Raw genomic sequence first — 72,089 nt, 5'->3', positions numbered from 1 at the left:
TGCAAAGCACTGATAAGTTCTAGAAAAGTGATTTGTTTCAGTTTGTCAGTTTCTTCTAAAGCGCACAACTTTGCCTCAAATTTATTCGGGAGACTCATAGTCGCCTTTTCTACAACCTTTTCTTCAGGTAATTCCCCACCAAGAGCTCGGATCTCATTTACTATTTTGATTGTGCGGTCATAGTAATCTTGAACAGTCTCCTTGTAACTCATCCGATTTGCTTCAAAATCTGAGATACGGTTTCGAATATGGATTTTCCGAATCTGATCACCACCTTCATGAATGGCCTTCAAACGATCAAATATCTTCTTTGGTGTGTTGCAGTTTGCAATTTTGGTAAACATGCTCTCAGTTAGAGCATCATGCAGAAGAGAAGCAGCTTTGTGTTTGTTGATGGTGTGATTTTTGTAGCGAAATTTTTCATCCTCCCTTGCATCTTCTCCGGGTACTGGTAGGTCTTCTTCTTCTACTGTATACCACAAGTCCTGAGCACGCATGTACGACTCGATCTTGATGATCCATGAGAAATAATTCTTTCCATCCAGAATAGGTGGGCCTTTGTTGAAAGACATTTTGGAAAAAATGTAAAAATATTTGAAGAAAACTGATCAAATAAGGGAAAGCATAGGTATTAGGAATCGAGGAGCTCTGATACCATGTTAAGTTTTGTTATGGTATCTGGATAACTCACAAGCCCAAAAATTACCTGATAAGCTTGAAAAGTTCTTCAAATGGAAAATTTTTCCTCTACACCCCACAGAGAGACTGGTAGCCTATTTAACCTTATTACAAAATGACCTTTCGAGTTCCCTAAGTATTGGGACGGACAAACTAATTGAAAACAAGCATAAAGATATTCTTCAACATTAATGCAAGTGAACTAACTGTTAATCATGCAGCCAATAAGGTGGATATGTCAACAGACAGATCTCCTATTGCCCCCCTCCCCATCTGCCAGTAGAGGGTCGAGCAACACCGCCTTCTCCTCATTTCTCTGCTTCCGATGCCAACTAAAAGGATTCGCTGTCGTTGCCGCTTTTCTGCCACCCAGCCACTGCTCCAGCCAAAGGAGCTAGGCATCGCCGGCCATCCCTGTTGTTCCAGCTTCCATCCTTGCCTGCACCCTCCTCCAGACCAGGGGTTTCAACTTTCAAGGATGGCGACCACGTAATCCGTTTCCTCCCTCTCCCTCTCCCTCCCTGCTCTTCGATTGGGAGGAGCAGCCCTCCTACTTGGTTGTCTGATGTTGGTACGCCACCAACCAGTTTCAGTTGATAAAGAACCCATCACCAACACAAGCGAAAGGAAGATCTTTCCACAGCTAAAGTAGCTTCAACGACAAACAACTACCGCAGCCTCAAATCTTCACTACGCTGGTTGATTCGAGTGCAGCACCGTTCCGAGGTAGATGACAATCTACTAATTTCCTGCTACTGACTTACGTCGCGTGCAATCCAACAACAACAACTTTTGTTTTTTTAGCATTTTATTTCTGATGTCAGATAATTAATAATGTCAAATATATCATGGGTAAATTTGCATGCGGTCCCTAATTATAAACTCATCTTTGCATGCATTCCCCATCCATAAAAATCTTTGTTTTCACTCCCTAGTCAAATATATTTACCTAATTGTCTATGATACTTTTCGGTATAAAAAGTCTAAAAATCAATATATTTCCTTTTAAATTCAGTACATTAAATTAAAATCTAGTATATTTTCTATTAAATTGAGTACAATTCTTTTTTCATCTCAATTGGATAGAAAATATACTAGATTTTATTTAAATGATACTCAATTTGATTAAAAATATACTAGTTTTTTTTTTAAATGGTAAATGGTGCTGAATTTATGAGGAATTATATTAAACAAGAAAAAAATCATGTTCAATTTAATAAAAAAAATATACTCAATTCTAGTTTAATGTGCTGAATTTAATAGGAATTATACTCATTTTTAGACTATTTGTATCGAAAAAATATTAGGGTTAATTTTGATAGAAAATATACTCGATTCTAGTATAAAATACTGGATTCTAATGTAAAGTGTTGAATTTAACTCCCTGCATACTCGTTTTTAGACTTTTTATACCTAAAAAATTGAGGGGCAATTTAGGTAACAATATTTGCATGAGTGAGTTGAAACAAGTAATACTTTGCATGCAGGGAGTGGAAACAAAGTTTTTTGTGATTGGGGAGTGCATGCAAAGTTATGATTGTGATTAGGGATTTTTCTCTACTTTAATTATTGGACATATTGAAAATCAATCAATGCTATAGAAGATTTGATTGATCATATACTCAGAGAAAATGTTAAATTTATCATAGAAATGAACATTTTGGTATTCAATATCCTAGATGATTTGACTCAAATTTCATTGGTGCTCCTACAACTGCAAGACAACCAATTACTTCACAAGTCTATCCTAAAGTCCTCTTGTCTATGCCTACTTATGGTAAAAATCTAGAGTTTTCATCTACTAATTGGTATATTGACACTCGAGCAACTCATTATGTCATATCAGATTATAATATTCTTACAGACGTAATGTCGTATTATGGCTCAGATATAATTCAAGTAGGTCATGATTCAAGTTTGCAAATTGTTAATTTTGGAAACACATATATTCATTTATTCAATCATACTTTTCACATGCGTAATGTCTTTCATGTTCCATCTATTGCTAAAAAATTACTCTCTACATATCAGTCTTGTCTTGATAATAATGTCATTTTTGAGTTTCATCAAAATCATTATCTATATAAAAAAATAAAGAAACAAATACTATTGTTTTATGGGAAAATAAAAAATGACCTTTACCATCTCTAAAGTTCTTCAATCAAAGTTTTTGTTGGTGAACACACAAATAAACTAGCTTGGCATGCTCAACTTGGTCATTATTCTCTTCGCATTGTTCAGTCAATCATCAATAGATATGGTTTACCTATTTCCTTTATCTCCTCTTCATCTCATTTATGTAGGGCATGTATGGAATCTAAAAGTCATAAGCAATCTTTCTCTTCATCCGATCATGTTTCTAATTTTTCACTTGAAATAATTCATTCAGATGTTTGGGGTCCTGCACCTATTTTGTCTAACCAAGGTTTCCAATATTATGTTATATTCATTGATCATTTTAGTAAATACACTTAGCTCTATCCTATGAGAAGGAAATATGATTTATTGGATATATTCTATAATTTTCAAAATCAAGTTGAATGATATTTTAATCGTAAAATACTCTTTTTTTTCATTCTGATTAGAGAGGCGAATATCAAACTCTCTATCGTCATCTTGTCTCTTGTGGAATTGTTCATCGAGTCTGTTGTCCTCATACTCTAGAACAAAATGGCTATACTGAGAGAAAACATAGATATATATTTGAAACTGCCTTAGCTCTTCTTCATCATGCATTAGTTCCGTGTAAATTTTGGAATGAAGCTGTTAGCACTGTCGTATATCTCATAAATTGAATTCCTACTCCATTGCTCAATCATAAATGTCCTTTTGAAAAAAAAATTATAATTAAACTCCTAATTACACTTTCCTTCAAATTTTTGGTTACGCATGTTATCCATGGCTACGCCCCTACTCTAAACATGAACTTGACTCTCATTCACTATAATGCATTTTCCTTGGTTATAGCAATATGCACTGGCGCCGTCTGTGGGAAAGCACCTGAATCCGAGCAGAAAAGATGGAAGAAGCTGGACGCCAACTCATGGTGACACTCTCCCCCGAAGAGCTCGATGCACTCATCCAAGCGCGAGCAGCGAAGATTGTGGAGCAACAGCAGAAAGCTCAAACCGAGCGAATGGCACAGCAGGCGGCTTCCGCGTCGGGCGGCAAGGCAGCCCCAGAGGATCGACCGGAATAGCTCTCGATATGGGGCAAAACAAAGGTCCGATTGGCACTCAGATGGAAGCACCACCCGCCCCTATACCTTTCCATAGGGCTCTGATCCAAACGAAGTCGCGCAAGCCAACCTCGACCGGGGCTCTTCGTCCGATGAGGCGCCCCTCCGCGATGCAAGGAAGGGCAAGGCGCCACAGACAGACTCGTCCCCCGAGCGGATCAATAGGCAGTTCTCCGAGGCCATCCTGCGCGACCCACTACCAAGGCATTACGCGCCCCCCGCGATCGGGGAATACATCGAGACCACCGACCCGGACGACCATCTAGGTAAGTTCGACAACACAACCACTTTGCATTAATATACAGATGGTGTGAAGTGTCAGGTGTTCCTCACCACCCTTTCTGGATCGGCACAACGATGGTTCCGAAGGCTGCCGAACGGATCCATCACGAGCTTCAAAGAGTTCTGCATGGCCTTCCTCCATCACTTCACGAGCAGCAGGCGCTACTAGAAGACCAGCGTCAGTCTGTTCGCCATCAAACAAGGCTCGAAGGAGTCGCTCCGAGCCTACATCCAGCATTTCAACCAGATGGCCATGGATATCCCAACGGTCACTTCAGAAACTATGATGAACGCGTTCACACAGGGGCTTATGGACGGTGATTTCTTTTGTTCGCTCATCAGAAAGCCGCCTCACAACTATGACCACATGTTGAACAAGGCCAATGAGTACATCAACGTGGAGGAAGCTCAGATGGCGAGGAAAAAGGAAGCACCATTCGAGCCACCAGCTCATGCTGAGCGGAAGCCACCTTCCAATTATCTACCACTGAGAGGACCCCGCGCAGAGGTAGCCCGTCCTCATCAGAGGTCGCACGCCGTCCAACAAGTAGCGGCTGATTGGCCTAAACCGAAAGGGAAGATATGGACTCCCATGTTTTGTTCGCTCCATCAGTCAGCAACTCACAACACCCGCGACTGTTGGAGCCTCCCCCCAATCGCTCATCCTACGCCAAGGAGCTATCACCGTCGATCACCTTCGTCGAATCGATGACATCAACACCAAAGTCCTGGCCGGCGTACCGAAAGGAGATCTCTCGAGCGGCAACATAACCAGCAACACAGGGCCATTCCTCGGGCATCTCATGAACTACCCCGACCATCCGCTCGGGAGGAGGAGAATAGAGGCAATGCGTCGAGGGGTGAAATTAACATCATCGCCGGAGAGCCGGCCGGTTTATGCTCATTGGGGACCAGATTTACAAAAGGGCGTTCTCCCGCCCACTGCTGAAGTGTGTCAGCTCGGAGGACGCAGAATATATTCTCCAGGAAGTACATCAAGGATCTTGCAGAGGTCATCCGGGCGGGCGATTGTTGGCTAGGAAGATCCTGCTGGCCGGATATTTCTGGCCAACTCTACAGGAAGACGCCACTCGGACCGTCGCTACCTGCCTTTCCTGTCAGAAGTTCCACAGCTTCTCCCATAGGCCAACGGAGAAGATGAAGGCGTCTACTGTGTCCTGCCCGTTCAACCAGTGGGGTATGGATATAGTAGGATATTTCTCCATGGCGACCGGGCAGCGGAGGTTTTTATTAGTGGCGGTTGACTATTTCTTGAAGTGGGTCGAAGCTGAACCACTGGCCAAGATAACCGAGCAGATGGTCAAGAAGTTCATCTGGCAGCATATAATCTGTCGGTTTGGCATTCCTCGACGGCTCATTTCGGATAACGGGCGGCAGTTCGTCGGTCAGCAGCTCGGTGAATGGTGCAAGGGGTACAACATCGAACAACACTTCACTTCCGTGGCATATCCTCAAAGCAATGGTCAAGCCGAAGTAGCCAACCGAGAGATCCTGCGAATACTTCGTGTTCGGCTCGACCACATGGGAGGAAACTGGGTGGACGAGCTGCCTGATGTACTATGGGCCATTCGCACAACCCCAAAGGAGGGAATGGGGGTAACACCGTTCCACTTGGTATATGGGGGTGAGGCGGTCGTCCCAGTCGAAATCGGAGTTGAGTCCGATCGGATCCAGAACTACGATGGGGACAACGCCGAGCAGAGAAACCTGGAGTTGGACCTAGTTGACGAAGTACGAGCTAAAGCAGCCGTCCGACTGATGGCGTACCGGCAAATCATGAAGCAGAATTATAATAGGCATGTAATTCCCAGAGCATTCCAGGTCGGTAACCTAGTATGGAAGAAGGTGAAGGCGGTTGGCGATGTGAGTAAGATGGAAACTCCCTGGGTGGGGCCCTTCAGAGTCGTCGAGAAGCTCCGATCGGGTACATACTACCTGGAAGATGAGGATGGATGGTGGCTAGAACGACCATGGAGCGCAAACCATCTCCAGTCGTACCGAGCGGGGTAAAAGGTGTGCCAGTGTAATATATTTCATGTATGCCTCGTTCGTTTGTATCCTTTGGCTGCAGGAGTAAAAATTAAAAAAGACAAAGGATATGAGCATTTGTTGCCGAACGGAAGAACTCTTTGAAGACCGTCGAGCGGCGACGTTAAACTCTAGAGTCGGACCGACGATTATAAACCCTCTGTCGGAAGACCGTCGAGCGGCGACATTAAACTCTAGAGTCGGACCGGCGACTATAAATCCCCCGGCTTGAAGACCGTCGAGCGGCGACGTTAAACTCTAGAGTCATACCGGCGACTATAAACCCCCCGGCTTGAAGACCGTCGAGCGGCGACGTTAAACTCTAGAGTCGGACCGGCGACTATAAACCCTCCGGTCGGAAGACCGTCAAGCGGCAATGTTAAACTCTAGAGTCGGACCGAAGCCTATAAACCCCCCCGGCTTGAAGACCGTCGAGCGGCGACATTAAACTCTAGAGTCATACCGGTGACTATAAATCCCCCGGCTTGAAGACCGTCGAGCGGCGACGTTAAACTCTAGAGTCGGACCGGAGACTATAAACCCCCCCGGCTTGAAGACCGTCGAGCGGCGACGTTAAACTCTAGAGTCAGACCGACGACTATAAACCCCCCGGCTTGAAGACCGTCGAGCGGCGACGTTAAACTCTAGAGTCAGACCGACGACTATAAACCCCCCGGCTTGAAGACCGTCGAGCGGCGACGTTAAACTCTAGAGTCGGACCGGCGACTATAAACCCTCCTGTCGGAAGACCGTCGAGCGGCGACGTTAAACTCTAGATTCGGACCGACGACTATAAACCCCCCGGCTTGAAGGCCGTCGAGCGGCGACGTTAAACTCTAGGGTCGGACCGGCGACTATAAACCCCCCGGACGGGACAACGTTGCACAGATATACTAAGGCTCAGCGTCTAGGGCCGATGATCAACAAGCCTTGATCCTAAGGATAAGGAGAAAACAATGGCGTGTGCCTACCAAGCGTCGATCAGCGAAAAGCTAACAAAATGGAAGGTCGTTCGACCAAGCGGCGCAGTTGAGAAAAACACTTCGAAAAACTAACAGAAGTTCCATGCTGAATGAAGGTCATTCGACCGAGCGGTGCAGTTATAAGAAACACTTCACGGAAGGCAAACATAGCAAAAATTGGCATTCTAAAATTACATTTATAAGTTCGCCGATCGGGAGAGTTACAGAAAACACTTCATTCAAGATAATTGAAAATATGTTTCGGAATGGTGGTAAGAAGCGCCGCATACTCCGTAGCAAGGATGACCACAGATTCGGGGAGTTGACCCTTGGACTTCAGATAGTCCGTCGTGGCGGTGATGGCCAACTCGTAGGCAATGACCATCCGGTCGCAGACCTTCTCCGCAAATTCCGCCGAGTGGATGTACTTCTGCCTCAAGGTGGCGACACGACCTGGCTCTGCCTCCTGGTACTCCTTGAAGGCGGCATGGGAAGCGTCGAGAGCTTCCTGCAGGGCCTTCAATTCGTCCTTGAGTTTGGTCACCTCCTCCGAACGGCCTTTTTGCTCTCCGTCCAACAGTTCGGCTAGCTCCTTCACACACTGCTCCAAAGCTCGAGTCTCCACATTCTTCGCTTCCAGATCGGCGATAGCGATATTTTTCCGAGTGGTTGCGAGTTCTATCTTGCGGTCATAAGTTTTGACCTGCTGTTCGAGCTGGGCCAGCATGTATGCCTAGTCAGCCGTCTTCTTCCGCTCGGTCTCCAGCATGTCCTTGGTCTTCGTAAGCTCCTTCTACAGCTCGGCATATGACGGGCTTTGAGAAGAAGACGGGCCGCCCGGACTCTTCAGTCTCTTCAGCTCCTCCTCCACCATGGCCAAGCGGTTGGCGACAGTGATTTCTTCCACCCATCTCTGATGTACGCAGGAGTGTTAAAATGCCGACCGGGAAGACTACATAAAAGAGCAGAAATGAGGCTTACCCCTGTGGAATGCTGCATGTGGCTGTCAGCCAGTTTGTCGAGCGGTATCATGGCAACACGGGCCCGGGCGTCCGCTCACATTACAGCAAGGGGCCCCTTGATAGTGATCATGTGTTCAAGAGCCGTCGGCTGATCTGACTCGGCCATAAACCCCTCAGTGGGGAGGTGCAAGGTGGCCTTAATAGTGTGGCGTCGGCCCGAAGTAGTGTGAGCGGATGCCGAGGGATCGGAGGCCAGGCTGGACATCGAGGACAGAATGCTTGAGCGGCGAACTCGGCGGGGTACAGGAGGAAGAGAGCTAACCGGCACCGCCTTGATGGGGTCCGCAAGCGGATCCAGTTGGGAGGGGGTCCGGTCGGAGGAGAGCGCCTCGACCGGTGGCGCTTTGCCGCGGGGAGATGAGGTGCTCGTCCGCTCGGACGCTTGCACTGCAGAGGTGGACGAACGGAGGGGCATCTCAACACGTCGTCTCTTCTGGTTGAGTGGGAGCTCGTCCTCTGGATCGGAGCCAACCTCCCGAACAGTCGGCTCTCGGCTGGAAGTTGCACCACCCGTCGCTTCCGCAAGCGAAGCCTGAGCGGCCGACTCCCCGGCATTTGCCTCGCTCTCACCCTCGTGAGAGCCGATCGGGGCGAGACCCAACTGCTCCATTTCCTTGGCAGCAGCTGCCTCGAGCGTCGCCACTTTTCTCTTCAAGATCCCGAACAACACAGACTCCATTACGATGTTCGTTGCAAGGAAAGGGGAAGAAAATCAGTTAGAACTCAAGGCAAATGCACAAGTAAATTTCTTACCAAAGCTGCTCGGGAGGGGGGTCTGGCTCGGACTCAAGCCAAACATATACATCACTCCTTCAGGAAGAAGTTTGTTGATGTCGAGCTTCAGACCGACGAGCATATTGGTTGCCTGAAGATAATCCGGTCGGGTTTTATACCTCTTCAGTTCGGGGGAGGTGGGCGGTACGACCTGCCATTTGGTCCAGAAAGGAAGCCAACCGGGGATACGAAGAAAAAAGTAGTACTCTTTCCAATGTTTGTTGGAAGATGGCAGTTTATCAAAAAAGACTAAACCGGGCTGAGCCTGAAACAGATAAGTGTCCGGCTCGGACTGCTTGGGATAGTAGAAATAATAGAAGACCTCCGGGCGGAGGGGAATGTTGTGTATCTTAAATAATACCACAACTCCGCACAGAAGGCGAAAAGTGTTGGGAACCAACTGGGCGAGCAGAATGCCAAAGAAGTTGCAAACTTCAACGATGAAGGGGTGGGGAGGAAATCGCAGACCGGCTGTGAATTAGTCGCGGAAAAGACAAAAAGCGCCGCGCGGAGGTTTGTGCGGCCGAGCAGAAGGCAAGGGTAAAATCAGTTCGAAATCAGAAGGGATGTCAAAAGAGTTTATCAGGCTCTCGACATCACGCCGATCGAACCGCGACTCCATGGCAGTATACCATGGGCCGAGAGCGAGGTCCGCGGGCTGGGAAGAGCTAGCCATCGCCGGAACAGTGGAGGAGGCAGGGATCGGAAGGAAATGCAAAGGCTCAGGGAAGACGAACGGAACAGTGACCGAAAGGCAAGAACGCGGCAAGGAACGCAAAGAAAACACCAGAACCGAAGAGAGAAAGGTAGAGAACCTTACAGAAAAGATGAGGATTGAAAGAAGAGGGCAAGGGGTCGCCAGAGTGCCGAGGAACGAGGTCACCGGAGCAAGGAGCGCAGGAAAAGGCTTCTGAGCACGCGACGGCGAAAGTGCGGCGGAAGAAGGCGACGAGAGCTTTATAAGGATGGGCTCGAGCCGCCCGAGCCGTCAGATGCAGGTCACATAACCTGAGGCCCGCATCCAATCGTCCATTTTAAACCGATGAACGTCGCATCGGGCGTAAGGCAGCGGCTGTACGATGACGTCAACAGCGCCACATGGCACTCGGTCAGAGGAGGGCATTTAATGAGCCCCATCACGAGGCAGAACCCGCGTGCTCAACCATAATGGCGGAGATTTACACGCATTCCGAGAAGATCCCGCGGACATCATCACAGGCCATCGACAGGCCAGTTGGCCAGCCCTCGGCAATTAGCCGACCGACGCTATTCGACCCCATAGTGGCCGAGCGGAGGTACACTTTCGGGAGTGGCAGGATGGCTGCCGCTTGGCCAAACTCAAAGTCCAGTCAGTCGGACTTAGCACCTCCTTCGACTAGACTTGAGGGGGAGGCATGTGATCCGGTGGTAAGGACGGGGGACCCTCGTTGGCGAGAGGTCAACGACACGTGGAGGTCAATGGTCCATAGGGTCAACTCCAAGGTCGTGCCGAGCGGATAGAGGTCATGCCGAGCGGACTCGCGGGTCGACCGACCATCCGACCGACCGAACATCCGGCCAGGGGTCTCCCAGGCTGGACGAAAGACAGCCCGACCAGGGGTCGGGTTTCCGATGCTCAAGGTAAAAGAGTCTCTGGGCCGAGCGGACAGGCCGCTCGGCCGAGCCACAGGACAATAAGTCACAATCCCATTCGAGCACATGAGTAGGGCTTCCCCGCCCGGTCGAGGTATGCGCATTCCCGGAGTCCATGAGCGCCGAGCGACCGGTCCGCTCGGCCCAGGAATAGGCAAGAGGCGCAAAGGGATAGAAGGGACAGCTGGTAACATCATCCTCGAGACACCTGCCGCCGACAAACAGCATGGTCGGTGGCCGGACCGGACAGAGTATCGTACGGTAGAAGTTTTCACCGTCACGTCAGGGATATGCTCGGACGATTGCGGAATGGCGTCAGACATGTTTTTTTGACACAACCCTACTGAGGTATTTTTGGAGAAGCATGCACGCATCGAGAAGCGTGCCCGTGCCTCCCCGGGGTCATATATAAGGACCCTCAGACTTCGACGAAGGTATGCGATTCTCATCACTGTAGCCACAGTAGCGTTACATTGCTCCTCTTCTTCTTCACTGTCTGACTTGAGCGTCGGAGGGTCATCGCCGGGAAACCCCTCCTGGCTCGGCTTCTTTGCAGGTTCGCCGGAGGTCTACACCATCCTTAGAGGATAGCGGAGAGCACCACGTCCCTAGCGCCCATCGACTCAGCGCTCGGACAGGATCATGCACCATGATTATCTTTGCATGTATATACCAACAGGACGAATTTATATTTCACGACATGTTACTTTTGATGAGTTTATATTCCCTTTTTCAGTAGTTTCTTTGAATCTTTGATCTCTTCTTCGGATACAGGTGGCACCTTCTTGATGTCACCTAATATTGTCAAAACTGATGACATTCTAAGTCATGCTTTGGAGCTTGCTAATAACTCCCATATACCATCAAATCACCTCAAGTTGTTGATCTAATCTCTGAAGCTTTACCAGTTGAAGATAATACAAGTCCATCATTAAAATCACCATGTTAGTCTACTTTCTCGTTGCCATCAATAAGTGATTCAGATGATAATCCGCCTCGTCGCATGCTTACCTTAAGTGACAGATATGCATGATGTCCACCGATGACAACTCGACATCCCCTTCCACGAGCTCTAGTGGTCTCTTTAAAATCTATTGAACCAACTTTTTTTAGACAAGAGAGCAAGGATCCAAATTGGCGTTATGCAATAACTACAGAATTTGATACACTTCTTCGTAATGGAACATGGAGCCTAGTTTCGCGCACTCCCTCCATGAATGTTGTTTGCTCTAAACGGGTATTTCATCTTAAGCATCGAGCTAATGGTTCTCTTGAACGACACAAAGCTTAACTTATAATCAAAGGATTTAGTCAACAACTAGGTATTGACTTCAATGCCACTTTTAGTTCAGTCATCAAAATTACATCCGTCAGGCTATTATTATCGATAGTTGTTAGTTATAATTGGCCTGTACGACAATTAGACATTTCAAATGCATTTCGACATGGTCATCTTGAGGGAACTGTATTTATAGAGCAACTACCTGGGTTCATTCATCCACAATTTCCATCTAATGTTTGCCAACTCAAGAAATCCTTATATGGTCTTCGATAAACTTCTCGTAAATGGTTTCATCAATTATCTAATTGGTTACCAGCTCAAGAATTTTCTGAATCAAAGACTGACTCATCTCTATTCCACAAATATAATGATGGATCTATGATATTTTTTTTCTTATTTATGTGGATGACATCCTAATAACCAGCAATGATCACAAACGTATCACAACTTTATTAAGTCTTCTCAATCAAGAATTTCTTATTTGAGATTTAGGTATTGCTCATTTTTTTCTTGGTATTGAATTTATTTCACATGAGAAAGACTATCTTCTCTCTCAGAGCAAATATATTACTGGACATCTCCAAAGAGCCAAAATGAATGATGCACGTCAGGTCTCTACACCAATTATTATAAACAATTCTACAACTTCATCCTCTCCTGTTCTATTTTATCCATAGATTTATCGAAGTATTGTTGGTGTCTTACAATATGTCACTATCACACGCCCTGATACTACCTTTGCAGTAAATCATTCTTGTCAATTAATGCATGTTCCAACTGAACAAAATTAGGATAATGTAAAAGGAATACTTCACTATCTTAAAGGTACTATTCTACATGGTTTTCTTTTATATCGCCAATCGTCTCGAGATTTATATGTCTATAGTGATGCGGATTGGGCAAGTTCTCCTGAAGATAGATGCTCTACTAGTAGATATGTAATATTTTTTGGACAGAGCCTTATCTCATAGAATTCGAAAAACAATCTATGATATCTTGTTCAAGCACTGAGGTATGATACAACGTTTAAATTATTTGATTTCAATCACTTCTCTCTGAATTTCATTTTACATCAAATATTGTACTAAAAATTTAGTATAATAATATTGGAGCAACATATCTCAGAGCAAATCTAATTTTTTATGCATGTGCAAAACATGTGGAAATTGATTTTCATTTTGTTCGAGAACATGTAACGATTCAACAATTATTGGTTTCTTATATTTCTATGGAGGATCATATTGTTGATATCTTTACTAAGTTATTATCCAAATAATGTTTCAACAAGCTAGCAAGTAAACTCAACGTTAGAGATCTCCTGTTTAATTTGTCTATGAGTTTGCGGATACTGATTAAAAAGATAAATTGGTTTATTGCCTCTCAATTTGCAAATTCTTTATCATGGTTTAATTTTTTTGCTTGGTAGTTTCTGTATTAACATGTGCTTTTGCTCCAGCTTCTTCGTAATTACAGTATCAACTTTGCTCCAGGTTGGGATTGTCATGGTCTCCCAATAGAATTAAAAGGCAAGTTCCACATCCTTAGCACGCTTTTTCCTCGCTGTGTGGATTAAATTAGTGAAGTAAGTATCTCTCATAAATTTGATGTGTTATGACCTGTCTGTAAATCTCTAGAATCATGCATTTCACAGAAAGCTAATTACCTATATATATATATATCTGTTTTTAGCATTTGCACAACGACAATATATAAATTGTTAGATTGTTAAATTCCTTGTCAAATATTATAAATATTTTGAATTCATGCAAATGTTAAACATGGATAAATTCCAACCGTAGTTGGACTTTAATTTTTCTTATCAACACTGCATCGTAGATGCGATTTTTGAAACTATGGCTGAGCGGTATAGTTGTGAAAGTATGACATGCGACAATAAAATTACAAATTACAACATTTCATGTAAGCTGATATAGGAATATTTGTTCACAGTTTATAGATATCATGCCATCCGATCGGCCAATACAAAGGAGAAACGCTGTGTTCCACTACTCTAGCTTCTCCTTCCTCAGATGCTGCTAGGTCTGCAGTAATAAATATTATCCATATGACCATATCTATCTTGTTAATTATATTAGAAAGACAATTTTAACAACAATACAATGTAATGCTTGAAGATTCGTTAATATGGACAAGTAGTGAATAGAGACATTTTAGATAACAATGATATTAATTAGTTTATTACTTGAGTACGTACGTAGTATATATGTGATTAAACCTCAAACGAAGTATAATTTTATTACACTACAAAAAAAATCAGCATTAGAGACGGAATTTTCCGTCTCTATTCCGTCGCTAAACTAGATTAGCGACTGATTAGCGACTGAATAACTGCGTCGACACGAGTTTTGTCGCTGACCGTATTTAGAGACGGATTTTTAAATTCCGTCGCTAATTAGAGACGGAATATATATTCCGTCTCTAAAATATAGCGACGAGAATTTAATAATCAGTCGCTAACCATAGAATCCGATCTCTAGTTTCTGTCTCTAATTAGAGACGGAATATTAAAATTCCGTCTCTAATTAGAGACGGAAGTTTAATGGTCCGTCTCTAATTAGAGACGGAATATTAAAATTCCGTCTCTAATTAGAGACGGATGTTTAATATTCCGTCTCTAATTAGAGACGGATGTTTAATATTCCGTCTCTAATTAGAGACGGATTTGTTATGTTCCGTCGCAAGTTATCGTCATTTCAGACAAATTCAGGTCACTCAGTGACGGAAAATTATAATTCCGTCGTAAGGTATCGTTATAACAGTAAATTCCAAAGTGAAATTAGAGACGGAATATTAAATTTCCGTCTCTAATTAGAGACGGAATATTAAATTTCCGTCTCTAATTAGAGACGGAATTTTAATATTCCGTCTCTAATACCTGGAAATTTTAGCAGCATAATTTGATTTCTACAATTATCCTTGTTTACATTTCATATCAATCTAGACCATCACATACAATGGTTTCCAAATAACACAATTAGACAATGACAATACAAAATAATATATGAATGCAAATATCAAACCAAGTATCCAATCCAAGCACACTACATTCTTACAACATCTCCAATAATAATAATACAAACACAAAACTAAAACTAAATATCCAATTAAAAAACAAAGATAATTATCCAAACATCTCTAACCATAAACACCTGATTGTATAGTACTACAACATCTGAAATTAAAAAACATAATACAACACCTTCTAGCAAAGAAAATCCAATCCTAAGCTAGCGAGTAGTAATCAATCCTGCAAAAATGTTAATACGATAGATTAATAATAAAACAAAGAATAAACTAGTACACAATTATGTGTAACATATTAAATTTAATATTATGAATTTATTTTACATACTTGAGTGCTAGTTTGGATATACGATGATGGTGTCGTATAGATATCAATGTTCCTGAAAAGATATAATACAATGTTAGACATAGTTTCATTAGTGAACAAAAAAAAATTAAAAAGTTAAACATCAAGATACCTATGGCAATCTACGGATCAGGGGGATTATTAGGGTCTTGAGTCTCCTGAGAGGCAAAACGATGTGGCGTTGCACTCATTTGATCCAAGAAGGCTTGCATATCTCGCCCAATTTTCTCAAGATCCAATCGGGATTGTCGCTCTGCTCGAAAATCTGCCTCCAAGTTTGAGAGACGAGTCTTCAAATCTGCGTTTTCTTGCTCTAAGACGTCTACTCTAGCAGATGATTCGGATGCACTCGATGATGTGCTGGGACGACCCCTGGCCCTAGGAGTCATCGCCTGATCATATACAACTCTCGCCTGGGCCCCAAGACCATAGAGGGTAGAGGTCTTTTTCCTTCCACCAACCACATCATAATAAATTTCATTTATCTGGTCAGTAGATAAAATCTGCTCCTCACCTCCCTCTAAACTAGGCTGAGACGCCTGTGCCACCCTAGCCGCAATTTCCTCCTATTTGCATAAAAAAAATATTATCAGATATTTACTGAAATGATAGATAATCATTGTTAATAGTTAAATATATTCAAGTATAGATTCTTACGTCTAATGCCGACGATCGACGATCTATAAAGTTGCCATCTTTTGACTTGTGTGTCTTCGTAAATATCTCCCAACAAGTAGGAGGTCGCTGTAGATCATGTTCCTGAATATTAAAAGATGTAAATATTTCCAGTGGTATGTTCTAGGTACAAAACTCTTATAGAATTTTAAAATTACTAACTCACCAAGTCTAAGGCATGCTCGACGATCGATCGGGATCCAGCGGTATGTTTTGTCGCTCCGGTACTAGGGCCAGCCAACTCACTCCTTCTATTGGCTCGAGCTATCATTGCATTTTCCTGCCATCTGTCTGCAGCCCAAATGGCTCTCCATGCATCCCAAATGTTCTCAGGTACATAGGATGGTTTTATTCCCTTTTGTCTTGCTTTGTATAACATGTCTTTGTATAGTTTGGCACAAGCTGCGTTCCAGGTAGCATAAAATTCTGCCTCGTGCTCTGTCTCCCAAGTATATCTTTTCTGCAATAATATGTTCACAAATTATTATAAAAATATAATAAAATCATGATAATTAAAATGACTTACCAAAAACTCATCGTAATAAAATTGCTTCATATCCGGGTCTACCCGCTTCCATGTAGTACCAGCAGGACTAAATCGCTCTTTAAATTTTGAGGTGATGTATGCAGCTACTCTATGACCATCTGGGGTAAAACTGCATTTAACAAATAAAATTAAATAAATATGTTAACAAAATAAATGCAGTGAATAAGACTAATAACACTAATACTTACCAACCCCCGATAATCCGTAGAACAATCTGGCCACCAGCGTCAGACATGTCTATATCTGTAGAATTACATTATAACACATACGCATGCACACTATTTTTTTATCAAAAAAATAATAATGACTAATAGAGTAAGACAAGTGATATAACCATGAATATTTAGATCTAAAATTTAACTTAACAATGCTTAACATGAAGATATAACAATTTTAATCGTTAACATTTTGTAGATCCTCCTCACTAGACTCTGTTAGTTCAATAAGTTCCTCGCTGCTGGATATTTCTTCATCATCTATTTCCTCATAAGGTACATTAACATCTACAAGTAATTGAGATGTTGATTGAATCTGAGAATCTACTGAATATATCTCCACTGTATCATCTTGAAATGCATCATGGTTTTGGTTCATGATAGAGTTGGGCATTTCTATGGTAGAGCGTGGCTTTGTTCGACAAACTGCTAACCATTCACTAGCTCTTCTCCTCTTCGTGGGATATTCAAGATAGAAAACCTGCCCCGCTTGTACCGCAAAAATGAAAGGTTCATACTTGTTGAAGCTTTTGTTTGCATTTACCTCAACTAAATTGTAGTTTGGATGTATTCTGGTACCTGTTCTTGGAGTCGGATCATACCAAGAACATTTAAATAACACACATCTTTTGATGGGTAAAGCAGGATATTCAACTTCTATGATTTCTTCAAGTCTCCCATAATAATCAAACTCAGAATTATTGTTGTTGATAGATCCTTTCACACAAACACCGGAATTGAAAGTTAGTCTGCGTGAATCCCGTTGTGTTACGTGAAATTTAAAACCATTAACATAGTAGCTAGAGTACACTATTATCTTACGGAGAGGTCCAGATGCAAGATTGATTATCCTGGAATCTTGCACATTAGATATTCTTCGATCGGACACCTATAACAATAGTAGAATATAAAATAAACCTCTGATAATTTAATATGGATGTAAGAAATTAAAATTATGCTCTAACTTACATAGATTTGAAACCATAATGCAAATTCCGTCTCCAACTTTTCAGCTATCTCACTTGCACGAATTGATGGATTTTGTACTTGTAGTTGTTGTTCATACAAGCTGAAAAATAAGGTAATTTTAAGAAAAATACACTATCGGGAAACAACTTATTTTTTGATAAATGTTTGATTCAAGAAGTCAACTTACTTTATGTAGGGTTTGACTTCATCACAGTTTAAGAGTATGTATGTCCTCGCAGCATGATATTCTTGTGGAGTTAACCATCTAGAAACAGATGCTCCCATTGGCTTGCCAGGAAACTTGAAAATAGAAAGCATAGATGGGTCTATAGGCTGTGCATCATCTGAATTTCTAGGACACTTGCGATGTCTGGTTTTTACATTATCAGAAAAATAATAGGAGCAGAATGAGGATGCTTCTTCAACCAGATAAGCATTACAGATTGACCCCTCAACTCTAGCTTTGTTACGAACATTATTCTTTAATTTCCTTAAAAACCGTTCGAATGGATACATCCATCTATACTGGACAGGACCAGCTATTCGTGCCTCGTACGCTAAATGTACTGGTAGATGTTCCATTGAATCAAAAAAACTGGGTGGCAAAATACGTTCAAACTTACATAGTATAAGAGGAATGTCTGTTTCTAGTCGAAGCATATCATCCATCATAATACACCTCGCAGTCAAATCTCTAAAATATAGACTCAATTCTGTGAGTGCTTGCCAAACATTTTGAGGAAGTAAGTCATGAAAAGCTATTGGAATAAGTCTTTGCATGAATACATGACAGTCATGACTCTTCATTCCAAACATCTTTAACCTGTTCATATCCACGCATCGAGCCATATTCGAGGCATACCCATCTGGAAATTTAATTTCTTTCAACCAATTACATAAAACTTGTTTACCGTCTTTGTCCAATGTATAACAAGCCTTTGGGAATTTATTGGTTGTTTCATCCTGATGCAACTCTGGTCTGCTAACTAGTTCTTTTAATTCCTCACGTGATTTTGCAGTGTCTTTAGTTTTTCCATGCACATTCATCACAGTGTTAAAAATATTATCAAAGAAATTTTTCTCAACGTGCATTACATCTAAATTATGTCGAATAAGTAGATACTTCCAATATGGTAGCTCCCAAAAAATACTCCTTTTCTTCCAACCGCACTTGCACTGCCTAACAATGTATTTATTTATCTCATCAGAATTAGTCTCAGCTACTGGTAGAAAACCATAACTGTCTATTTGGTCAAGGATTTCTTCACCTGACTTGATTGTTGGAGGAAGTTTTCTAACTACAACATTCCTAATGAAATTTTTCTTATTTCGCCTGAAAAGGTGGTCAACTGGTAAAAATTTATGATGATTATCAAACCAAGATACCTTCCCACTGCAGGGTAATGAAAATGCATCAGACTCTGTCATGCAATGTGGGCATGCTAATTTACCAGACGTGCTCCATCCTGACAACATTGAGTATGCTGGAAAATCACTGATTGTCCATAATAATGCAGCATGTAATCTAAAATTAGTTTTACTTGCAACATCATAAGTTACTGACCCTATATTCCATAAATCATTCAACTCGACAATCAGAGGTTGCAAAAAAATATCAATCTTCTCTTTTGGATTAGTTGGCCCTGGAATAAGTACAGTAAGGAACATGAATTCATCTTTCATACACATCCATGGCGATAAGTTGTAAGGTGTTATTATAACTGGCCAAGATGAATATTGCTGTCCAGACTGACCAAAAGGTTGAAATCCATCTGCAGAAAGTCCGAGTCTCACATTACGTGGCTCCATTACAAATGAGGAAAATGTTATATCAAGATGTTTCCATGCAGGCGAATCACAAGGATGACACATTATACCTTCTTCGTGTACATGCTCATGATGCCACCTCATGTAGCTTGCTGTTGCAGTAGATGCATACAAGTGTTGGAGTCTAACAGTTAACGGGAAATAATACATAACTTTCCATGAAACCTTTTTATTTTTCTTCCCTGGTATTCGACTACTATGCTTATAATGAGGGTGAGTACAGATTCTGCATTCAATCAGTTCACTGTCATCTTTCCAAAATATCATGCAGTTATTAATGCAACAATCAATCTTCTCTACCGGCAAACCTAAACCTCTCACCAATTTTTTTGTAGTATAGAAGCTATCAGGCATTATGTTATCAGTAGGAAGTAACTCAGACATCAATTGACAGATGTCATCGTAACATCTTTCTGAAAAATGATGCTCTGCCTTTATGTTCAATAATCTTGCAGTAGCTGATAATTGGGAATGACCAGATGGAATCCCTCCCCACACTTCTCTTTCACTAGCCTTTAACATGTCATACATTTGCTGAACTTCAAGTGTTGGTACATCATCTATATTTGAATGATCAACAGCGTTTATAGCGTCATAAACCATTGATTGCATTGCATTCTCATTAGATGATGATTCCCCTACAGGAGTTGTGTCTGATGAAGAAGCAACCGAAGTTCCAATACGGTGAGACAAATAAGGCTCTCCATGACAATACCAGTTGTAGTAATTTGGAACAAATCCTTTTTTACATAGATGTACTTTGACAGTATCCTCATCATGGAAAGCTTTATTTCTACATTTGGAATGATTACATGGACAACGTAACGTGACACCATCCATACATTCTGGATGACTCTTCGCAAAGTTCACAAACTCTTCAACTCCAGCAAAATATTCATCTCGGATAAATCCATTTTCTAATCGATTGTACATCCAATCTTTGTTCAAGTACATTGTATCCTAATAAACATAAGATTGATTACTTAGTAAGTATATAAGTAATATAATAGAGGTACTACACATATGATTCAATATATTCAAAAACCATACCATGAATACAAAATATTAAGTATATAATTAAGAAGTTGATATTTAAATTAAAAAAAATAAAATAAAAACACATTTAGATAATTTTAAATCAATTTCATAGGTGTTATCAAAATATCATATCATAATAGGTGGCAGTCGTATGGTGTTTTATTTTTTGGTCTCTAAATCATCATCAATCCTTTCTCTTTCTTGTTTTCTTAGTTATTCAAATTTCTTCATATTTCCTCTTGGTCCTTACCTTTTGATTTTTATCCATGGATTATTAGATTTGTTTGTATGCCTAGTTTTAATCTATCTTTAATATATTAGTTTGGCTTTAACTACTGGAAGCTTTAGAAGTTACTACAATATGAAATATAAATCCTTCCATTGACTTTCTATATTCATATCCCTATACCAAGGCCATTTTGATCATCTTTGGTTAGGTTAAGGCTATATCTATGTCTCAGTCAATGATATTCTCATATGTATTTTGATTATCTTTTTTTAAATTTCAGTCTAACTTTACAAGAATGAAAATCAAATACAATCATGTTCTAATTTTCAAACAACTGAATATCTATAAATGAATGACTGCACAAGCAATAGACAATTACATGTATTTAACCATTTTTATTGAGGGATAACTTCTCCATTAGTCAAAATCATGACAAATCACTATCGATGATAAGGTGGAACTATTTTAGGATATTTGTGCATGGTTGATGAGAACTAATTATAAACCTACAAATGGACTTCTCTACTAAAATGCACAGGTTTCTTTCATTTTGGTTGACAATCAGAAGGGCAGCCAAATTCAAAGCAACAAACAACCTTCTCAAAAGAAACATGAATTTCACAATTAGATTTTTTCTATAAAACAGAAGTTATACATGAGTTTGCAAGCAGCAGAATCAACAAAATGAAGCATGTATTTGAGGGAATGTATTCATATATTTGTACCAGAGACCGAATTAAAAGTTTGGCACTCATACAACTTGATGCAATACGAACAAATTGTGCCACCAAAACAACTCAACTCTCAACAAATGGGGAAGCAAATAATATTATTAACTCAAGATGTACAAGGGATCCAGCCCCTTTATGTTTTGAGGAGAAACAAGAAAGGAAAAGAGAGATTGAGGAGAAAAATGAAATCACCAGCGACGTGATGCTGCTTTGTGAAAGGGATGCTGCTGAGCTTCGATGACAGGACGGGGAAGTCGTGGCGCTTCCACTATTCCTACTGGAACAGCAGCCAGAGATTCGATGACTGGACGGGGAAGTCAAGAAAGGAACAGAGATTGAGGAGAAAAGAGAAATTACCAGCGATGGAGCACACTCTGCAAGGAAGAAGCTCGTTGGCAAGGATGACGAACAGACTGCGTTGAGCCGAGTCGGAGTCTGGCAGCGACAACTGTTCGAGCGTCGGAGGAGAGGACGCCGGAGGAGAGGACACCGGGGGAGACGGAAAGAAATGCAGGAGACGGAGCTCGAGTCGGAATCCAGTGCCGACAACTATTCGAGCGCCGGAGGAGAGGAAATGCAGGAAATGGAGAGGCCGAAGTGAAGAACCCGTGCCCTAAATCCCAATCATAGCGACGGAATTAATAATTCCGTCGCTAGTTAGAGACGGAATTAATAGTTCCGTCTCTAATTCGCCTAGGTGGGGCTTAATTCCCTGTTTGAATAGCGAAGGAATAAATATTTCATCCCTAATTAGAGACGGAAACAAAATATCCGTCTCTATTTAGAGACGGAATCAAAATATCCGTCACTAATTTTTACAGATTCACTCATTTAAAATTTTAAAACAGCGAAATTAGAGACGGAAGTATATTTCCGTCTCTAATTAGAGACGGAAGTATATTTCCGTCTCTAATTAGAGACGGAATTATATTTCCGTCTCTAAGTCCGTCGTTAAATGATAATTTTCTTGTTGTGTTATAGTGGTGCAACTCTGGCCATTTATATAAGATAGGTAGTTATATTATGATTACGAATTAATAGTTTTCTCAATCGATTTGTCTGCCTGTGTTAGATCTATATGTATATATGTCATTATATTCTTGCTGCTTCGTTATCAGTTGTCAATATCAACTAACAGACCTTCCTCTTTATATGTGTGTATATATGGCACACACACTTCGTCATACTTTTAGATATAGACTCTCGCTAGCTAATACTTAGATAGCCTCCTACCTAACTTTTCATGACTACACTGTTCATGCAAAATTTACATCCTTGGATCTTAATTTCATATCCTACTATATTTGAGTTACTTTCATGTTTTTCTGGATATAGTTAATTCTTGTGAGTTGACAACGTTTTAAACAGGAAATTTTTGACTCTGTTGGTGTGTGATAATTGTTTAAATAACCGTAACATCAATTTGTTAGATATATAGGACTGCATTATGAACTGCTGAGATTGACGAGCTTTGCTTGACAATAATATAATTTTATATCTAATACCATTATGCTTGTCATCTAATTTTCTATGTTAAGACCTTGAAATATGTTTGACACTGTGGTGTACACTATAATTACAAGCTAATTGTTTATTATATAAAATTCAGTTAATATTAACTTAATGAAACTAAACATATATTGAGTATTTAAGTATTTATTATTTATTTTTCAATTATCAGTATGTATTGAATTGTCAAGATATATAGATAAATAATTTTTTGTCTTGAAGCAGTTGGCAAATATTCTTTTGTTAATAAAAAATTCCTATTTTCATATTGTAGTTTTTAGAAAATAAAATAAATCCATTAAAAAATGAACATAAAAAATAAATGTATATTTGCATCATTCACCTCTAATAATTACTAATGTGTCAAAAAATCATTCTACAATTTATTTTATTTCTCTTTTCAGCTTTCAAATTCTATTTTCCAAGAAATGAAAATTTAAAATTTAAAATCTTTCTAACCAAACACATTATAAATATGTAGAAGCTTTACTAATTATCATGGGACACATCAAAGTGTGCTTCTTGCTCCAACTTCAAGTTCCAAAAGATTTATGCTCTAGAAATCATGTCCTTTCAATGAAAATAAGGAAAGAGTAAATTTCCAAATTAAAAGAGTAAAAGTAACGAAATGAAGCACAAAGATATGAAAATATAAATATATGCATATAAAATAGGACAAAATGTACGTCAAACTACGATAAAAATCCTATATAAAATGCACTCATTAATAACTCACCCCCTCATCTACTTGTCTCTTCAATCACCGTGATTGAGTCCTCCGTGTTCATCATGGGGAAAATTGGCAGGGGTGTTGAAATCGAGTGCTTCGTCTTTTACCACTTGTTACTTGGATTTGTCTTTACTTGGACATGAGCTGCATATGTGACAAAGAATAAAAAAACAAAAAAACAAAGGAAGAGAATATATTTTCTCAAAATTCTTAGCTCATTTTAAATTGATTGAATTGGTTTAATTAAATTAAATTTGGTTCAGTCATAACTTAATCAAAATAAGTCCAAATCAATTTCAATTTGGACCAACATACTCCTGAGCTCCTTACCTACTCGATGGATTTTGTTCAACTCTATTTAATTTTAATTTAGGACTTTCATTTCATGTGGGATGATTTAAAAAAAAATCAATACTTAACTAAATTTATACGAATAATAATAAAAAAATAGACTAGGCTATTAGCCTAATAAAAGCCTTATATAATCTTCAAGAGGAGAGGAGAGACGTCAAACAAATCAAAGTTTATGAAGTCACACTTTGTGCTGCTCTAAGCAATCAGTTCAAAACTGAATGCATATTAAATGGAAGCTGAATAAATTAAAATTATTCTAAACTAATTAAATTGATCAATCTTTTTAATAAAAATTAAATAGATTGAAATAATAAAATATTAATTTTTAAAAATTAATATCATTGCAATGATTTTTAAAAAACACCACTATAATAGTATTAATTTTTAGCACCATTTTGTAGTGTATCATGACCACTTTATGGTGCGGGTTGACGGATATACTAGAGATGAGTGAATCAGTTTTTTACCATATGACCATTTTATGGTACTAATTTTTAAAAATCAGTATTATAATAATCTTGATTTCTAAAATAAATAATACTTTTGATATTGATTTATTCAATTTAGGAGTTTTAAAATCAACATCAAATTGAATTATTTAAAATAATTAATATTTTTTTAAAAAAAAATAAAATTTTAAAATAATCTAACCAAACTTTTAAATTCAATTGGTTTACTCGGTTAATTCAAGTTAGTTGAACTTTTTCTCCAATACTGATCCTTACTGCCTTACATCCTATCAAATACATAACAATTGTTCTTTTTACCTCCGGAAAAATTAAAAATTAAAAAATTTAAGATTTGAATCCTGCAGTGACAGTAAGGGGATTTTTCCTGAGAATATTGATTATTTAGATAGACCTCCATGAATAATTTTCAATTTATTCCGATGACTAATAAATTTTTTTTATCAAATCGACCGATTACATAAGATTAATCGATTGTACGAGCTGAATACGTGCCAACTAAAAAAAACATACGTAACAATCTAGAACATTTGAAATGCAACTTGATTGATTTATTGTTTATTAAGTAGGAAGTCTTCTTCTTAGTCTTTACTTTTCTTCTAGAAAAAATATAAGGAAAGCATCGATCTGTTCGAAAAAGTTTCTACTTGTCAATTCTCTTTTCATTGAATTGCCCTTTTCCTTCCTAACAATTGCTACCAAACAAGCAATGGGTAGTTGCTCCTGTCCATTAATTATTCGTAGAATCTTCAATTTAGATTAGATCCGTTAAATTTATCTGTCCCGTCAAATAATTTAAGCAGATTAGATTTAAATTTTATCAACTCAAGTCCGGTGCAGACCGACTCACCTAGGCCCGTGACTGGTTTGGATTGATCCGCGGATTGAGAAATATATGTAAGATTTACCTCTATGAAAAGACTGATTCATTCGGATCAACACGTGGATCCAACCCCATTTCATTACTAAAATCTATGTTGTACATTTGTAGCAGGTTGACCTCTTTACTTCTCTCATGGTACAATCCTCTTCTCGCTGAACCCCTTTCTCCTCAATCCACAAAAATAAAATGTAGGACTGATGTCAACAATTCATCACAGAAGAAAGAACTTATCGAACTAGAATTTTATGTCAATTTATTATATTTTTTAGTATAATTTTGAAACATAAATAATATTTTTGTCAAACATGAGTACTTATTTATGTATATTTATATTTAAAATATATGTTTCTGGATACATTCGATCGATGAAATCTTTCTGAATAAAATGTTGAAAATATGAAAGTTTTTTTAATTTGTTTTTAGTCCACGGGTTGGTCCGTCTAACCCGCAACTTACTTTAAATTGAGTTGAGTTGGGGATTTCTTAATCTGCCAAGATGATGAATCCACTTGTCCCGTCCCATCCTGTCAAATGGTTGATCTATCACAAATCGATCCATCTCATTATAAATTGATCCATTTGACAACTCTATCTTTTGGAAAGAGGCTCTTGCTTAAAAGGACAACTTAATTTTAAGTTGAAAGAATAGAAAAGTGTTAGAATTTTGGGACCATAATTATAATTATAAATTTCTAATGTCATCAATTAAAGAAGTCATAGTTTAATGTGATCTAATTTATGATTAAGGAATATGACTTAAGGGTTTAATTGTTATGAATAAATTAATGTGGATACCATGTGCAATTTCTAATTTGTGTTAGAGTGTATACTAAAAGCGTAGCTTTTGTAAACATTTATTTGCTAAAATAAAAGAATCACATTGGTCAATATCTGTATTTATTTATTAAATGTAATTGTTCAATTAATTTATATAGTAGACAACATGAAGTGTGGTGTCACACTTAGAAGATCATGTTGTTGGTTCTCTATAAATTATAAACAGTTGCTCGCGACTAAGATAGAAAGGAACAAACTATCAGTATAGTCGTAGTGTAATTAAGTATTAGTTTATCTTAACTAATAAATTACACTAATACACTTTAAGTGTATTGAGCGGGATCATTTAGGTAAGTTCTTTTTGTACTGACTTAGTAAAAGAACTAAACCTTAGTTATTATGGAAGTGTGTGCTCTTAATCCTAATATAATAACAAACACATATATTTAATATTTATTTCTTTGATTTATCAAAGGGTGAGGTTTAGCTCGATAAATCAATATGCCCGATAAGTTGGGAAATGATATTACTTATAGTGTGTGTTGTTGATTATAGAAGGAATCTGTGTCCTAGTTATCTAGGTTGAGAATGTCCCCAAGAGGAGCTCATAAGGATTGTCATGTTAAACCCTACAGGTGGACTAAGCCCGACATGACAATAAAGTTGAGTGGTACTACTCTTAGAACTAGATATTAATTAAGTGAGTTGTCAGTAATTTACTTAATTAGTGGACATTCGTAATCTTAAACACAGGGAGATTAATACACTCATGATAAGAAGGAGCCCATAATGTAATTTGGGATTGGTGCGGTAGTGCGGTAATAACTCTTTAGTGGAATGAGTTGTTATCGATGAACTTGAGTTGTGTGTTCGGGGCGAACACGGGATACTTAAGCTCATCGGAAGGCCAAAACCAATTTCTCCTCTAGATCCCTGTCGTAGCCTCATTATAGCCTCAAGTCAATCCAAATGTAAGGCTCTTCTTGGTGTCCAAGAAGGGGGCCGGACCATTGCTTGGTGACCAAGCAATGGCCGACCACATCCTCTTGAAGGCTCTATAGCTTGATGACCAAGCTTGTAGGGGTCGGCCATAATAATTCAAAAGGAGGGTTGTTTTGAATTTTTAAAATCTTCTCTTTGTAGAAAACTATAAGTTTTAAAAGAGATATTTTAATTTTAAAACTTTCCTTATTTGAATTAGGCCACATATTTAAATAGAGAGTTTAAAAGATTTTAAAACTTTCCTTTTTAACCATCCTCATGGTTTAAGAAAAAGGAAAAGAAGTTTTAAAATTTAAATTTTCTATTACCATGTTAAAAAGGAAATTTTATAAGAGAGTTTTAAATTTAAAACATGGTTTAATTTTTATAACTTTCTTTTTTTAACTCAAACTTTAGGAAAGAGAGCATGTAAATTTTATAAGAGGATTTCTTCTTGTAAAAATTTTAAAAAATTATTTTTCCTTTCCTTTTAATTGTGGCCGGCCACCTTGCTTGGTGCCCAAGCAAGGGCCGACCAGTAGGATTAAACCAAATTCAATCCTAAACCAAATAGGATTGATCATAACCATTGATTGGTGATTGATTCAATCAAGAGGAAAGAAAAGGAAAAATAAAAAGGGAAAAGGAAAAACTCTTGGATGATTTTATTTTTTGTAAAAGGTTTTTCCTTATTTGCCTTGGGCAAGTAATATAAAAGAAGGGGTGAGGGGGCTTCATGAGACACAACTCTTATTCTATTGCTTGGGTGATCTCTTGGTGGCCGGCCCTCTCCCTTTTTCCTCTCCCTTTGCTCTCTTCTCTTTTGTGGTGGTGGTGGCCGAATATTGCAAGGAGGAGAAGTTCTCTTTTGGGTGGTGTTCATCTTGGAGGTTCGTCGCCCACACGACGTCCAAGGCGAGGCGAGGAATACGGCAGAAGATCTCGAGGTTATTAGCATACAAAGAGAAGGTATAATTAGCAATTGTTTTCCGCATCATGCTAGTTTTTCTCTTTGTAAGAATTCTAAATACAAGAGGCAATTAGATCTAGTTTTTTCGAAATAGTTTTTCGAGTTTGTGTTTTCTTCTTTTTCGAACTTGTGTTTCGATTGTTTCTTTTGGTTGACTTAGAGTTATTTAAGGAAATAAATATTAGCTTTCCTTAAAAGGCTTTGCCTAGGCGGTGGTGGTTGCTCCCATATCCAAGAAGGCCATGTGCCTCGCCATGCAGTCCTGGAAGCCAATTTTGGAAATTAATATTTATGGAATTAATAATCTAGGTAGGTTTGAATCAATAGTGTTAAGTTCCGCTTGCGATTCAAATCTAAACTATTAAGAACAGATAAGTTAAATTTGGAATCAATGATGTTAAGTTCCGTCTGCGATTCCTAATTTAACTTCTAAAGAACACAATAGGTTATTTAAGGAAAGGTTCGACACTTGTACAAAATTTTTTGTACAGTGGAACCGGTACGTTTTCCGAGGTTTAACCAACAATTTGTTGAGGGGCCAAATTAGAAATAAGCAACTTAGGTTTCTATAAATAAGGGTTATGGTCCTAGTTTGCAGATGATGCTTTTGTTTTGTTTCCTCATTGACAAAATTCTCTGGATACTAAGGAAGATCTGCAAATTGAAGATCTTGCCCAAAATCGATTGCATATTATGGATTCTGGTATGTTTCCGTAATTTTATCTATTCAATTTATACTTTTTTAAGAATTTGAATAGAATGCCTATATTTTGTGTTGAGATTTCTCAACCCAATTATTTTAACAATTTGGTATCAGAGTTTTCTATTCCAATTTCTTAGGAAAATATTTTTATTCTGGGTACAAAATTTTATCTTTGTATAATTTCAATTTTGGTTCGATTGCGATTTTATTTTATCATCGCAATTTTTCGTCGCTTGCTCCCAAGCCGAACACTGTGAACAGTGTTGCGAAAAAAAAAAAATCCTACAGCGAGTTGCCTGCCTCTCGCTGTTTCTGCACAAGCAGATGGCAGCGACAAAGATGACCGGCATTCCGATATAGGAAAAGGCCGGCGGCTGCTCTGGTATACCGTCGTTATCGCTCTCATATGGGCTGCTGTCATTTGATTGTGGTTCGGCGGAAGGGACGGCGGCGGCGGTGAGGCGGTGAGTCGAGGTTTTAGAAATCGTGCGTCGGTTTTGGGAGCGATGGGCAGTTGCGTCGAATGAAAATAACATGGTTTTAATTTTTTTATAAAGTGGCGCAGTGGGTGTTGGTTTCAGATAAAAAAACAAAAAACCAACGCCACGTACATGGCATGAAGGCCATGCACGTGGAATGAAGGCCACGTTTCCAAAGCATTGGCCACGTTTAGAAAGCATTTGCCAAATTTCCCTTCATAATCCATTAAATTTATTATTTAGATAAAATAAATTCAGTACATTATTTTATAATATTAATTTAATGGGATTATATTAATATTTATTATTTTAATTTTTAATTAAATTTAAATTATATGTCGCCAAAGTGACCTCTATTATTTAAATTTAATTTTAATTAAAATATTATTGAGATATTAAATAAAGTGTAAATGTATATATTTATGTGAGTATTAATCAGCCCAAAGGAAGATTTGTACTTACAAATTATACATTTACTTGTGATAATAAACACGTAACAATTATAAGATTTTATCTGTTATGGTTCATGCATATAATAAATCGATCCAAAGATAAGTTTATTATTTGTCATGCATTATTGTTAGTGTTTGATTATGACAGAAAGAGTACCACTTGCAAATAATATTACTATCCAAAGACTTGATATTGTTGTTGCACTAGGTATCTTTAGATGAGAGTTATCATTTAATTTAACTAATTCAAAATGAGCATATTATTTATGTTCACTACAAGAATTTTTGCATTCAACAACACCCAATAGACAACGCTTTTTAATAAAAACGTTGTCGTTCTTTGTTTTACAACGCTTTTAGTGAAAAGCGTTGTCTATGGTATTTACTTTTTACTAAAGACAACGGTTTTTAATGAAGTGTTGTCTTTAGTGTTGTTGTTTATGGTCAAAGACAACATTTTTTTAAAAAACGTTTTTTAAAGTGTTGTGTATGTTTCCCCTAAACTCACTTAAAATAAATTCGCAGCCCTCGCTTTGCTAAACTCTAAACCCTCAACGCGCGCGCGCCTTCTCCTCACCACTCCTCTCCACGAGTTCTCCTCTCCACTCCTCTCCACGAGTGCCTTCTCCTCTCCTTCTCCTCTCCACGAGTGCCTTCTCCTCTCCTTCTCCTCTCCACGAGCGCCTTCTCCTCTCCACGAGCGCCTTCTCCTCTCCTTGTCGCGTGATCTCCTCTGAACCCTAATCTCGACCCAAACTCCTCATGCAAAACTCCTCACGCCGGCCCAACTCCTCCAAGTCGAGATCCCTAATCTCGCATTTCCCCATCTCCTCAATCAAAGTCAGCTTACCCTTCCTAATCTTCTCACGGCTCCTCAACTCCTCTGAACCCTTCGATCTTAGTTCCTTCCTCGCAGAGCAGATTCGAGAGTAGGAGGAACGGAAGAAAGAAAGGTAAAATTTCTTCCATCCCTCTAGAATAAGATTTTGTTTATTTTTGATTATTTTCCGAACTAGCCATTTTGCCGGATTCATACTGCATCAATTTTCCCCCTCCCCTGATTGTATTTTCTTATGATTTAATCTGGAATTTTTAAACGTTTAGCTATAGACTTTGGCAGTAGGTATTAATCCTTAAAAATAGCATGAAGCATATAACATGCTATCCTTTTTTCTCAAATTCAGTGTGAAGCTGTTGGCCAAGTTGCAGATATTATTCACATTCCAGCCTTTCTTTGTCGTCAGGTATAATGTGCATCTTGAAATTAATCAATCTCTAGTGTTATTCTGCTATTATTTTTATTGTGTACCCTTAATGCGCAGAGAATATCTCTCATTTTTATTGTATCTAAAACTTGTGTTCTGCATTATCTCATCTTAATTCTGGGCAGTGACTTGTGCCTACTCAGTTTGTTGAATTTATATCAACTACTATTGTTATATTTATGTCACTTGCCTTCTAAGAGCTTAATGGCTTAAGTATGATTTAATACATCATGCACTATTGCATTGAGTTGCTTATGTTGATGTCCCTTTGAGGAAGTTGCAGATTCTCAAGTGCTAAAGAAACAAAGTTGCTTATTATAAGTTATAATTCAAGCATTTTCCTGGAATGGTTTCATTTTTCAACTAAAGGTTAACATGTTTCAATAGAGAATATGTTTTGGTGAATGCTCCAATATTATATGACTCTACAATTTATACCAAGGCAAAAGTACCTAACTACCTATACGTAGACTCTAACAAACATGTACATATGGATAATATAGATAACTAGGTTATCTCCCCAAGTGAGAAATTTGCTATTGGGATTGCATTTTGATGAGAAACCTGTATGGTCAAAAATTTTCAGGTAGAAATACAATTTTGATTAATTGTTTAAATATTTTGTTATAGTTTCACACTATTGTTTGTGTTAATATTTTTAGGTATTAGCTCATTGTTGATTGATTAGTTATAAAGAATGGACAAAGATTGGATGTCAAAGGATAGACTATCACGTGAATATGAGAATGGAGTTGAGTCTTTCTTGCAATTTGCAATGGAAAACACTAATGATCCGAATATGGGAATATCTTGCCCATGTGCAAAATGTGGCAATCTAAAGAAGATATTTAATTGCTGAATTTTTGCTTTTGAATATAAGTGTGTAAACAATTTACCTATGAGGATGAATTTGTGGACAATATTAATATGTTATATTCCTCACTTTAATTCGAATCAGATATGTTGTGATGTTGCTGCAAGTTTCTGCTTTTATCTTTTATTTTTTTTTCATACTGTTGTGAATTTGTTGGTGTAAATATATCATCTTGCTGTGAGTTTATGCATGTTTCTAACTAAACTTATGTTGATCAGTCTAAGTTGTTACAGATCAATGGATTCTACTAGAAAGAGTAAGAGAATAGGGCAACTTGCAAAGTTGGACAAGGGTAAAGAAGTCATTACAGTTGCCCGTGAAGAGAGTTGCGAGGGTGATAAAGTGTTGGATTCCAAAGACACTATCTCCTCAAGAACTTCTAGAGGTCGCACACAGTTGGATAAGATTACAAAGCAAAGAATGCAAGGTATTAGAAATGAGGTGTCATTCAATAATTTTGGACAACCGATAGGACCAGCTGTTGTAGCCATGCAAAGTTACATTGGTGTCTTGGCTCGGCAAAAGGTTAATATTAAATACAAGACATGGAAGCAAGTCCCAATTGCTGTCAAAGAATTAATATGGGAATCAGTCAATGTAAGCAAGTTAGCATGTTTTAACAATTATAATATTTCACTACTAATGATAGATATATTTTATGTTTGTCTTAATTAATCTTATTAATGTTTTCCACTTATTTGATGTACAGTTGATTTATAATGTTGACTCAAAGTGGAAAAAGGGATGTTTGAGGTCTGCAAACAGTAAGTGGAGGCAATACAAGACCCATCTCACCCAAAAATTTATTTTAAGCAGGCGTGACAAACCTGAGGAGTTGAATGAGCCACCTGTTGGCTTTGAAATTACAAGAGAAGATTGGCGTGCGTTTGTCATTAGTCGCATTTCTGAAGATTTCATTGTAAGATTCTAAATTTTTTCTTTTGAAACTATTCGATCATAATTCATTATGTATTATTCAAATTTGATATGTCGCCTGTTTGAAATAACTAGAAACTCAGTGATCAACAAAAAGAGCGAAGGAAAAAAAATAGATATCCTCATCGACTCTCACGCAAAGGGTATGCACGCTTTGCTGAAGAAATTGTAAGTATTTTTAAAATATATTTCCTCTAAGAACCCTCTAATTGATTCACATTAAATTATTTCACATTTGTTATTTGATTTTTCTTTGTTGTAGGGGACTGAATTATGTGATGATAATGACATCAATAGAGCTATTATGTGGAAGAAAGGACGCGCCAACAAAGGAGGAGAGTTTGAAGGTGAAGATTTGGTGGACACAGTACACAAGATTGTAAGTAAATTTTCATGTTCTTCTGATAATGACTTCAATATATCTTCTAGTTTTCGAGAGTAAAGTTGCATGCATGCATACCCTTTGCGTGAGGAAGCCAAGGCAAGCAGTGCAATGAGGAGTTTAACAACCATTCCTTGCATAGCTTGAATTCTCAGTACTAGAGCATGTATTGAGGAAGTAAATGGTGAATGAATGCATTGAGAGCTTAGAGGTGACGGGTTTATATAGAACATATGTGGATTTACTAGGTATCTAGGTTTGAAATGTTCTTACTTGGAGAAGAGATCAAGTCGAAAAGTCTATTACATGCAGTGGTTTCCTTTTGCTGCAATCAATTAATGGTGAATGCATTGAGAACTTAGAGGTGATAGCTAGAGTTTCTATAGAACAGATGCAGATAAATCAACCAGGTTTGAAACGTTCTTGGCAGTAAGCAATTTGTAAGCTTCAGTAACCCAAGGGCCAGTAAAGTTGTTCCCCAGACCACTGCTCTGAAGCTTCTATTATGTTTTCCCACTTGATTGGTGACAAATAAAGCTCCTTGTCTCCTTGAGCATTCTCTTTGTCTTGTTTTAGTTTGAATTAAAGCATAAGATTCATGAATCGGAACTTGAGAGGTTGGGAACAACTTTACTTTTGATTATTCTTTCCTGCAACTCCAGACAATTAGCTTCAATTATGTGGTGGTCCTCTCTTTATGGGTTTGTGTAGTGAAAATTTATTAAAATTTTGTCATTTTATTAAACTTGTAGTCAATTGCTCAATCAAATATGTGCCTTTTTTAGAACTGTGCAGAAGTAAATATATGATTGAATGCCAAAAAAGGAAAAAATATTTCAAAGTCAACTTCATATTTGTTCAATATGACTTACTAAGCACTTGACTTGAGCTATCACGGGAAGAACCGGCCTGGACATCAATATTTTTTAAACCAATATTGCATATCCTTGGTAATTATCCTTGGTAAAGTACTGATAATTCTTTTTAATGTTGCATTACAGGATGAATATATACAGCAAAAGAGGGAGGGTAAGCTGCAATGCGAAGGAGCAAAAGAGGATATTCTTACCAAGGCACTTGAAACTCAGGAATATTCTTGGCGTGTCCGGGGTATCGGAGGTCATATCAACCCAACAATCTATTTCAATGTTGGTAGAACAAGGAAGAAATATGATGTTACCCTAGATATAATCGCTGAGCATAAAAGGGAGCTGAAGGAGGCGAAGATGCAAATTTTAGAACAAGATGTACGCATCCAAAAACTTGAAGCATTAATGCATAAAAGGGGTGCATGGGACAATTCAATTGATGACAAAGGCAGTTGCTCGATGAAGTTTCATCAGAAGAATATTGAAGAAGATGACGTACAGATTGTGGGTAAAGACGAAGTTTTACAGGTAAAATACAAGTTATAGTGATATTCATTATTATTATAGCATTATAAACTAAATATAATCAACATGTTTTTTTTAATATTTTAGGGTCAATCAGTTGCATTGACATTGGAATCTTGCTCAAATATTCTTGCATATGGTACAATTGTTTGTTTCAATGGCATGGAAAAAATGCTTCATGGTATTCCATTTCCCAAGAATTGCATTCGAGTCTCCATTGATCAAGCAGTGGACAAATCCGCTCCTTTGCCATATCCAATTCCAAGTGAATGTGAAGTAATTGGTGATGCCATAGGAACTGTTGTGGCTTGGCCTGAACAGCAGATTGTGAAGCAAGATGAGGTATATGAGATATTATATTTCTAATTATATTGTCACTTTATTATTATATTTCTAATTATATTGCCACTTTATTATTATTCAACCTAGCTATCTAACTTGTTTATATTTGAAATTATTAGAAGCCTAGAAGGAAGAAGTTTGAACAAAAAAAATCAAAACCTACTTTGTCAACAAGTGTCCCAAGAGCATTACATATGTTATATTGTTATAGTAAGCATGCTCTAGATGGAGGAAAATGTATATCAATGTGCTTAGATAATGAAGTGTTTGATGAAGATTGTGAACTTTTTCTTGACCTTGAGGACATCAATTCTTTGTATCATTTGGAGTCAATTTCAGGAAATTTGATCGTTGCCTACATATGGTAAGTAAGTTTATTTAAGCAATTTCAGCAACTTTTTCATCACATGTTTGCTTCCCAATTTTAGCAACTTATTATGGTTTATTGTTACAATTTCACCAACTTATTATGAGTGATCATTATTTTTTAATCCACATGATTGTTTTGTATCTAAATTTTATTATTTAGTATCTAAATATTATTTTCTCGGTTAATTGCATTGCTTTACTTATCTGGGAAATTACTGCATTGCTTTATGTTTCTTGGGAAATTCTAATATCTAGCAAGACAGAAAATCCCTGATTTGAACTGCAAGAAGTTTACTAATATTGTTGTGTGAACAAGTTTACTCTTGAAAAATTCAACTTCTAGTAATTTTCTCATACCATGTTATTCTCATTAAGTTAATAGTTCATCATTTCTATTGAGAGGTTTACTAATATCAATTGATGTGGTACACTTTACATAAATATAGCTCATTCATTTTCAACCGGCCCTTAATGTTTGCCTTCTGCCATTTGTTCTTCTAGACAGGAAGTACTTTGCTCATATCTTTTTTCTTGTATATTTTTAAGTATCTTAAATGTGCTTGTCCTCAAGAAATAAAAGAATTTGCATGTATACATTTCTGGTATGTTTAATATGCAAGACTGTTCATAGTAAGTTCTCATGTATGGATGTTACTATCATCAACCATAACTTAGTGTTATGAGTGATCATTATTTTTTCCAACTTATTATGAGTGTTTTGTATCTAAATTTTATTATTTAGTATCTAAATATTTTTTTCTTTGCAATGATAGGTGTCTGTATAAAAAGATGGTGAAAGATACCAAGACAAAGAAATTCAGATTTATGAATCCTCACAAACTCCCATATCTGGCAAAAACGGCACAAGACAAATCAGTTAAGCTTGAAACCCTGAATCAAAGGGCAACTCTTTTAGCAGATAAGCTGACAAGTGCATCAACAGATCAACTAGTGTTAGTGCCATGTAATGTCGGGTAAGCAAGAAGTAAAACATCACTTTCAATTGCTTCCTTTCGATAATTTATTCAATTTTATGATCTAATCCTATGTATTTGCCTAGTTTCCATTGGAATCTTAGTGTTATTGAACCTTACAAGGATGCTATGTACCTGTTGGATTCCCTAAGTTGCCGCATTCGCGATGATGATTCAAAATACGTAATGGAAATGTGAGTTCAGATTTCTTTTAGTAAATATTTATTATAATAAAAATCTTATTTAACAAATATTCTTAACGTATGAAGGGCCTTAAAATTGTTTAATTCAACCAAGGGAAGGAAAGGTAGGAAAAATGTTAAGTGGGAAGTAGTTAAGGTATGTGTACTTTTGTTTAACATATATTGTAATGTGTATAATTTTCATTAACAATTTGACTCTAATTACTATATATAGGCTCCTCAACAACCGGATGCGAAACAATGTGGTTTTTTTGTGATGCGATTTATGAGAGAAATTATTGAAGAAGTTGAGACTATTGAGAGAGATTCACTGCAATCAATAGTAACATTATTTAGCTTATCTCAAATTATTTGACATAAACTATTTAAAATTGCAAAGTGATCAGTGTTGATTATTTTTTCCATTAACATAAATTGTGTATGCTCACAGTTCACAAAAATAGGGTACTCTCGTGAACAAATTGATGAGGTTCGGTCCGAGTTGGCGGAGTGCATACAAGATCATATTTATGAATAGGTATGGAATGATAGTTGCCATAATTCTATTTAGATTTAAGTTCATGGAATGGTGGTTTTTTTGGTGGAATCATAGTTAATGCCAATTTTTTTGATGCAGTGCATAGTTACCAGATCGACCTTGAGCAGTTGACCCCAAAGAAAAGTTGTCACTGAAGTTTAAAAACTTGTGAAAATTTTTAGTGAATGATGATGTTTTGTGAATGATGATGTTTTGGAAAAATTGTCACTTAGGTGAAAGGATGTTTTCTGGATTAATATGCAAGTACAAAGCAATGTATTATATGTTATTCTGTAAAGTTCATCAGTGTAAATTATCTAGTTTCTTTATCTAGCTTTTGTTCCACTATTGGGTTTGTTTTTCTAATAATTACTCGTGCAGCAAAATACTGAGCAAGAAGCTGTAGATCTTATAATCAGGTAAAGTAGAAAAAGTTAACTACTTCATTATGCTTTCATCTTAGTATTTGTATATTTGATTTGTCTTCTTTGAACCAGCTTCAAGTCAAAAAGCCAGATCCTCTAGATAGCTGTTAAAAATAAGGTATTATTTGGTTTGTCAGTGATCTTAATATTTGGTAATATTTGGTCTTTGATGCTCACGACAGAGTTCCAACGCTGCATGATTACCTTGTTCAAGCAGATTGCTCGCTGCCTCAGTAGCTCGCATTTTCAGGTTTGTTTCATCATTGATATTCCTTCTTTTTAGTGTTCTATATTAAAAGGAAATACTAACTGTCGATGAGATTGTTATCCTCTTGCTTGAACATGAACCAAAGTATATAAATTTGACCTTTTGATCTGAAAGTATAAAAAAAGTTAATTGGATACTAGTTTTTTATTTTTTTTTTGCAGTTGCATTTGTTGTATTTTCATATGTTTCTCAGTGAACTTCTAAACAATTCTTTTTTCATTAATTTATTAAGGCTTATTATAAGTTTCAGTTTGATGGTGCAAATTGTTTTCTTTTGTAATCCATCTGTTTCTTCTTTGGTTTAGGAAAGTTGAAGTGAATCCCTTGATAGCTGTTTCATAGGTTTGTTCCATTATTTTCCAAGACGTACTGGAATCACTATCAATAGCCCTCAAGGACTGTTTACAACCTTGCAATCAAATTAATTGGACTTATAATCTAATGTATGGTCATCTGGAGCATGAATATTGGAGGATTCATGAATGACTCTTCGGATGATGAATGTATGTCATTTAATATTGGTTCATCTCTAGTGTCTTGGCTGCACTTTGGGGCACAGGAGTCGCTTCAACCACTCTCACTGAGAATATTCACACTATTGCTACAACTAAAATGGGTAGTCGGAGAGCTATTGAGCTCGGTGCTGTCATTCTCATTCTGTTATCTTTTGTTGGTAAGCACCAATGCTATTTCTCCTCGCTATACATCAAAAGAAAGAATTCTTGTTACTTTTTTTTTCTTCCTGTTATCTAGCAATTGTTGCCATCCCAATTTTTGATCAGGGAAAATAGGAGGATTTATAGCTTCTATCCCAGATGTCATGGTGGCTGGTCTTCTTTGCTGTATGTGGGCCATGATTGCTGCTCTGGGCTTGTCAAACCTGCGATACAGCGAGACTGGAAGCTCCAGGAATAATATCATAATTGGCCTCTCATTGTTTCTCTCATTATCAGTACCTGCCTACTTCCAGCAATATGGACTTATTCCATCTTCAAATTCATCCGTTCCAAGTTACTTCCAACCATATGCTGTTGCATCTCATGGACCTATTCATACAAGTTCTCGAGGGGTATGTCTTCTTCTTCTCCTACAATGTTTGTGCTGATTATTACCCATGTGACCTTATATTAGTGTTTAGACTTGAAATATCAAGTTAGCACTTAGAAGTTACGTGGGGTATGATGCCCACATAATTATACTCTTGAATATATTCCCTTTGACAAATCAGTGATAGATAATCTAGTTCATAGGATCTTTCTGGAGTTTGAAGTTAGAATAGATCTGATTACTGATATGTGTGACAATTTCAGGTGAACTATGTTCTGAATACTTTGTTTTCATTTCACATGGTGATTGCATTTATTGTTGCATTTATTCTTGACAACACTGTTCCTGGGAGCCGTCAAGAACGTGGAGTATATGTTTGGTCTGAACCAGAGGCAGCAAAAAGGGAACCAGCCATTACCAAAGACTACGGCTTGCCTTTCAGAATCGGACGTATGTTCACATGGGTGAAATGGGTTGGCTTATAGCACATTGCGGACGGAAAAGATCCATTACCAAATTGACAGTTTTAACTTCATTCTTCCTTCTGCCACTACTAGTCTACTATTGGATCTTGTTCTAGGTTTAGCGATTTCACGAGTGAATTTTAAAACAGCGGTTAGTCAATGATGAGGTTTTGTAAAACTTGTGTGTTTGAAAAATTATTGTCATGAAGTTAAGGATAACTTGTATGATACAAATTTAATTTGTGGATCAATATGTATACATTTTGTTTGTATAATATAAAGTTTTATTTATTTGTTAAATAGTCTTATTATAAAAATGATTGTGGTTGTGGATATTCAATTATATGTAAATTTTGAGTATTTTTTATAATTTTTACTATTTAAGAAAAACACTATTTTTTATAAATTTAAAAAGACAACGTTTTTAAGTAATAAAAGACAACGCTTAAAAAACAATGTCTTTGAGACCAACCACAACGCTTTTAAAGCGTTGTCTTTGATATGTGCATTTTTACAACAGCATCTATAACAACGCTTTTTAAGAACGAAAAGACAACGCTTAAAAAGCGTTGTCTTTTTGACCAACCACAACGCTTTTAAAGCGTTGTCTTTGATATGACTTTCTACAACACCATCTACAACATCACTTTTTAAGTACATACGACAACGCCAAAAAAGCGTTGTTGTTTAGCTTTTTTCTTGTAGTGGTTATAATTCTTGTGTTCATCTTTTCAGCAAATGTTGCTACTATATCTGCTAACTTAAGTTCAGTGTCGATCCTTAATGGTACAAATTTTAAGGATTGGAAGGAGAATATTCTAATTGTTCTTGGCTCCATGGATCTGGATCTTGCGCTTAGGACAGAGCAACCCACTGCTCCTACAGATACTAGTTTCTCTGAACAGAGAGCTAAATATGAGAAGTGAGATCACTCTAACCGCATAAGTCTTATGATCATCAAGCGCGGCATACCTGAGGCTTTCAGGGGCGCGGTGTCTAATAGTGTCACCAAAGCTAAGGAATATCTCGATGAGATTAAAAAGCGTTTTGCCAAAAGTGATAAGGCGGAAACAAGCACAATTCTGAAGAGCTTGATTTCCATGAAGTATAAAGGCAAGGAAAATATTCGGGAATATATCATGGAAATGTCCCACCTTGCATCGAAGTTGAAGGCACTTAATCTTGAATTATCGGATGACATGCTTGTGCATTTAGTGCTTATTTCTCTTCCGAACCAGTTTAGTCAGTTCCAAATCAATTATAACTGTCAAAGGGAGAAATGAACTCTTAATGAGCTCATTTCATACTGTGTTCAAGAGGAAGAGAGGTTAAAGCAAATCAAGGCTGAAAGTGCCTATTTGGCAAGCACCCCTAAAGAGAAGGGCAATAAAAGAAAGAATGAGGCTACTAAAGGTCCTTATGTGAAGAAACAAAAGCAGGATACTGACAAGAAAGGTTGTTTCTTCTGTAACAAGACTAATCATGTCAAGAAAGAATGTCCTAAGTACCATGCCTGGTGTGCGAAAAAGGGTACATTTTTCACTTTGGTCTGTTCTGAAGTAAATTTAGCTTCAGTACCTAGAAACACTTGGTGGTTAGACTTTGGTGCTACTACTAACATCAATGTTTCAATGCAGGGTTGCCTGAGCTACCGAAAGCCAACTGATGCTGAAAGATGCATTTATGTGGGTGATGGCAAGTCGGTTGAGGTGGAAGCAATAGGGCATTTTAGATTATTGTTATTAAGCACTGGTTATTATTTAGACTTAATAGATACTTTTGTTGTACCGTCATTTAGACGGAATTTGATTTCTGTTTCTAATTTGGACAAATTAGGTTACTGTTGTTCGTTTGGAAATGGTCAATTCAGTTTATCTATTAATTCTACTGTTGTTGGAACCGGTTCACTTATAATTTATGACAATCTATATATGCTTGATATAAATACTTCTTATATTGAAACCCTGAATGTAGAATCACGTGGTACTAAGCGTAAATTTAATAATGAAAATTCAGGTGCCTTATGGCACAAACGTTTATGACACATCTCTAGAAATAGAGTTGAACGACTTGTATCAGATGGGATTTTACACTCCATTGATTTTTCAGACCTAAATGTTTGTATTGAATGCATTAAGGGCAAACAGACCAAAAGAAAGAAAGAGAGTGCATATAGAGCTACAGAAGTATTGGAATTGATACATACAGATGTTTGTGGACCATTTCCAACACCTTCTTAGAATGGTCAATAATATTTTGTATCATTCATTGATGATTATTCTCGATATGCATACCTATTTCTTATTCATGAGAAGCCTCAAACATTGGACGTTTTCAAATCATTTAAGTTTGAAGTTGAGAACCAACTAAACAAAAGAATTAAGAAAGTCAGATCTGATCGTGGTGGTGAATACTATGGTAGATATGACGGTTTAGGTGAGCAATGTCCAAGACCTTTTGCTCAATACCTAGATGAGTGTGGAATCGTCCCACAGTACACCATGCCAGGCTCACCAAGCATGAATGGTGTAGCTGAACGACGTAATCGAACTCTTAAGGATATGGTAAGGAGTATGATTAGTCATTCAACCTTACCAATGTCACTCTGGGGAGAAGCATTAAAGACAACAGCTTACATTCTAAATCGAGTACCCACTAAAGCAGCTACTAAAACACCTTTTGAGCTTTGGACAAGGCGAAAGCCAAGTCTCAAACATTTTCATATTTGGGGATGTCCACCTGAGGCTAGACCATATAGGCCACATGAAAAAAAATTGGACTCCAGAACCATAAGTAGCTACTTTATTGGATATTCTGAGCAATCACGGGGCTATAAGTTTTATGATCCCAAAGTAAAGACCATCTTTGAGACTGGAACTGCAACGTTCTTTGAGGATATTGAGTTTGGGGAAAGAATAAAGTAACTGACCTTGTCTTTGAGGAGGAATGTATTCCCACTACTCTTCAAGAGGAAATGGTTTATATTCCTATGATTGCTTCTAATAATGATCAGGATTTTATTCCTGTCAGTGATCAGAATGCAATACCAGAACAACAAGACATTGTTAATCAACTCCCAGAAGAACAAACTCAACAACCTCAAGAACCAGTGCATGTAGAACAAGTGTCTTTACGAAGGTCCACTAGAGAAAGGAGGAGTGCTATTTCGAATGATTACATAGTACTACTTCAAGAACATGAGGAAAATGATGGTATGGCGGAGGATGATCCAATCAACTTTTGTCAAGCCATGCAAGATTCAAATTCTCAAAAGTGAATTGAGACAATGAATGAAGAGTATAAGTCAATGCAAGACAATAATGTTTGGGAACTCATCCTATTACCAGAAGGTGTGAAACCTATTGGTTGTAAGTGGATTTTTAAAACCAAACGGGATTCAAATGGTAATGTGGAAAGGTATAAGGCATGTCTTGTAGTTAAAGGCTATACTCAAAAATATGGGATTGACTTTAAAGAGACATTTTCTCCAGTTTCAACGAAGGACTCTTTAAGGACAATCATGGTACTTGTTGCACACTTCGATATGGAACTAAGGGCAATCATGGTACTTGTTGCACACTTCGATATGGAACTCCATCAGATGGATGTCAAGACAACCTTTCTCAATGGAGACATTGAGAAAACAATCTATATGGTGCAACCAGAATACTTTGTATTAGGAGATCCAAAGAGTATGGTTTGCAAACTTAAGAAGTCCATCTATGGGTTATGATCCTGTTCGAACGCTGAGTCGATGGATGCTGGGGACGTGGCGCTCTCCGCTATCTTCGACTGGCTGAACGAATCTTCGGTGAACCTGCAAGGAAGTCGAGCCGGGAAGGGGTTCCCGGCGACGACCCTCCGACGCTCAAGTCAGGCAAGAGGAAAACGATGAAGTGGTTCCAAAGATGAGGGATCGCGTGTTGGAACCCCAAGGTTGTTTTGGTGTGATCAACAAGTTAAGCTAGGTCCTACAAGTGGTATCAGAGCCGAGTACGCCTCAGAAGGACTAACCGCCGTCTGACGCAACAAAACAATGGCCGGAGCTAGCGACTACCCACCAGCATTCGAGGGGGAGCTTGCTTCTTGGAAGCAACAAATGACGGTATTTCTTAACTTTGATATTGGTATTTCACTAATAATGAAAACAGGTTATGAAGCACCAAAGACAACGAATGGAGAAGAACTCGATCTACGCCTATGGAACAAGAAGCAACGTGACGCGTCAATGGCAAACGGTCGGGCAGAGTTTCACATTCTAACCGCAATACCAAATGAAAATTTCGATAGAGTTGGCGAATACAACAGCGCAAAAGAACTTTGGGAAAAGTTCTTAAAACTCTACGAAGAACCAAATCTCTTTGATAGACACCGAGCTGCCGACAGAACAGTCTGAGATGGAAGAAATTACCGAGACAGCCCCAACAGCCGAAGTACATCCCGAGAGTGATGAAGGGGGAGAATCTTCGGATAAAAGCAACTCGACAGGGGGAGAATTAACTACCGAAAAGGTAAGTCAGGTATGGATTCGAACCTCTGATCAATTAAATGATTCAATCGAAAAATTGCCTGAAGAGTCTTTCGAATCAGAAATTGAATCATCGAAAGAATTTTTCGAATTAGAAAATCAATTGTCAAACTTGCCTTGCAAATTATTATTAAAAGAATTTTGCAAGTTAGAAATCCTGTCGAAAAACTTTTGTAAATTGCAAAATATTTTTTCGAAAGAGTTATGCAAATTAGAAATGATGTCAAAAACTTTCTTCGAATATTTTCTCGAATTACAAATTACTTTCTCGAAACAGTTTTGCAATTCAGAAAATGAGACATCGAAAAAGTGTTTCGGATTAAGAAATCTATTATTAATAAATTCCTGCAAATTATAATTTTTTTCTTGCAAATTACAAAACATTCTTTCAAACGAATTTTGCACATTGTCGAAAGAATTTTTTATAGCATCGAAAAATTTTATCAAGTTAGAATCTATGCTATCGAAATATTTTTGTGAACTTGAAATTCAAAAAATAATAGAAATTAACATGATACAAATTGTTGCATGTTTAATATTTTCTGCTGTTAATCTGAAAAAGTGTGACTTAAGAATTTCTGATAAATTAAAATGGAAATTTAAACCTTCTGATTAAAGCATAAAATATATAAATAAATAAATGCATAGAAAATTTCTCTTTATGTTATTAATTCTCTGAAATTTTCTTGCATAAAGCTTTCTGTTTAGAAACTTCTTAAATCTTGATGTCGAATGACTTAGAAATTTGTCTTGACTTAGAAATATTTCCCTGAAAATTATTGAAATATATTTTCAAATTTTTTTTTAATGTCAACCCTTAGATTTCGTTTGTACCCCATTTTTATTGTGATCAAAGGGGGAGAAGGGAAAGTATAAGTCTAGGGGGAGGTAGAAAAAAATTGAAAATTAGAATTTAATTTTTTTTCTATCATGTTGCATGTTATTGCAATAAACTGTTTAATTTCATATCTATTGTTGACCCTAGCTTAACTTGGGTTGATCACACCAAAAAGGGGGAGATTGTTGGAACCCCAAGGTTGTTTTGGTGTGATCAACAAGTTAAGTTAGGTCCTGCGTTGTTTCTAACCTTGTGTCTAAGTGTGTAGGAGCTTAGGAGCACAGGTACTCGAGCGGAAGACGCAGCTAGCGAGAAGGACGGCACGCGGTGCGTCCGAGGGACGAGGCGCTGCGGAAGAGTACACCGACGGACGAGAAGGAAGTGCGCGTGATGGTTCCGAGGTACGAAAGCCGGAGCGGAAGATTGCTCGGGGAGCAAGAGACGCAGCTAGCGTGAAGGTCGGCACGGGGTGCGATCGAGGGACGAAGTCTGCGGATGAGTACGCTGGTGGACGAGAAGGGACACGCGGCAATTCCGAGGGACGAGAAGCCGAAGGGAAGCACGCTAGAGGGAAGATGGGTTGGGTGAGCCCTATTCCGGATGTCGAGATCACCCAAGCAAGAGCCGGAGCAGAAGACCCGGACCGAGGCGGGAATCGGAGAAGAGAGCACGGACCAAAAGTCAACTAGGTTGACTTTTGGCTCGGCGCCGGAGCTGTCCGGGCGCCGGAACCATCCGGCGCTGGGAACCATCCGGGCGCCGGAAGGGACTTTTCACGGATCGAGCTTTGACTCGATCCAGCTGGGGATAAATTTTATCCCAGTGGCGCCGGAACCCATCCAGCGCCCACCAAACTATAAATATAGCCTTGGTCCGAGCTTTCAACAATCACGATCATTCTATTTCCAAACACTTGTGTGCTTTAGTTGTAGTTAAGCTTTTGTTTTCTGTGCCTAAACGCTGTAAGAGGCTTCTCCGCCTGAAGGAGTTTTTGAGCTTAATCTTCCTTGGATTAACAACCACATCGGTTGTAACCAAGTAAACATCTGGTGCCTCGTCTTTTCTTTTATGCTTTTATTTATCTGCTTAATTCATTTTACAAGTGTTAGCTTAATCGTTCGAGGAAGGGTTGTCTGTTCTTAATTGACAGGTTATTTACCAACCCCCCCTTCTAGCCGGCCCAACGGTCCTACATCGCGTACCTCCGGCGAAGTCTGAGGGCTCTTATATAAATCTGTGGGGAGGCTTATGCACACCTACCGAGGCGTACACGTGTCCTTTACCATACCTTAGTATGGGCTTACCAGAGGAGCATGCCTGACACCATACTACTACAGTCCGAGCACCTCTTTGATGGGACGGCAGAACCTTCCGTCGTAGGATTCTGCGTATGGCTTGGTCGTCGAACATGCCTGTGGTTAGAAGATGTTCCCCAATGTCCCCTTGTCCTTGTCTCCTTTTTCCCCGCGCTGAGCGTCCAGCCGTTCGACAGGCACATCACTTCCGACCTGGCGTAGGTGTTGGCCCGACGGGGAGATTCCTGGTCGGGTGCTCGGCTGATATTGTTCTTGCCCGTGTTGCTCTATGCCTTGGCCGAGCGAACTACCCGCTCGGCCCGGCGACTCTTTTCACCACGAGCGTCGGAAACCCGACTCCCCGTCGGGTTGTCTTTGATTCCGCTCGGACTCGTTCGGCCGGTCGACCCAACCCTTCTCCGATCGGCCAGACCTTATGCTGACCCTTTTGACTTTTGACCTCTACGTGTCATTGACTCCCCTCCAGAGGGGGTCCCCCGACCTTACTGCCGGATCACTTGCCTCCCCTTCAAGTCTAGTCGAAGGAGGCGATTAGTCCGACTGACTGGACCGCTAGTTACGCCGAGTGGCGTCTCTGTGAAACTATCCTCCGTTCGACCCGCATGGGGGTAGTTATGATGTCAGTCAACGCCAACATTCCTTGGATCTCTTCGAAATTTGCGCCAATCTTCGACATTAAGGTCGGGCATGCGCTCTGTGCCTTGTGAAGGCGCTCATTAAATGCACTCCAGTGGCCGAATGCCACGTGGCGCTGCTGCCGTCATCGTACGGCAACGGCGTCGTGGGCGACGAGACCGAGGCGGTTTGAAATGGACGGCCCGATAGAGTCCTTGGTTTTTGCGACCTGCATCTGACGGCTGAGGCCGTTCGGGCCCAACCCTATAAAGCTCTCGCCTTCTTCCTCCACCGCATTCCTGCTTTCGCATGCCCAGAAGTTTTTCCTGCCGTTCCTGCTCTGGTGATCCTGCTGTTGCTTCTTCCGGTGACCTCTCGCATTCTTCCTTCGATCTTCGTCTGCTTTCGTAAGGTCCTTCTGCCATCTTCTTTTCGTTTCTTGATTTTCCTCGTGCTTTCTTCTTCTCATCGCGTTCTCGTCTCTTGGTTACGATTCAGTCCCCTCTCTTAAACTTTTTTCCCTTTCGTCCATCTCTTGCTCCTTTTCCCGCTCGGCTTATGGCCAGCTCTTCTCAACCTCAAGACCCAGCTCTCGGCCCATGGTATACTACCATGGAGTCGCGGTTCGATCGGCGCGACGCCGATATTCTGATGGACAATTTTGACATCCCCTCTGACTTTGAACTTATCTTACCCTCCCCCTCCGCTCGGCCACACAAACCGCCTCGCGGAGCTATCTATTTTTTCCGCGACCAGTTCATAGCCGGTCTGCGCTTTCCACTCCATCCCTTTATCGTAGAAATCTGTAATTTTTTCGACATTCCGCTCGGAAGCTTAGTCCCTAACACCTTCCGCCTTCTATGTGGCGTTGTTGTCTTGTTCAGAATCCACAACATTCCCCTCCAACCGGAGGTCTTCTACTATTTTTATTATCCTAAACAGTCCGAGCTGGGTACTTACATGTTCCAGCTCGGTCCGGTTTAGTCTTCTTTAATAACTGCCCTCTTCCAATAAACATTGGAAAGAGTACTACTTCTATCTTCGTCTTCCCGAACGAGCCCTTTTCCGAACCCAGTGGCAGGTCGGACCGCCAACCTCCCCTGAGCTAAAGAGGTTCAAGACCCAACCAGACTATCTTCACGCTGCCAACATGCTAGCCGGTCTAAAGTTCGACATCAATAAGTTCTTACCTGAAGGGGTGATGTACATATTTGGCCTGAGTCCGATTCGGACTCCCCTCCCGAACAGCTTCGGTAAGAATTCTACTTGTGCATCCGCCTTGATTGCTAATTTATTTTCTCCTTGTTCCTTTGCAGCGGACATTGTCATGGAGTCCATGATGGCCGGGATTTTGAAGAGGAAAGTGGCGGCGCTCGAGACCGCAGCTGCCAAGGAGATGGAGTCGCTGGGCATTGAGCCGGTCGGCTCACACGAAGGGGAGAGCGAGACCCACGAGGAGTCAGCCGCTCAAGCCTCTCCCCGGGATGTGGCAAGAGGCGCCACCCCCAGCAACGGACCAACCGTCCAGGAGGAAGGCTCCGCTCAGGAGGAAGAGCGCCCTCTCCGACAAAAGAGGCGCCGAACGGAGACACCACTTTGATCGGCCACTTCCGCGGTCCAGCCGTTTGCACGGACCACCGCCGACTCTCGCGGCAAAGCCCCAGTGGTTGAGGCGATCTCGTCCGATCAGACCCCATCCCAACTAGACGCATCCGCGGACCCCCTCGAGGCCATACCTGTCAGTGCCCTTCCGCCCTCTCCCCGCCGAGTCCAACGCTCGACCATTTTGTCCCAGTTTTCTGCACCGGCCTTTGATCCTTCACCAGCTTCCACTCAGACGACTCCCGGTCGGCGCCGTACCATCAGGGCCACATTGCATCTCCCTACCGAGGAGCTTATGGCCGAGTCCGCTCGGCCAACTGTGCCCGAGCACATGATTACTATGAAGGGGCCCCTTGCCGAGATGTGGGCCGATGCTAGGGCTCGGGTTGCCTTGATTCCGCTTGGCAACTTGCCCAACAGCCATATGCAGCAGGCCACTGGGGTAAGTGTGTTTTCTTCCGAACTTTTTTATGCCGTAATTCCGATCGGCTATTAATCTTCCTGTTCATGCCAGAGATGGGTGGAGGAGATCGCTGTCTCCAACCGCTTGGCTATGGTGGAAGAAGAGATAAAGAGGTTAAGGAGTTTTGGCGGCGTGCCCTCCCAGGGTCCTTCATACACCGAGCTGCAGAAAGAACTCAAGAAGACCCAAGATCTATTGGCGGCTGAGCAAAAGAAGACGGCCGCCCAGGCCCATACTATGGTCGAACTCGAACGACAGGTCAAGTCACTTGACCGGAAAATAAGCCTTGCCACCGATCGGAAGAAGATGACCATCGCCGATCTGGAGAAGAAAAACGTCGAGGCTCGAGGCCTGGAGCAACGGGTCAAAGAGCTGATGGAGCAGCTGGATGGCGAGAAGGCGAGCCGCTCGGGCGAAGCCATCAAACATAAGGATGAGCTGAAGAAATTACAGGAGGCTCTTGAAGCTTCCCAAGCTACCTTCAAGGAGTACCAGGAGGCTGAGCCCAGCCGAGTCGCAGCCCTGAGGCTGAAGCACATCTGCTCGACCGAATTTTCAGAAAAAGTGTGCGAGCGGATGTATACTGCCTTTGAACTTGCCATCACCGCCACGACGGACTATCTGAAGTCCAAGGGTCAGCTCCCTGACTCCGCCAGCATCCCAGCCCAAGACTATGCGGCGCTCCTTAGCACCATCCCTAAGGACCTTTATGATTTTTTGGAATAGAAGTCTTTATGTAATTCGGCCGTTCGGCCGCAAACTTCCCTTTTTGTAATTCGGCCGCTCGGCCTTGATTCCTCTAATTTCAATGAAAAATTTATCTATGTTGTGCAACTTCGTTTTTACTTTGCATGCTTGTGGGTGATTGGTCGGGGCCTATGATACACAACTCGGCCAACTAGGCCTCCCGAGCGGGCGTAGGTGGCATATGACTTGTCACTACTTTCCCTTGCCGCTCCTCTTCAAGCGTCTTTCGTTCCGGCCGGGGGGTTTATAGTCGCCGGTCGGACTCTCGGGTTTAACGTCGGAGCTCGACGGTCTTTCGGCCAGAGGATTTATAGTCGCTGGTCCGACTCTCGATATTTAACGTCGGAGTTCGACGGTCTTCCGGCCGGAGGTTTTATAGTCACCGGTCCGACTCTCGATATTTAACGTCGGAGCTCGACGGTCTTCCGGCCGGAGGGTTTATAGTCACCGGTCAGACTCTCGATATTTAACGTCGGAGCTCGACGGCCTTTCGGCCGGAGGGTTTATAGTCGCCGGTCCGACTCTCGATATTTAACGTCGGAGCTCGACGGTCTTCCAGCCGGAGGGTTTATAGTCGCCGGTCCGACTCTCAATATTTAACGTTGGAGCTCGACGGTCTTCCGGCCGGAGGGTCTATAGTCACCAGTCTGACTCTCGATATTTAACGTCAGAGCTCGACGGTCTTCCGGCCGGAGGGTTTATAGTTGCCGGTCTGACTCTCGATATTTAACGTCGGAGCTCGACGGCCTTCAAGGCTAATTTCAACACGGATGATATACGCCCTGCCGAGCGGCACGGGGTCTTCGTGTAGTCGTCCGTTCGGCGAATAATGCCAAATGCGTTTTATCACTTTGCTTCCTGCATTAAAAGGACACAGGCGACCAAGACATACATAAAATGAATTATATCGGCACACCTCTCACCCAGCTCGGTACGGCTGGAGATGATTTTCACTCGGGTGAGGTGTCTGTTCGGGGCGCCTTGCCTTTTCTATGGTCTCGCTTGGGTGCCTCGTCATATAAAGATCCTCGATAAGGGTTAGCTGGCATTAATTCCGGGGGTGTACCGAAAAAAGCTTGGTGAAAAGGGATCGGGGTAGGTTGTGCTTCTCCTTGGATGCCGATCGGATCCTTATCTCGGCTCCATGCTGAGATGTTCTCCGGTCGGAACTCTGCTCCCGCTTGGCCTCCTGACGCTGACGTCGCTTGTTGCTCCAGTCGCTCGGCTTGCGCCTTTTGTTTCTGTTGCTCCATGAGCTTAGCTGCTCTTGCCTCGATTAGAGCGTCGAACTCCTCCTAGGAGAGCATCACGGTGTGAGGTCGTTCAGCTTCGTCCATCTCGTCCGCTCGGATGCAGGTGCGTTCCCACATACGGCATCAATTTGATCCTGTCCGAACGCTGAGTTGATGGACGCTGGGGACATGGTGCTCTCCGCTGTCTTCGACTGGCTGAACGAATCTTCGGCGAACCTGCAAGGAAGTCGAGCCGGGAAGGGGTTCCCGGCGACGACCCTCCGACGCTCAAGTCAGGCAAGAGGAAAACGATGAAGTGGCTCCAAAGATGAGGGATCGCGTACCTCCGGCGAAGTCTGAGGGCTCTTATATAGAGTTGTGGGGAGGCTTATGCGCACCTACCAAGGCATACACGTGTCCTTTACCATACCTTAGTATGGGCTTACCAGAGGAGCATGCCTGACACCATACTGCTACAGTCCGAGCACCTCTCTGATGGGACAGCAGAACTTTTCGTCGTAGGATTCTGCGTATGGCTTGGTTGTCGAACATGCCTGTTGTCAGAAGATGTTCCCCAATGTCCCCTTGTCCTTTTCTCCTTTTTCCCCGCGCTGAGCGTCCAACCGCTCGACAGGCACATCACTTCCGACCTGGCGTAGGTGTTGGCCCGACCGGGGAGATTCCCGGTCGGGTGCTCGGCTGATATTGTTCCTGCCCATGTTGCTCTATGCCTCGGCCGAGTGGACTACCCACTCGACCTGGCGACCCTTTTCACCATGAGCGTCGGAAACCCGACTCCCCGTCGGGTTGTCTTTGATTCCGCTCGGACCCGTTCGGCCGGTCGACCCAACCCTTCTCCGATCGGCCGGACCTCATGCTGACCCTTTTGACTTTTGACCTCTACATGTCATTGACTCCCCTCCAGAGGGGGTCCCCCGACCTTACTGTCGGATCAGGTTAAAACAAGCATCTCGTCAATGGTACCACAAATTTCATCAAATAATCATCTCATTTGGTTTTGAGGTAAATGTGGTAGATGATTGTGTGTATCATAAGTTTAGTGGGAGTAAGCATATCTTCCTGGTTCTATATGTTGATGACATTTTGCTTGCCACACACGATATAGGTATGTTAAATGATACCAAGAGATTTCTATCTAGATATTTTGAAATGAAAGATCTTGGTAACGCATTTTTTTTATTAGGAATCCAAATATATTGAGATCGTTCTCGAGGTATTCTTGGATTATCGCAAAAGAACTATATCGATAAGGTGCTTAAAAGATTTGGCATGCAAGATTGCAAACCAGGTAATACCCCAGTCGCTAAAGGAGACAAGTTTAGTCTTAAACAATGCCCTAAGGGAAGCCTCGAGACTCAATAAATGCAAAAGATTCCCTATGCTTCGGCTATAGAAAGTCTTATGTATGCTCAAGTTTTTACGCGTCCAGATATTGCGTACATTGTTGGAGTGTTGGGCAGATATTTAAGCAACCCAGGAATGGATCATTGGAAAGCAGCACAAAGGGTAATGAGATATTTAAAGAGAACTAGTGATTACATGCTCACATATAAGAGGTCAGATACTCTTGAGATCATGGGATATTCTGATTCTGATTTTACGGGATGCCAAGATAGCAAGAGATCCACTTCAGGCTATGTTTTTTTGTTGGCTGGCGGAGCCATCTCTTGGAGAAGTGCCAAACAGGCATTGACAGCTTCTTCCACCATGGCAACAGAGTTTATAGCATGTTATGAGGCATCTAATCATGGAATATGGTTGAAAAATTTTGTCACTGGGTTGCGTATTTTGGGAAAGGTTGAAAGACCACTGAAGTTATTTTGTGACAATCGATCAGCTGTATTATATTCTAACAACAATAGGAGCTCGACAAAATCTTAGCACATCGATATCAAGTTCCTTGTTGTGAAAGAAAGAGTACAAAATGGACAGATTTCGATAGAACACATAGGCACAAACTCCATGATAGCATATCCTTTTACAAAGGGTTTACCACCCAATGTCTTCTATGAGCATATCACTCATATGGGTGTTATTCAGTTTGGTGAAATCTAGATCTAGTGGGAGTTTGTACTATATATATGTTTTCTATATATGTTTGGTTATGTTGATGAAACATATGTATTTGGAGATTATCTGATCAGATATAAAGTTCAATGTTTACTTCATTACACTTTGTATAACTTAAGTTAAAGTTTTGATCTCACTTTGGTTATAAGGAGGACCAGTTGAAAATTAACATGAATAGATCACCTTGCATGTAATTTTCATGCCACATATTCATAATTGATCTATGTCATTTGATTATATTGATGTACGTGACCATTGATGGTTTAGTTGTGAAAGATACAATGAAGACTACATTGATCCTATGTCTATATAATTAATGGACGAGATTGTTAAGGAAACCCTACAGCTATGATGACAAAAGTTATGAGCTCATTAAGGTTAACATTTATAAGTTTACACATATGGTCCAGTGGGAGATTGTTAGAATTTTGGGACCATAATTGTAATTATAAATTTCTAATGTCATCAATTAAAGAAGTCATAGTTTAATGTGATCTAATTTATGATTAAGGAATATGACTTAAGGGTTTAATTGTTATGAATAAATTAATGTGGATACCATGTGTAATTTCTAATTTGTTGAGGGGCCAAATTAGAAATAAGCAACTTAGGCTTCTATAAATAAGGGTTATGGTCCCAATTTGCAGATGATGCTTTTGTTTTGTTTCCTCATTGACAAAACTCTCTGGATACTAAGGAAGATCTGCAAATTGAAGATCTTGCCCAAAATCGATTGCATATTATGGATTCTGGTACGCTTCCGTAATTTTATCTATCCAGTTTATACTTTCTTAAGAATTTGAATAGAATGCATATATTTTGTGTTGAGATTTCTCAACCCAATTATTTTAACAAAAAGTCCACAGAAGACTTTTGTAATTCATATGAGAAACAGAAATAGATCTCAATAAAGTTAGTTGCTCCTCCTGCCCGTCTTCTCTATCATCATTCTCTTGTTGTCGTCGATCATGGAATTGTTTCCATGTATCTACTCGATGCTCTCGTGCACAACTTGGTTGATCACATGTCCCAGGAGTTGCAGAAAGTGCATGGCGTCGGCGACAAACTGGTAAAGCTACCGAACTCCGTCTCCTTGATTCAATCCGTCCTGGGCGATCGCACAAGACAGCAAGGAGACAAAGAACTCTATGAAGCAACTGCTTTTTTATAAACCGATGAATAAATTTCATTAAAAGATACAATTATATAAAATGATTCTGAAGCTCTTTATGTCATGTCTGATAAACTATCAGATCTGGAAGGGAAACCATGATCGTGTACATGTGTTCACTCATGTACCAACTCTCGCACACTCTGCTGTACATCCTGGTTGCGTGCTCATCTTCGATATCGCATACTGAGCTGAGGTATCAACTAGTATCGCTCATGATTTGTGTCATGCTGCTTGTGCCTCGTCCTCCTGATCGGTGCCCATACTCCTCGTGTCTCATCCTCACTATTCGTACTCTGTCATTTACTTTATGTCAATGGGTGCTTTGCACACTCTACATCATGTGCCACTGTCATGTTCCTAGGAGCTATCAGTGGCTCCAAGTGATCTTTGTCAGTCTCTCCCAGCCCATGGCCTCGGGTAGCCACTGCCACCTCCAAGCCACATGAAGTTACTTTGAGCAAGTGATCAGTTATTAATAGATTTGATGTGTCTTTACCGCGAGACGTTTGCTGTGGGTTAGGTAGGCCTTTGTGGTGGGTCTACGCACCCTCATGGGGGTTTTGGCAAAGCCCCAGCCGTCAGTGGGCTTTTTGGCATCAGTAGCTCCGTAAAGCAACTACTAAATCAACTCGGCGTGGTTGCGTATCAAGCAAATGACGTTCTAGACGTTGTTGCAACAGAGTAGCAGTGGCAGCAGCTGATCAAATATGCATCAGTATGCAATTGCTTTGGCCATGTGAATCCTATGCGTCTCTCATTTCAGCGAGATGAATATGCTAAGATACAATCGATCGAAGAAGAGTGGGACAAAATAGCGAAGAAATGGCACTTGTCCAACTTGACAAAGGCAGCACAATGTATCGTAGAGGATCTCAGCCCTAGCTACCAACACACACTTGACCCACTATTTGAAGCCATGTGATGTGGTGATATGGAGATGGACACGTGGGCAAGGGGGCATTTTGGTCATTTTACTATTAGGTAGTTGGGGGCTTCGACGAAAGGGGGTCTTTGGCTACATTTTCTTTGCCGCACGCACATTGGCGCCAAGCATGCACGCCGCCACCTCTAGTATACCCTCCATCTAGGGATGTAAATGAGCCAAACGGTTTGGGAGTTATTCGAAGCTCGGTTTGGTAAAAAGCTAATTCAATTTCATTCGTTTATATTATCGAGCCGAGCTCGAGCTCGATTTCGAGCTTGACAGTTTTATCGAGCCGAGCTTGAGCCTAAGGATATTCAGCTCATGAGCTCGTGAACATGTTCGTTTGTAGGCTCACTAGCCAAAAAACGAGCCTTAAAATGAGCCGTAAAACGAGCCTTAAATCGAGCCAAAAAATGAGCTCTAAAACGAGCCAACAAACGAGTTCTATAACGAACCTTAAAACTATCTTTAAAACGAGCCAAAAAAACGAGCTCTAAAATGAGCCCGAAAACGAGCCCAAGCTCGCTTAACGAATTAGGCTCGTTTGTTAGGACCGAAAAGTAGCTAGAGGGGGGGTGAATAGCTTCGCGTGTGCTCGTCGAGCTTCGTTGCTTGTTTCTTCAAAGTGATGCGCAGCGGAATACAAAGAAACAAACTACAACAATGCTAACAATAGGATTTTACTTGGTATCCACCTCACAAGAGGTGACTAGTCCAAGGATCCACGCACACACACACACCTCCACTAATAAACACTCCTTTTCGGTAACTACCGAAGGCGGAGAAGCCCTACAAGACTCTCAATACAAGTAGAAGAAAGCGTAGTAAAGAATAAGCAAAAGCTTACAAGAGATGCAGTAAAAACCCTAGCTTCTTCTTCTTCTCGTTGCAACTCGCTTCTTGACATGGATGAACCTCCAAGAACCTTCAAGAACTGGCGGTGAGGAGCTTAGAGAGTGCTGGGGAGGAGCTGTGATGAATCTGGAATGAATCGGTGAAGTACTTCCGAAGGAAATGAACGCCTGCGGCTTAAATCGACGCTAACGGTCGAATCCCGATCGATTGGAATGCTCCCAATCGATCGGGGAGGCTTTGGATCGATCCACGGATCGATCCAAAGCACCTCTGTGCTCTGGAAAAACTTCTGGATCGATCCACGGATTGATCCAGCGCTTATCGCGTGAAGCAGCAGCGTCCCAATCGATCCACTGATCGATTGGGACCTCTGGATCGATCCACCGATCGATCCAGACGGGTTCTGTTCGCGGGGACTCACCGGATCGATTGGTGGATCAATCCAGATCTTCTGGATCGATCCACTGATCGATCCAGATCTACTGGATCGATCCACGGATCGATCCAGATCTGCTGGATCAATCCACGGATCAATCCAAACCTGCTGGATCAATCGGCTGATCAATCCAGATCTTGGTTTTTGCCCAAAACCAAGCCCAAAGCCCCCTAAACCAACATCTAGTCAACCATGACTTGTTGGTACATAAGACCTAGCATCCGGTCACCCTTGACCAGCTAGGACTCTCTCACCAAGTGTCTGGTCAATCACTTTGACCCACTTGGACTTTTCTCTTCTTGCCAAGTATCCGGTCACTCCCTAAGACCTACTTGGACTTTTCTTCCTCGTGCCAAGTATCCGGTCAATCCCTTTAACCTACTTGGACTCTCACCAGATGTCTGGTCAACCTTGACCCATCTGGATTTCTCTTGCCTGGCTTCACTCATCAGGACTTTCCCAATTGCCTAGCTTCACTCACTAGGTCTTTCACCTGGCTTCACTCACCAGGATTTTTCTCCTGCCTAGCTTCACTCACTAGGACTTCCCAATTGCCTAGCTTCACTCACTAGGTCTTTCACTTGGCTTCACTCACCAGGCTTTTCCTCCTGCCTAACATCCCAGTTAGGACTTCCCAGTCAAGTATCCGGTCATCCTTGACCTACATGACTCTTCTTCAATCAACCTTGCATTGTCAAACATCGAAATCCAAACCAAGACTCAAGCTTAGTCAACCAGGTCAACCTTGACCTGAGGAATGTTGCACCAACAATCTCCCCCTTTTTGATGTTTGACAATACCAACACTATCACTTACAATACCACATGTAAGTTAGGCTAATCCCATAGCCTAAATCTTCTTCATGCCACTAGGTGATGAATACATAAGTTAAGCCCTTCATTCTCCCCCTAAGAGGGCAAACTCTCTCTAGGTGATAAAAGCCTAACTTACTCTCTTTCATTCTCCCCCTATTGGCACACATCAAACCATGCCCCATTTTTGGGCACACATCAACAGATTCACTTGTTGAAAACTCTCCCCCTGAAGAGTTGCTCATCGTCATTCACAACTTCACTCGTTGGGATCAGCACGATAATGAAGGTCCCATACCTTTCATTAACCTTAACCCTACATTCTCCCCCAATGTAGGCAAATGCCCATCCTTGAGCATTATCCACTTGAAACCACTTGAACAATGAGGATGTCCACTCCCCATTAAAGTTCAAACGCTCAACCTTGAGCATGTTCTTAACGGAAGGTTAACCACCTTCCAAGGTTCATGAAAAATAATTTTTATGTCTTTAAAGAGTCCCTCCCCATAAAAACATGGTGGTAACTTCTGTCATTGCACCAACAATGACTTGGAATCCCCAAAACTTTAGGAAACCCAATTTTAGAAGTTTTGAGGTTCAAATATTCAAAATTTGAAACAAACCTCAACCTAAACTTCAACTTAGCCTTCCTTAACCAATCCATCCTTGTTTTCCATACGAAAACACCCTTTTTATGTATACAAATATATTTTCAGGGGTTTGGAATGGTTACCTAGACTAAAATAGGTTCAAAATGCTGAAAATAAGCTTTCCCAGCCAAAATCAGCATCTTCAATTGATTGGAGTTGGGTTCCAATCGATTGAACCCTACTGAATCGATCCACTAATCGATTCAATCTTCTTGGATCGATCGGCTGATCGATCCAGCGAGCTTCTGCTCGCGAAATGCCTTCTCAATCGATCGGCTGATCGATTGATCGATCGAAGCTCTGAAATTATTGAAATTCAATTTCAGCCAATTTCAGAAACCCCTAGAAAATTCTACAAAATTCCAAAAATCGTAAAAATTTGTGTAGACATTATTTAGGGTATAATTTATCATGGAAAAATAGTTTTCTATGAAAATACATCATATTTTCAAAGATTGACACAAACTTGAGAACTTGCAAAAACTTTAGTGTTTTCTTCAAGTTTGTGTCTAACTATTCAATGGTGATTACTATCAAAGGATAGCCTTCACCAAGGTTTTCCAAAATTATTTTGAAAACATTTTCAAAACCAATATCCCACCATGTTCCTTGGGCTTAATGCACATGATTTGTACATTAGCTTTCCCAATGATGAGAAAACACATAACTATGTGTTTTGATGAACTTAAAATTCAAGGAAATGCACTAACTCAGCATGTTAAGTTTTTTTCATCTTCCTAACATCTCACTTGTATCTATTGTGCATAAAACACATACAAGTCATCTTATAGGTCTTTGTGAGATGTTAATTTTGGTTTTGCTCTAACCTAGGGTTCATACATATTTATCTAGTCATCTTGTGGATATTGACCATCCACCTAGGATGTCATTTGGTATACCACTTGATGATAACTGCCATTTGTCCTTAATTTTAAGGAAATAACATAATGCATGATAATGTTATGGCATACATCAAAAAGAAATAATTTTCAGAAGAAAATTTCCTATAACTACATGATGTATGTATGTCATGACATGGTATTTTTGAGTTTTTCATAATAAGTCATGAATGCACAAATAAAACATGATGTCATGGCATATAATGGGCAACCAAACATGGCAAGATTTTGCATAATTAAAATATACCTAGATTATCTATCTAATTATCCTTAACCCTTAGCTAATCCTAAAGCATAAACCCTAGATTGCCCAATTTCCTTAGGAAAATGCCAAAACCCAACTTGACATTTCTTTAATCTCTTGAATTAATTATGCCAATTAAAAATTTTAAAACATTCCTCAAATGTTGGCATATTTCATTTTCCCATAAGAGTAATCACTTTAAATTAAGGCTTAGATTTGCCTTAAATTCCTAAGACAATACCAAAGTCCCAATTTGGTATTTCTTAACACTTGATTTCTTGTGCCATTTAAAGTCATCTCAAATTTCTTCCTTTATAGCACATTTTACTCTTTCCAAGAGTAACAATAAATCCATTTCATTTTCAAAGGTTAACAAAAACCTTGAAAATGCTCCTTGAGTGTCAATTTCTTCAAAGTTGGGTTAACTACCCTTCTTCTCAGAGTTGACACTCTCTAACACATCTATGGGATAGAGAAAATGCTCCTAGGAACCCAAAACCTATTGGTGCTCCTTGAATGCTCTAGGTATTCACTAGGGATAACTTCCCTAGATACTTTCCTAGTGACCTTGTGTGGTTTCTTAGAAGTCTCGGTCACTTTTTCTAGGTCAACTCTAGGGATTGCTTCCCTTGTAACCTTCTTCGTGACTTTCTTAGACTTCTTAGAAGTCTTAGTCACATTTGTTGCAAAAATACTCTTAGGGATAACTTCCCTTGTATTTTTGGCTTGACCACTAGACCTAGGGTTGGTTCCATAACTATATGGAACCCTATGGTAAGAGATTACATCCTTCTTAGCCTTTGGTTTGTATCCCAAACCCCTATGGCCATTAGATGACCTTTGTGCTCCTAGACCTAGGCTATGCTCATTTTGCCCTTTTAGGATATTTTCCATCCTTTTTAGGGTCTTTTCCATTTTATCAAGCCTTGACCTCAAGACTTGATTTTCTATCACTAAGTCCTTAGTTTTTGGTTTTCCATTAAATTTATGAGAATTTTTATTTCTAGGCTTGTAGCTAAGGTCCTTAGTGTGTTTGCCTAGATTTTTATCCACCTTCCTAATCCTAGGTGTGGTAGTTTTAGCATGGTAAGCTACATTATTTTTCTTAATTTTACCATGCTCTCTATTCTTATGGTAAATAGCATTAAAATGATATAAGTTAGAACTAGCATGCTTTTTACCATAATGTAAATGGATAGGCTCAATAAAAGTTACCTTCCTTTTTACCTTAGAGGCTCCCCCTTGACTTGAGCTTCCTCCTTGAGCCTTGACCATCTTCTTCCCCTTAGGGCATTGACTCCGGTAATGCCCCTTTTGATTGCAAGAGAAGCACACAATGTGCTCCTTGCTCTTCTTTGTTCCGGGGATATGGTCTCCTTTGGCTTCTCCTTGCCCTTAGGTGCCACTTGGCCCTTCTTCTTGGCCAATTTAGGGCACTTGCTTTTGTAGTGTCCATGTTCCCTACATTCAAAACATATAATATGATTCTTATTATTAATTGAACTATTTATACCTTCTTGTGTAGGGGTGGCACTTGCTCCTCCATTTGATATGAATGTAGGCTTCCTCTTGATCCGAAATCGATTTCCCTCCAATTGATTTATCTTGACTTGTGGAGGTGGAAGCTTCTTCATCCTCTTCTTCTCTTGACCCGGATGTGGAGGATTCTCCTTCTTCTTGATCCGGTGTCACCAAGAGTTGCTCCCCCTCAGTCCTAGAGGTGGAGGCTTCACCTTCTTCTTCATCCTCTTGTACATGAAACAAGGAATATGCTCCTTCCTTGCTCTTTTGATTACACTCCCTTGAGAATGAAGCTTCTTGGATTTCCTCTTCTTCGGAAGTTGAGCATCTCTCAACTTCGGAGTCCTCCTCTTGATCTTGCTCCAATGAGTCACCCTCTTTGGATTCTTCTTGGTTAGGTACAGTGGAGGGGATCTCATGAGCCTTTTCCAATTTGCTCCATAGCTCTTTGGCATCTTCAACTTCTCCAATTTCCTCCAAGATGTTGCTCGGCAATAGATTGACCAAAAGCTTGGTCACTTTGTCATTGGCCTCACATCTTTGGATTTGTTCTTGGCTCCATTTGCTCCTTTTGAGAACTTTGCTCTTTGAATTCCTTGGAGCCTTAAAACCTTCCATTAGAGCAAACCATTGCTCTATCTCCATCATCAAGAAATTTTCAATTCTTGATCTCCAAGAATCGAAGCTTGTGGATGTGTATGGTGGAGCCACCCTTGTATCAAATCCAAGTCCATCTTGGAATTGCATCTTGAAGTTGAGCTTCTTGAATTCTTTGACTTTGATGAATTTGCTCCAACTTCTTCACCCTCTAGCTTTGCTTGTTATGTTTGCCCCTTCCGGCGGTGATTCCGGTGAAGAGCAACCTTGCTCTGATACCACTTGTTAGGACCGAAAAGTAGCTAGAGGGGGGGGGTGAATGCTTCGTTGCTTGTTTCTTCAAAGTGATGTGCAGCGGAATACAAAGAAACAAACTACAACAATGCTAACAATAGGATTTTACTTGGTATCCACCTCACAAGAGGTGACTAGTCCAAGGATCCACGCACACACACACACCTCCACTAATAAATACTCCTTTTCGGTAACTACCGAAGGCGGAGAAGCCCTACAAGACTCTCAATACAAGTAGAAGAAAGGGTAGTAAAGAATAAGCAAAAGCTTACAAGAGATGCAGTAAAAACCCTAGCTTCTTCTTCTTCTCGTTGCAACTCGCCTCTTGACTTGGATGAACCTCCAAGAACCTTCAAGAACTGGCGGTGAGGAGCTTAGAGAGTGCTGGGGAGGAGCTGTGATGAATCTGGAATGAATCGGTGAAGTACTTCCGAAGGAAATGAACGCCTGCGGCTTAAATCGATGCTAACGGTCTCGATCGATTGGAATGCTCCCAATCGATCGGAGAGTGGATCGATCCACGGATCGATCCAGAGTGCCTCTCGCGGGGACTTACCGGATCGATCCACGGATCGATCCGGCGCTTATCGGCGTCCCAATCGATCCATCGATCGATTGGGACCTCTGGATCGATCCACCGATCGATCCAGAGGGGTTCTGTTCGCGGGGACTCACCGGATCGATTGGTGGATCGATCTAGATATTCTGGATCGATCCACTGATCGATCCAGATCTGCTGGATCGATCCACGGATCAATCCAAACCTGCTGGATCAATCGGCTGATCAATCCAGATCTTGGTTTTTGCCCAAAACCAAGCCCAAAGCCCCCTAAACCAACATCTAGTCAACCATGACTTGTTGGTACATAAGACCTAGCATCCGGTCACCCTTGACCAGCTAGGACTCTCTCACCAAGTGTCTGATCAATCACTTTGACCCACTTGGACTTTTCTCTTCTTGCCAAGTATCCGGTCACTCCCTAAGACCTACTTGGACTTTTCTTCCTCGTGCCAAGTATCCGGTCAATCCCTTTGACCTACTTGGACTCTCACCAGATGTCTGGTCAACCTTGACCCATCTGGATTTCTCTTGCCTGGCTTCACTCACCAGGACTTTCCCAATTGCCTAGCTTCACTCACTAGGTCTTTCACCTGGCTTCACTCACCAGGATTTTTCTCCTGCCTAGCTTCACTCACTAGGACTTCCCAATTGCCTAGCTTCACTCACTAGGTCTTTCACTTGGCTTCACTCACCAGGATTTTCCTCCTGCCTAACATCCCAGTTAGGACTTCCCAGTCAAGTATCCGGTCATCCTTGACCTACTTGACTCTTCTTCAATCAACCTTGTATTGTCAAACATCGAAATCCAAGCCAAGACTCAAGCTTGGTCAACTAGGTCAACCTTGACCTGAGGAATGTTGCACCAACATCGTTAACTATGATAATCGAACTAATAACGAGTCGAGCTCGGACTATTCGCGAGCTTGATCATTCCAAAATGAGCCGAGCTCGAGCCTTGTAATAAAAGTTCGATTCGAGCTCGAGCCAAGCTCGAGCCCGAATATAACTTAAATGAGCCGAGCTCGAGCCTAATACTATTCGGCTCGGTTCAGCTCGTTTATATCCTTACCTCCAGGAGCAACCACCTATCTCCCTCTCCATACCGACATCATCGCACCACTCTCTCCCTCTCCCATGTCAACAAAACTGCATTACTCTCTCCCACTCAGACGCGCCTCCTCCCCTCACATCAGCAGCCTCATTGCTTCTGGCCATACCTTTGTCGTCGACCATGAACAACCATGGTTGGCTCGTGCTGCCGCCCTCCTTCCTTCTCCATGTGCACACACACGCATCTACTATAGTTCTACTTTTTTGTATGCTTTTCCCTCGACCTCTTTCTGACTTGAGTGTCAGAGTGCATACACTAGGGATCTCTTCCTTAGTTCCTGCTCTAACACCCTCGTGTGAGCTATTTGTGGTGTATGTGTGCAGGTCCGTGGTACCCTCGGTGACTATCATTCCCCTACCCCATGTAAAGGTCCAAGGTTTCCGGCGCATCTTCGAATCCTAGCCCCCCAAGTCTTCTCTTAGTCAACAGTCCTACCTAGTCACCTACATCTCCATCTGACTTAGCTTCCAGATATGATTAAATTTGGTGCTATCTGTGGAAACCTCTACGCCTGATCTAGAACATGAAGATGGACGATGCTGGAAAACTTTATCATCACCATGATCCCGATGGATTTCGATGAACATGTTATATTCTCCCATCACTCCATGGATATTCGGCAGTTGAGGGATCGAGTCGGATCATCAGTCTATTAGTAGGTGAGATTTTCCATTATATTCTCCCCTCACTCCACGGATATTCGAGAGTTGAGGGATAGTCGGATCAGCAGCATATTAGCAGGTGAGTTTTTCCATTATATCTTCCCTCACTCCATGGATATTCGGGAGTCAAGGGGTTAAGTTGGAGCCTCAGCTAGTCAACAGGTTAGTTTTTATTATATTTTTCTCTTGACTCCATGGGTATTCGGGAGTTGAGAGACCGAGGCGGATCCTTAGCCGGTCGGCACGACTCCTCGATCATGTATGCTACAGGCTCTGCCCCCTCTTTATGGCCACCGGTTCTATTACAACTCCCCAATAAGAGAGTAAGGGTTTAGTTCCATGATCAAAGACTAGGGCCCTATATCCTTAATTGGACAATAGGGGAACAACTCCCATCAATATCCCATATGGATAATTGCACTTGAAATTTTTATACATTATCAAATATCAAAACACAAATATCAAGATTCAAACTTGAGTCAACTCAAGTTTAGTTAACTTGGTCAACTTTGATCTATGAGAATTTGCACCAATAGAAAGTTTAGCTTCCACGGATGTAAGATAGTTGATAGATGATAAAATTATTTTATTAGGTAAGTATCAATTTTTAAGTATTTTATCGTCCTAGATTATACCCTCCTATCTAGGAAGCCATGCCGTGATTTACCTGAGCTTCGTTAGTAGCAAGTGCACATAACACTGTCTTTCATAGCAAAGTTAAAGAAACACTTCTGATTACTAATAAAAAAACTATTATTCTTAGATAAAATAAAAACGGCTTCAAAAAAAAATGGTACTCTTTGTTTTAGGTATAAAAGAAGCATTGATTTTTAAGTTTTTATATAAAATACAAAATTTATTTTTTTTTCCTTAGTATATAAATTTGGCAGGTCTTATTCATTAAAAAATTTCTAAAACCCAACCTTGTAGAAATCTTACAATTTTCAAATATAAAATTAATCACGTCCATAGATTTAAATTAATCTTATAAAATATTAATCACATCCATTAAATGTAAATTTAAATTTAACATATAAAAAATAATTTTTAATTTTTATAAAATATTTAACATAGCAAAAAAATTAACTACATCACAATTCAGTTTAAATCTAAAAAATAAAATAAAATTATTATCTCTACTAGCCATAATATAAATTTATAAGAATTTGTAATTTTAATAAAATATTTATTAAAACATTTAAATAAAACAATAATGTGTTTTCATAACCTTAAAAATTAAACAAGCCTTTTTTTTTTTTTTCTAATATATTTTACATTCGCTATCAATTGAATTAGATTGATTTAAATTTTCTAGCATCGAATTAATTTAAATTGTAAATTTAATATTCTGTTATGATTAAAATTCAAATTCATATTTTGAGAGTAATTCAGAATTTTAACATATAAACTTAAATTTTTTGTACTAATTATTTAAAAAACTAATAACGATATTTTTTTAAATAATAAAAAAATAAAATTAATATCAATGATACAAAAAAAAATTCATGTTCAAAATTGCTCCTCTTTTTTTTTTGCTAATTCATAATTAGTTATGACCATTACCTAAATTATTGAGAAAAATTCAAAATTTATGTATTTTTTTAAAAAAAATAACCACGCAAAATTTTCGAAGGTTGTTAATAGTTAAATTAGTTGTATATATGAATGCAACATAGAAAACTTTTCCACTACAATTTATCGTCGTTTTTCATATCAAGAATTAGTTTCATCAATGGGGTGAAAGAGAAAGTCGATCTTGTTGGAAGCTACCTCCGTCCAACCACGACCCTCAGGTTGGTCACCGCCGGTGCCGATCATAATCTTTGACATGCCACCGGAGGTCTTACGTGACATCGACTTCTATGGTCTCCGCTGACTACGCCGCTGCTTCCACCGCTGTTTTTCCGATGGTTTCTAATGGCAGTGTCCCTACAGCCTCCACTAACGCCCTTTTTCAACCGTCGTTGCCATCAATAATCTTGGGCAGGGTCACCTCCCATCTTATGTCCGACAATGAGCTTGGCAACATCACCGCTTCTGCCTTTATTCCATCGTCGTCGTCTCTCTTGGATAAGGAGGCCATAGATCTTATAACAGAGAACAATGGTCTCATCATCACCTTTCCTACCAGTACCGTTGTTCAAGTTTCTAACGGCAATGCCATCGCCATCGCCAGCGCCTCTGCCACGAGGCCATCTTCTCAGGTCAAGCTCGCCAACTCTAAAAACGTTGCCAATATCGTGAAACAATTCCTTAAGGAGAATGACGATGACCTCGATTGGAGTTGGATATGTAACAATTTGTAGACAATTCTTTTAATTTTAAAAAAGTTGGATTTTTGGAAAGAAATGTTAGAATAAATTGGTTTATATATATGAAACTCAAAGTTAATTATTGCAATGCTATGTTTTTTATTGTCCTCTATCTCCGCCTTTGGATCCATTTTTTTAACCCAAAATATATATTAGTGTGGAAGCACCACATTGAAACTTATGTTTTGATATAGCACTAAATTTAAAATTAAGTTATTGGTGATATGAAGATTGTCAAGTTTATAGGTATAGATAACTTTACAAATGGTCATGAAGTCCTGTTTAGAAACTAAACAATCACAAAGTTTTAATGGGACTAAGCAACGAAAAGTCTTGAAAGCTCTAAACATTTAAGGTCCTGTTACGAATGATTTAAATTTAGAATATATATATATATATATATATATAGACATTTAAGGTCCTGTTATGAATTATTTAAATTTGGAAATTATATATATATAAAATAAAAATAATAAAAATAAAATATAAAATTATAGTCCTATATTAGAGAATTATTTTATAGAATTTTTTTTAACTTTAAATCAATTCACATGTTTTAAGGGATAGAACGGTTAAGTGAATTTTCGTTTGTACATCGAATTAAGTAGGAAGTTATTGGATATATATAAACCTATTAAACCATTGTTTTTAACCGCCGGTTACAAAAGGAGGCTCTAGGATGGGGCACCTTCTAATGTTCTTTCTCTTCTTCAAGGCACCGGCCACCAATGGATTGCTAGGAAGGGGCGTCGGCCCTAGCTAGGAGAGGAAAGGGGGCGTTGACCCTAAGCAAGGGGGGGGGCGACTCTTGCAAGGTGAGGAAGGGGCGGCCCTAGCTAGGTGAGGAGGGGCGGCCTTAGCTAAGAGAGGAAAGGGGCACCGACGACAAGGAGAGAAGAGGATTGTGGAGAATTAGAAAATTAAAATTTTAGGAACCACCACCTACTCCTTTTTATAGGCTTACCGTCAGTTACAAAGAAAGAAAATTAATAGAATTCTGTTTAGAAAAAATCTCTCTTTCTATAACCGAATTCTATTTAGAAAAAATCTCTCTCTTTCTATAACCAAGTTAATCCAAACCAAGTTAATTTAAACCAAACCAAGTTAAGTTAAACCAAACCAAGTTAAGTTAAACTAAACCAAGTTAAACCAAACCAAGTTAGGTTAAACTAAATCAAGTTAAACCAAATCAAGTTATGGATGGGTGGATGCGAAACTTTATATAGAGGCTACAACAGAGACCTATAGGAGGAATTGGTTTAGGCCTGCTGAAGGGCTTGGGCTTCCTGTGTTCGAACCGAACACCCAACCCAAGTCCATCAATAATAACTCATACCACTAAAGGGTTATTATTTAACTATCGCACCAATCCCATATTACAATATGGGCTCATTCTTATCATGAGTGCATTAATCTCCCCGTGTTTAAGATATTGTATGTCTGTTAATTAATTGAGTTACTGACAACCCAATTAATTAACATCTGATTCCAAGAGTAGTACCACTCAACTTTATTATCATGCAGGACTAAGTCCACCTGCAGGGTTTACATGATAATCCTTATGAGCTCCTCAAGGGGATATCATCACCCTAAATAATTAGGACACAGATTTCATCTATAATCAACAACACACCATATAAATAGTATCATCTCCCAACTCATCGGGCTTATTGATTTAACGAATAAATCTCACTCATTGATAAGTTAAAGAAATAAATACTAAGTATACGTGCATGTTATTATATAGGGATTAAGAGGATGCACATCTATAATAACAGAGGTTCTGTTCTTTTATGTAGTTAGTATAAATCGAACAACCTCAAATGATCATGCTCAATACACACATAGTGTACTAGTGTAATTTTAAATTTATAAATATTCGATAACATGATCTTCTGTATGACACCACATACCATGTTATCTATAATATAAATTAAATGGGCCCCCAGGGCGTAGCGCAGACGGTGGGCGCATGGTATCTCCCCCGCCATGTGCCTATGGCCTGTGTACCTGCATGAACCTCCCTCCATATCTGTGGGGCCGGCACTATGGGGGCCGCTAAGGTAGCGGATCTACCTTTTTTTTATAATATAAATTAAATGGACAACTGCATTGATATATATATAAATATAAAATGCAAACATTTGACTAAAATGATTCTCATTTAAAAATATTTCAAAACAGATGTTCATACAAAAGCTAGGCTTATAATATACATCCCAACACGGGCAACGCATCGGCTCGGGGTGCCTTGCCTTTCCGCGCATCCAGAATAGGCTCTTCGTTTGAGGAGAATCCCCTCTCTTGATTCGCCTACGCAATCTTCGAGGGCGTTTGGAATAGAGCCTGGTGGAATGGTATCGGGGCGGGCGGTGCTTCCCCATCAGTATCAATCGACCCTTTGTTTTGTCCCCAGATGGAGAGTTGTTCCGGTCAGACCTCATGCGCCGCTCGACCTCTTGACGCCAACGTTGCTTGCTGCGCCAATCGATCGGCTAGCGCCTTTTGCTGTTGTTGCTCGACTATCTTCTGCGCTCGAGCCTGTACGAGTATGTCAATCTCCTCTTGGGTGAGCGTCATGGTGTGAAGTCATCTAGCCTATTCCATCTTCTCGGCTCGGATGCAGGTCCGTTCTCACAGACGGCGCCAAATTTAATCCAGCCCGAGAGTCGAGGTGATGGATGTCGGGGGACGTGGCGCTCTTGTTAACTGTGCATGGACTCCGAATAAGGAGAACCTGCAACCACAACAGCGTCAGTGCCGAGACAGGGAGGGGTTTCCTCGTGGTGGCCCTCTGACGCTCAAGTCAGTCACCGACGATGTGGAAGCAAGGAGGCAAAGAAGCGGAGCAAAAGAAGCAGAGTAACAGTGTGACTATAGTAAAACTTGCATACCTTTGTTGAAGCTTGGGGCTCCTTATATAGGGCTCCGAGAGCGCATGCATGCTTCTCGAGGCATGCATGCTTCTCAAAGCTTTCCTTGAAAAGACATGCTAGGAAAGTATCCCTGACACCATACCTTAATGACCCGAGCATATCTCTGACAAGATAGTAGAAGCTTCGTCTTACGATCCTCTGCCTGACCATGTCGTTTGTCGGTGGCACGGGTTCCCAAAATGATATTGGAAGATCCTCCTGTAGTTTGCTACTAGGCCGAGCTGGGGAGTTGCTCGGCCAGCCTCCATCCGTTTGGACGATCTTGTCCTTAGGCTGAGCGGAGTGGCCGCTCGGCCAACATTCCACTGTTCGAGCTCCACTGCATGCCCGACCGAGGGGTTATGTTTGAATGTAGTCAACTCGACCATGATCCCGTTTTTTCAGTTCCGAGGTTCGATGTAAGTCCGAGCGGGTTGGGCGCTCGACGCATGCTTCGACAGTACATGGTTCTCTGAGCATCGGAAGCTCGGTATGTGACCGAGCTATGATAACATCAGATTGATATTGGCTTGGCTCTTCTTCATTCCGGTCGAGCAAGCGTATTGCCCGACCGGAAGGTGACACAGGGGCATTGGTCGCCTTGACTTTGACCTCCACCGTGGCAGTGACCCTCTACGGGGTGGGCCCCTCCTTATCATTGGATCATTTGAACAAACAATTTAAATTAGGATCATATTTATATTTGATATGTGTATAAAGTGAAACAAGATTTGAACAAAATATATAGAGATTTGGTGTGCATAGTTAGGATTATTAATAACTCAATGGCTTGAAATTTCTGAATTTTGATATCTGGACAAACAATTTAAATTAGTATCATATTTATATTTGATATGTGTATAAAGTGAAACAAGATTTGAACAAAATATATATAGAGATTTGGTGTGCATAGTTAGGATTATTAATAACTCAATGACTTGAAGTTGGTGGAAATTGAAAAAAGATGGTATAATTAGATATTCTCGGCCCCTTCATGAATTTTTGGTTTACAAATCGCATTTCATGATAACAAAAGACACTAAATTTATACATCAAATTTACAATGCAATACAAGCATTAGTAGTAAGTATTGGAACAATCCGGAGCTAGAGAGGGGGTGAATACCTCGCTTGCTTCGTCGAAGATGATTTGCAATAAAAAATACGAAGCAAACTTCTCCAATACTAACACAAAGGATTTACTTGGTATTCACCTTAAGATGAGATGACTAATCTAAGGATTTACGCCAAATACACTCTCTACTATGAAATACACTCCTTCTTGGAATAATCCGAAGGTGGAGAAACCTCGTACAACTCAAGAACAAGAATACAACTCTTAACAAAAAGTAAATATAAAAATATAAATGGAAAACCTTCTTACTTGATCTCTTGTTGCTTGAAGATGCCTTTTGTAAGCTTGGAAATGCAGTAGCACTTCAACCCTAAGCTTGCATAGCTTGCAAGAACCGGCGATAAAGAATTGTAAGCTTGGTGAATTGTTTGAGAGAAGAGATGTTGCGTTTGAACTCGCTAACGGCTTTATTTCTGTGCTTTTAGGGTACCTAATCGATTGGGTCTGCTCCCAATCGATTGCCACATCAGATCCACACAATTTTAGTCGTCCAAATCTTTCAACCTGTACAACGGTCATCTCCTTTGATCACTTGGGGGCAGCTAGATTGATCAGTTGATCGATCCATGTTAGTGTTGGTGCGGTTAGCACTAACAGTCTAACTCAAGTTTTGATGAATGATAAAATAGGTTAAGTTAATTTTGTTGTTATCTAACACTCTAATCGAGTGTGCAGGCGAAGTCCAAACAGGTCGACTGGCTGACCGGACGTTTGGCATAAAGCCCAGCTAGGTCGACAGGCCGACCGGATAGTCGGCACGAAGTCCAAACGGGTCGACGGGCTGACCGGACGTTTGGTACGAAGTCCAGCTAGGTCGACGGATTGATCGGATAGTTGACACAAAGTTCAGACAGGTCGAAGGATTGACCAGACGTCCGACAGGTATGTTTAGGTAAGTCACTGGAGGAGAGTGACTGTGAGGACGCGTTCCCAAGAAGGGGACTTAGGCGTCGATCCGACTTAGAATCATTTCGGAGCTCTAAGTCGAGATCTTGACTAGATTGGGACTATTGGGACTTCTTCATGCCTAGCATCGGATCAATCTTTACCTGTTGGGACTTAGTCATCAAGTATCTAGTCAATCCTTTGATCCACTTGGACTTTTCTCCTCGTGCCAAGTGTTTGGTCGGTCTTGACCCACTTGGACATATTGTCTCATGTCAAGTGTCTGATCCTCTATGCCCCACTTGGACTTTCAAATACCAGGTGTCCGGTTAACTTTGACCCACCTGGATTTATAATCTCGTGCTAAGTGTCCAATCCTCCATAACCAACTTGGACTTCCAAACATCAAATGTCCAGTCAACCTTGACCTACCAGGATTTCCACTATCTAGCTTCACTCACCAGGACTTCTCACCACCTGGCTTCACTCACCAAGATTGTCTCACTAGGACTTTTCACTCGGCTTCATTCACCAGGATTTTCACACTGCCTAGCTTCACTCACTAGGTTTTTCACCTGGTTTCACTCATTGGAATTTTCTCCACACTACCTAACTTCATTCACTATTGCTTTTCACCTAGCTTCACTTATCATTACTTTTCTCACTACCTAGCTTCACTTGCTAGGATTTTTCACCTAGCTTCACTTATCATAACTTTTCTATTGTCTAACTTCACACACCAGAACTTTCTAACTATCTAGCTTCACTCACCAGGATATTACAACTGTTTGACTTCACTCACCAGGACTTTCTAATCTGTCTGACATCACTTACTAGGACTTTCCACACCAAGTGTTCGTTCAACACTGACTCACTTGGATTTCTTCTAACCTTCCTGTCGGTCTTGCCATTGCCTAACCTCCAATTAGGATTTTCTAGTTAAGTATACGGTCAACCTTGACCTACTTGACTCTTCTGGTCAACTTTTAACCATCAATATCCTATATGGATAATTGCACTTGAAATTTCTATACATTACCAAATATCAAAACTCAAATATCAAGACTCAAACTTGAGTCAACTCAAATTTAGTTAACCTGGTTAACTTTGACCTATGAGAATTTGCACCAATAGAAAGTTTAGCTTCCACGGATGTAACATAGTTGATACTCGGATGATAAAATTTTTCATTAGGCAAGAATCAATTTTCAAGGATTTTATCGTCCTAGATTATACCCTCCTATCTAGGAAGCCATGCCGTGATTTACCTGAGCTTCATGAGTAGCAAGTGCACATCACACTCTCTTTCATAGCGTAGTTAAAGAAAAACTTCTGATAACTAATAAAAAAAATATTTTTCTTA

The 72,089-nt window shown here is 40.1% G+C and overlaps 1 protein-coding gene across 1 annotated transcript; it reads left to right on the top strand.

Annotated features, from left to right (window-relative positions):
* The first annotated feature begins 38,304 nt into the window (after window positions 1-38,304).
* On the top strand, window positions 38,305-39,468 carry LOC122053962 (nucleobase-ascorbate transporter 12-like). The gene is made up of 3 exons (XM_042615849.1): window positions 38,305-38,468; window positions 38,578-38,864; window positions 39,106-39,468. Exons 1-3 carry the CDS (start codon window positions 38,408-38,410, stop codon window positions 39,325-39,327), a joined length of 570 nt encoding a protein of 189 aa, XP_042471783.1. The 5' UTR covers window positions 38,305-38,407; the 3' UTR covers window positions 39,328-39,468.
* The last annotated feature ends 32,621 nt before the right edge of the window (window positions 39,469-72,089 follow it).

Source organism: Zingiber officinale, chromosome 3A, assembly GCF_018446385.1.
Source record: "Zingiber officinale cultivar Zhangliang chromosome 3A, Zo_v1.1, whole genome shotgun sequence".
NCBI classification, from domain to species: Eukaryota; Viridiplantae; Streptophyta; class Magnoliopsida; order Zingiberales; family Zingiberaceae; genus Zingiber; species Zingiber officinale.
Note: the sequence above shows the minus strand (reverse complement) of the source record. Positions and strands in the feature narration are given on the sequence as shown.

Bases quoted from the DNA above. Each gene is read 5' to 3' on its own strand.
- LOC122053962 (XM_042615849.1), top strand. From the start codon at position 38,408: ATGGGTAGTCGGAGAGCTATTGAGCTCGGTGCTGTCATTCTCATTCTG. The intron at 38,469-38,577 runs GTAAGCACCAAT...ATTTTTGATCAG, and splicing joins CATTCTGTTATCTTTTGTTG to GGAAAATAGGAGGATTTATA. The intron at 38,865-39,105 runs GTATGTCTTCTT...TGACAATTTCAG, and splicing joins TTCATACAAGTTCTCGAGGG to GTGAACTATGTTCTGAATAC.